The 57,081-nt window shown below is 40.6% G+C and overlaps 3 protein-coding genes across 3 annotated transcripts; 2 read left to right on the forward strand and 1 right to left on the reverse strand.

The window, feature by feature from the left end:
* The first annotated feature begins 16,363 nt into the window (after positions 1 to 16,363).
* Positions 16,364 to 25,525, forward strand: crfb16 (cytokine receptor family member B16). Its single transcript, XM_081375034.1, has 7 exons — positions 16,364 to 16,543; positions 18,810 to 18,933; positions 20,082 to 20,269; positions 20,364 to 20,488; positions 21,388 to 21,535; positions 21,652 to 21,800; positions 24,941 to 25,525. Exons 1-7 carry the CDS (start codon positions 16,486 to 16,488, stop codon positions 25,043 to 25,045), a joined length of 897 nt encoding a protein of 298 aa, XP_081231160.1. The 5' UTR covers positions 16,364 to 16,485; the 3' UTR covers positions 25,046 to 25,525.
* A 303-nt stretch (positions 25,526 to 25,828) lies between these two features.
* Positions 25,829 to 36,475, reverse strand: parla (presenilin associated, rhomboid-like a). The gene is made up of 10 exons (XM_081375033.1): positions 36,094 to 36,475; positions 35,590 to 35,788; positions 35,009 to 35,122; positions 34,801 to 34,930; positions 31,503 to 31,598; positions 30,886 to 31,035; positions 30,716 to 30,786; positions 29,180 to 29,281; positions 28,993 to 29,090; positions 25,829 to 26,622 (listed from the first exon to the last, which is right to left on the reverse strand). Exons 1-10 carry the CDS (start codon positions 36,171 to 36,173, stop codon positions 26,496 to 26,498), a joined length of 1,167 nt encoding a protein of 388 aa, XP_081231159.1. The 5' UTR covers positions 36,174 to 36,475; the 3' UTR covers positions 25,829 to 26,495.
* Positions 36,476 to 37,782: 1,307 nt separating this feature from the next.
* On the forward strand, positions 37,783 to 52,321 carry mb21d2 (Mab-21 domain containing 2). Its single transcript, XM_081375027.1, has 2 exons — positions 37,783 to 38,056; positions 50,569 to 52,321. The coding sequence occupies exons 1-2, from the start codon at positions 37,801 to 37,803 to the stop codon at positions 51,837 to 51,839; spliced, it is 1,527 nt and encodes a 508-aa protein (XP_081231153.1). The 5' UTR covers positions 37,783 to 37,800; the 3' UTR covers positions 51,840 to 52,321.
* Positions 52,322 to 57,081: the final 4,760 nt, after the last annotated feature.

The raw sequence follows: 57,081 nt of genomic DNA on the forward strand, positions 1-57,081 counted from the left end.
TACTGAAACCTGGCTTACACCAAATGATTATTTCGGTCTAAATGAGTCTACTCCATCAGGATTCTCCTATTAACAAGGGCCCCGTCTGATTGGTCGTGGCGGCGGTGTTGCAACAATCTATAGAGATATTCTCAATGTTACTCAGAAAACGGGTTATAAGTTTATTTCGTTTGAAGTACTAGTACTAAATGTTTCGCTCTCAGATGTTAGAAAAACATCCCTATTATCTTTAGCTTTGGCTACCGTATATAGACCGCCTGGGCCTTACGCTGATTTCCTAAAAGAGTTTGCAGATTTTCTCTCAGACCTATTAGTCAATGTCGATAAAGCATTAATTGTTGGAGATTTTAACATACACATAGATAATCCAAATGATGCGTTAGGGGCTGCGTTTACAGATTTATTGAACTCCTTTAGGGTCAAGCAAAACGTTACCGGACCAACTCATCGTTTTAATCATACACTCGATTTAATTATATCACATGGAACCGATCCAACCGATATAGATATCATTCCACAAAGTGATGATGTCACTGACCATTACATGGTAACTTGCATATTACGCACTCCTGTAATATGTCATGCTGCGCCGCGTTATCGACCAGGCAGAACAATCCTTCCATCCACCATAGATAATTTTTCAAATTGCTTATCTGATCTGTCTCAGCTACTCAGTGAACCCAAACAAACAGATGAACTAGAGGAATTAACTAGCACTATGAGTACCATTCTCTCTGGAAAATTGGATATTGTTGCACCTATTAGATTAAAAAAGATCAGAGAGAAAAGTAAAGCACAATGGTACAACAATACTACGCATGTTCTAAAGAGAGAAACCCGTAATTTAGAGCGTAAATGGAAACAAACTAATTTAGAGGTCTTTAGAATCGCATGGAAAGACAGTATGTCACGTTATAAAATGGCCCTAAAAGCAGCCAGGGCTGAGCACCTCCGCAAACTAATAGAAAACAACCAAAACAATCCTAGGTTCTCTTACGAGAGTACTCTCGTGTTGCGTAAGTTTAGCTTACGCTACGGGAAAACTCCTTTTCTCGAGAATACTGAAGCAAAAATTATCCTTTTAATTTTTAGAATGTAAAACGCATTTGCTGCAGCAAGCAGACATAGGCGAGACAGCTCGCGCGCCTATTGGCTGCTCTGCGGCAACTGCTGCAACCTATCAGTGCGTCTTGGCATGACTCCAGCGCCAATGGGAAGCCTTCCCGTGCTGTCGTCATAGCCCGCCAGAACAGGGTGTGGTTTCGCCTATAAAACCCCACTGCACAGGTTGCACAAGTGATTTCGTCTCCTTCAGCGAAGGACTTCGCTGGATCCAGAGAGAGAAGCAACGCCGTCGTTCAGCATATCAGCGGGACGAGCTCGAGTCAAGGACCCGGCTGGATATTCGCCACCTTCGCTCGCCGTACCTGCTGCGCTCCCGGCGCTCATATCCTTTTTCAAATCTCTCCGTGTGTGTTCGCCGCTGCGACACGCACGTTTCTCTTCCTAAAAGAGCAAAGGCATTTTTCAATGCCCATCATGTCCTGCGGCTCGTGCCGAGCCATTCTCAGCGACGGGGACCGCCACGAGCTGTGCGCTTCCTGCCTGGGAAAGGACTATGCGGATCACGCGCTCGCCGAAGGCGGCTGCCGTGAGTGCGAATCTTTGCCTCTCTCGACCCTGCGGGCTCGACAGGCTTTGTTCGCCACCAAAACCGCTACCTCTACGCCTTCTGCTGGGCCGCGCCGTAAAAAGCGCCGCTCACAAAGGCCACCAGAAGTCTCTGTGAAAGAGCACTCGTCGGCGGGGTCCCCGCGAGCCTCTTTCTCTGAGTCCCCCGTCTCTTTTCTCGACGGCCAGCGCCCTGCTGTCGCCCGACGAGATGGAGCGGGACATCGAGGAGGAAGACAGCTGTTCCATTCTGGCGTCCGAGAGTGAGGGCTGGTCCATCCCGGACCCCGCCCCATCGACGCAGGAATCCACCGTGAGGGCTTCTGTCGACGCCGAGTTTCTCCGCCTTGTTACTAAGGCCGTAGAAGACCTCGGCCTCGAGTGGTCAACGCCCAAGGAGCCCGCGCCTAACAGGTTGGACGGCTGCTTTGTGCCTGGATGCCGCTCTGCACCTGTTTCGAGGCCCGCTCCCTTCCTCCCCGAACTGCATGATGAGCTCTCCAAGTCCTGGGGAGCTCCGTTCTCAGCCAGGCTAAAATCCTCTGTCTCTTCGACGCTCTCCGCGGTTGACGGCGCGAAAGACAGGGGATATCTTTGTGTTCCTCCCGTCGAGGAAGCGGTAGCGACTCACTTGTGCCCGCCCTCTGCGGGATGGCGGTCCAAGCCGAGCCTACCCACTAAAGCCTGCCGGACGACTTCATCGCTGATCGGTCACGCCTACGCCGCCGCCGGTCAGGCTGCCTCCGCTCTGCATACTATGGCCGTTTTACAAATCCACCAGGCCAACCTTCTCCGGTCACTGGACGAGGCTGGCCCATCTGCAGAGCGCGTGACAGACTTGAGAAGCGCAACAGACTTAGCTCTCAGAGCTACCAAGACCGCTGCTCAAGCTATCAGCCGCAACATGGCCGCCCTCACCGTCACTGAGCGTCAATTGTGGCTGACGCTGTCCGACATGTCCGAGTCTGACCGCGCCACTTTCCTCGACGCCCCCGTGTCACCAGCGGGTTTGTTTGGTCCCTCGGTGAAGGGCTTCACGGAGCGGTATACAGAGATGCAGCAAACGTCCCAGGCCATGAGACATTTTCTGCCGCGGCGCTCTAGTTCTGCAGCGGGCCGCGCTAGGAAGCAGCCGCCCGCTCGGAAAACAGCGTCCCCACCGCCTCCACCGCCCACCTCACAACGCCAGGGCCGGGATGCACGTCAGCGTCCGCGCTCCACCAGCCGCCGCAGACCGCCTCCCGCCCGGGGACCCAGGCACAAGCTCGCGCCGAGCTTTGAGCCTCCCAAGTCTTCCTAGCCATTCTAGGAAAACGCCGATGGTCAAGCCCCGCTGCGGCCGGGCAGCCATCGAAGTATGCACGAACCGCTCTCTCAGTTCCCTCAGCAGAGGTGATTCAAAGGGTGTATCCAGCAGCCAACGAGTCAGTTCCACAACTCGCTCGCCTGCACACAAACGCCGTTTTCACGGCGACCCACATATCTCTCAAAAAGAGCATTATTTTGGGTCATATTCCGGCTCAGGCCGAAGGTGTCTTAACTGTAGGACAGGTGCCCACTGCCCAGTGCCCACCCCTACACGAAAACACTACCCTCACTGTGTGTCACACTCATTCAAGGTCGAAAACAATAAAGCTGGCTCTAGCCGCCCGACCGCTAAGTGTAAGAATTGTGCCCACTCCCCAGTGTTCACTCTTACACACAAGCACTACCAATGCAGTGTCCCACACCACCACAGGGTCCATATCAGTCAAACCGGCTCACGCCGTTCATGTTTTAAGTGCAGGGAATGTGCCCGCTGTACAGCGCTCACCCCCGCTTGTGAATATGACTGTATCTGCGCCGCGCACACACATAGAGCCTCAATGTGTGAGCGCGCGCGCTGCCAGTGTGGTGAGTGCAGGTCACGTGTCTGCCTCTCAGCGCACACACTTTGTGAACAGCTCGCAGCGCCAAGCGCCGCGAGCCCACAGAGCTGTATCTGTATCAAAGCAGCTGCCCGCGCTCATGGCTGGGCCGCCAGTTTACAGAAATACTGCGCGAAACACTGTATGCCCCACTCGAAATGAACGTGATGAACGAAGTACGTCATCATGGCTGGGTCTCCGGGTCCCCGAATACGAGCGACCACAACCCAGATTTCATTCAACCCCTGGCCATTCATGCGAAAGCGTGGGAAAGCATTCCAGGGGCTTCGAAATGGGTGCTAAATATAGTGAAACGGGGATACTCGCTTCAGTTCGCTCGCAGACCACCGCGCTTCATAGCCCGGGTCGAAACCTCTGTGAATCAGGAAGTAGCACACCTACTTCGCACCGAAATAGCGAATTTACTGAGAAAAGGGGCTGTGGAAGCAGTCCCCTCGGCAGGAAGCGAGTCGGGGTTTTACAGCCGTTACTTCTTAGTACCAAAGAAGGATGGCGGGCTCCGCCCTATACTAGATCTCAGACACCTGAACAAAGCGCTGGTGAAGCGCTCATTCAAAATGATTACAACCAGACAAATTCTCGCTCGAATTCGACCCGGGGACTGGTTTATATCAGTGGATCTGAAAGACGCTTATTTTCAGATCCAAATAGCAGCCCGTCACAGGCCCTTCTTGAGGTTCGCCTTCGAGGGCCGGGCTTATCAGTACACCGTTCTTCCCTTCGGCCTGTCTTTGGCACCTCGTACATTTACGAAGTGCATGGACACGGCCCTCGCGCCCCTCAGACGAAGGGGCGTGAGAGTCCTGAACTATCTGGACGACTGGCTAATTATAGCACAATCAGAAGAAGAATTGGTGTTACACAGAACACTACTGCTGACCCATCTCGAGCAATTGGGTCTCAGAGTCAATTGGGCCAAAAGCAATCTACTCCCCAGCCAGAAAATTTCCTTTCTGGGGATAGAACTAGACTCCAACTGTATGGCGGCGCGCCTGACGCGAGAACGCGCGGCAGTGATACAGCGCCTGGCAGCGACATTCACTGTGGGGAAAAATCTCCCCCTCAGGATGTTCCAGAGGATGATGGGTCTCATGGCCTCAGCCTCGTCAGTTCTACAGTTGGGTTTGATGAATATGCGCCCTTTTCAACTATGGTTGAGACGGCGAGTACCAGCGCGAGCATGGACCTCAGGTCTGCTCCGTCTCACGGTGAATCAGACATGCGTTTCTGCCCTGAAACCGTGGACGAGACCCGGCTGGTACCAGTCAGGCATGAACTTGGGCATCGCTTCACGAATCAAAGTGGTCTCGACAGACGCATCCAAAACGGGTTGGGGCGCCCTATACGAAGGGAGACCTTCTATGGGCCTGTGGTCAGACGCAGAAAAGCGTCTCCACATAAACTGTCTGGAGATGAAAGCGGTTGAGAATGCCCTTCAGTTCTTCCTCCCTGCACTGAGGAACCACCACGTTCTAGTCAGAACAGACAATACGTCAGTGGTGTCCTACATAAATCGCCAGGGCAGCCTCAAATCCCGGAGCCTCTTTTTAATAGCAAAGCGCCTCCTCTTATGGAGCCACCACAATCTGCGCTCGCTGAGAGCGGCGCACGTGCCGGGCGTCCTGAATGTGGGCCCAGATATGTTATCCAGGGCAAAGCTCTCCCAAGGAGAGTGGTCCCTGCACCCCCTCGCGGTGCAAAATATCTGGGACGTTTTCGGCAGAGCAGAGGTAGACCTGTTCGCATCGCAAGCCAACGCTCACTGCCCAATGTTCTTCTTGAAATTCCGCTGAGGAAAGACCTGTTGTCTCAGGCCCAGGGAACGGTGTGGCACCCATACCCTGAGCTGTGGGCTCTGCATGTGTGGGCGATCAACTACCACCACTGCACCTCCCAGAGGGAGTGCTGAACACGATCACAGAGGCAAGAGCTCCGTCTACTAGACGGCTTTACAACTCTAAATGGTCAGTGTTTGCTGTGTGGTGCTCAGCTCATGATTTGAACCCACTAAAAGCAGAGGTAACGGTGGTTCTTTCTTTCCTACAAGAGCTGTTGGACAGCGGGAGAACCCCTTCCACGCTCAAAGTGTATGTGGCAGCTATAGCAGCGTTCACAAACCCTGCAAGCGGCCAGTCGTTAGGAAAGAACGACCTCATAATTCGTTTCCTAAGAGGTGCTAGGAGGATGAATCCTCCTCGGCCACCTTCGGTTCCGGTTTGGGACCTTTCTACGGTCCTCGAGGCCATGAAGGGCGAACCGTTTGAACCTCTGCACACAGTAGGGCTAAAATACCTATCGTTTAAAACCGCTTTTCTGTTATCGCTAGCCTCAGTAAAACGGGTGGGCGACCTGCACGCGCTTTCAGTAAGCGCTACGTGCTTGGAATTTGGGCCTAATGACTCTAAGGTCATCCTCAAACCAAGACACGGTTACGTCCCTAAAGTGCTTACGACTCCTTTCAGAGCGCAAGTTATCTCCCTCTCGGCCCTCCCTATGTCTGATAGTGAGGCAGGGGTTAACCTTCTCTGCCCGGTGAGGGCATTAAGGATTTATGTGGAGCGCTCCGCCGCTTTCAGGCAATCGGAGCAGCTTTTTGTTTCGTTCGGTGGCCGCATTAAAGGGTTAGCCATCTCGAAACAGACCCTGTCCAGATAGATAGTGGACGCTATCGCGTCATCTTATGCATCCAAGGGTTTAAACTGCCCTTTGGGGGTGAGGGCCCACTCAACTAGAGGCATGGCCTCGTCGTGGGCATGGTCAAGTGGGGTTTCTATCCATGACATTTGTATGGCAGCAGGCTGGGCCTCGCTGTCTACATTTGTTAGGTTTTATAACCTAGAAGTACCCGCATTACAGGCCAGACTGCTCTCAGTCTGATAATGCTATATTGACGTTGTCTACTCAACGCGGTTTGACTAGACTGTTGATATACTGCAAGTCCTGTGACCTATGCAGTTTAAGGGTGGTCATACTGCCTTATCTGTATGTATACACGCTAATGCACCTCTCATAACACCGAGTCGTCCCGCCCTGTTATGCCGCTGTGATTGCTTCACTTTACATGAGCCCCGGGCACTGCCCTTGGGACATAAGTGTTTGATTTTCAGCAAGCACGGCGTTTTACATAGGGTTCCCGTAGCGTAAGCTAAACTTACGCAACACAAGAGTACTCTCGTAAGAGAACGACACTCGGTTACTAATGTAACCTCGGTTCTCTCTAGAGAGGGAACGAGTGTTGCGTAGCCTGCCGTGCTTGTGCTGCACTTTGGTTTTCGCTTCTAGTCGACTGAAATCACTTGTGCAACCTGTGCAGTGGGGTTTTATAGGCGAAGCCACACCCTGTTCTGGCGGGCTATGACGACAGCACGGGAAGGCTTCCCATTGGCACTGGAGTCATGCCAAGACACACTGATAGGTTGCAGCAGTTGCCGCAGAGCAGCCAATAGGCGCGCGAGCTGTCTCGCCTATGTCTGCCTGCTGCAGCAAATGCGTTTTACATTCTAAAAATTAAAAGGATAATTTTTGCTTCAGTATTCTCGAGAAAAGGAGTTTTCCCGTAGCGTAAGCTAAACTTACGCAACACTCGTTCCCTCTCTAGAGAGAACCGAGGTTACGTTAGTAACCGAGTGTCGCTTTTATTTAACACCGTGGCTAGGCTAACAAATAAACAGACGTCACCTGAACAAAATATCCCTCTACAGATTAGTAGTAATGATTTCATGAACTTCTTCACTGAGAAAATAGAAAACATCAGAACCACAATTGTAAACGTTCAATCCTCAATCGCGCCTTATAATTCAGCCTCAATTATCACCCCGCAAGAACAATTACAGTGCTTTACAACTATAGAACAAAAAGAGTTAAATAAACTTATCACCTCATCTAAAACAACAACATGTTTATTAGACCCTATACCAACTAAACTACTGAAAGAAGTGTTATCTGTAGTGGAAGAGCCTCTCCTCAATATTATTAACTCATCTTTAACTTTAGGTCATGTTCCAAGAGCATTTAAACTGGCAGTTATAAAACCTCTCATTAAGAAACCACAATTAGACCCACATAATCTAGCAAATTATAGACCCATTTCAAATCTTCCTTTTATGTCTAAAATACTAGAAAAAGTTGTGTTTTTTTCTACTGGGCTCTTTCTTGCAAGAAAATTACATCTATGAAAAGTTTCAGTCTGGTTTTAGGCCGCACCATAGCATTGAAACTGCGCTCGTTAAAATCACAAATGATTTACTATTAGCTTCTGACCAAGGCTGTATCTCAATACTAGTTTTACTTGATCTTAGTGCTGCGTTCGATACTATAGATCACACAATACTCTTAGATCGACTACAAAATTATACTGGCGTTCAAGGACAAGCATTAAGCTGGTTGAGATCATACTTATCTGACCGCTACCATTTTGTCTATTTAAATGGAGAAAAATCGATCATAACTTCAGTAAACTATGGAGTGCTGCAAGGATCTGTGTTAGGCCCTCTGTTATTCTCAATATATATGTTGCCACTTGGAAATATTATAAGGAAACATGGAATTAGTTTCCATTGTTATGCTGATGACACTCAAATCTATATTTCATCACGGCCAGATGAAAACGCTAAATTATCCTAACTGACTGAGTGTGTTAAAGATATAAAAGTTTGGATGATGCGCAATTTTCTTTTATTAAATCCAGAGGTACAGAGGTACTAATCATCGGTTCAAAAAACCGCCCACAAAACCTCTCACAATACAACTTTAACATAGTAGGATGTCCTGTTACTTTATCATCTACAGTAAAAGACCTGGGTGTTATATTAGACTGCAACCTGTCTTTTGATAATCATATTTCATGTTACAAAAACAGCCTTTTTCCACCTTAGAAACATTGCAAAGCTACGTGCTATCAGTTTCTGATGCAGAAAAGTTAGTTCATGCATTCATGACCTCGAGACTAGATTACTGTAATGCTTTATTAGCTGGTTGTCCTGCATCCTGTAAGGCCCGTGAAATTGGTCCAATCTGCCGGTTCGCCAATACACGGGGAAGGTCTCACGTGTTCTGTCCTCACTCATGCAAAGTATTGGTTGGTTAAATTTAATACATTTATCATGTATTCTCTCGTAATTTCATCTGACTCCATAAATGAAAGGTTTTAATAATATCTGTGCCTCACTAAAAGTGAGTGAATGTTTGACTATTCCTTTTAACCATTAAGGGCCCTATTTTAACGATCTGAAACGCAAGTGTCAAAGCGCAAAGCGCAAGTAACTTTGTGGGCGGGTCTTGGCACTGTTGCTATTTTCCCGGCGGGATAAATGACTCTTGCGCCAGGCGCAAATCTAAAATGGGTTGGTCTGAAGTAGCTTCATTATTCATAGGTGTGGTTTGGGCGTAACGTGAAATAAACCAATCAGAGCGTCATCTCACATTCCCTTTAAGAGCAGACGCCTTTTTCTAAAGCGGATTCCTATTATAACGGCGGATTTGCCAGGCGCGCGCCAGGAGCGGTTCACAGCCGAGGAGACCGACGTTCTCGTCAGGGACGTTGGGGATGGAGAAACACACCCAAATTAACTTCGGTTAAAAAGGCGTATGATAATTTGGGTAAATGTGTAAGCTAGATGTATGCTTTTATAATAAATTGTCTATCTATCTATCTATCTATCTATCTATCTATCTATCTATCTATCTATCTATCTATCTATCTATCTATCTATCTATCTATCTATCTATCATCTATCTATCTATCGTAATAATGTATGATTTGCAAAAATGAAAACTGCTGCTTCTGTGTAGATGAGAGAATCAAAGTGCATTCGCGTTGTGCACACGCTACATTGATTATGGCCAAGCATGCGCCCTTAAAATAGCATATGTATAACATGCGCAACGCGCCACTGACTTTAAACAATTTTTTCCTGGTTAGTAGCGCAATTGTTTTCTAAACCTGCAAAATAGCATGAAGGAACGTTTGCGCTGGAACACGCCTCCTTTTTTGCGCTGAACCGCCCAGGGAGCGCAAGTTCATTCCCTAGTTTAGCAACGTGCTTCTGTGGAGGGAAAAGCGCGCTTTGCGCGGGTGCAAAATAGGAATGATACATGCGTCGGTGTACAAAGTCAATTGCGCTGGGTGCAAGATTGGGCCCTCTATCTCTCTCAGCCTCACGGACCGATCTGAAGCACAGAAAAGGCCCCGATCTCCCTGCTGTACTCCATTAAATAGCCAGACCTCTTTCATATGTAAACATGTGCTATCAGTAGTAAATTTGCATTCAGAGGTACACTGTAGCACCTCTTGGGGGGGTGTGACCATTTGCTTGAGAGACCAACCCCTCCTTGAATGGTAGTTATCCATAAACCTTCAAAAACCTTATTACCTTGTGTTTTACTTATTCTGAGATAAGAGAATTGTACCAGTCGCACTGTGACATTTTAAACGATACCAAACATGAAAATACTCTGTGATAATCATTCACATTAAACTATACATTTTCTTGGGTGAAATCAGGTGATCATCTGAGCATGAGAGAGAGGGGGTGAAGGGAGAGGGAAGGAGATGTAGATTAAGATGACTCAGAGGTGAGACTTTCGTCTCGATGGTGCACGAGGGCCAGTTCAAATGGTAATCTCCAGAGAGGTCCTTTTGTCCTTTTGGTCCTTCAGAGAGGGCCTGGTCACCCCCAAAAGAGACTGTCTGGAATTTCCTAATTTATCAATTCTTACAATCCTCAATAAACAAGCTACAGTTAGTCCAAAATGCCGCCGCTAGAGTTCTTACTAGATCAAGAAAATATGATCATATAACACCAATTTTATCATCACTACATTGGTTACCTATAAAGTTCCGTATTAACTACAAGGTATTGCTACTGACTTATAAAGCCCTAAACGGCTTAGCTCCAGTCTATTTAACGGATCTTCTATCGCCCTATAATCCATCGCGCTCTTTAAGATCACTAAATTCGAGGCTTTTGGTCATACCTAGGATATCTAGGTCCACCAAAGGAGGGAGAGCATTTTCACATTTAGCTCCAAAACTCTGGAATAGCCTTCCTGATACTGTTCGTTGCTCAGACTCATTCTCCCAGTTTAAAACTAGATTAAAGACGCATCTCTTCAGCCAGGCATTCATATAATACTTTTAATCTTACAGTTAAATCCGGTCTCTAGTTTATAAACGCCAGAGGAGAACTGGCCCCCGACTGAGCCTGGGTTCTCCCAAGGTTTTTTTTTCTCCATTAGGTCACCTGATGGAGTTTTTCGGTTCCTTGCCACTGTTGCCTTTGGCTTGCTCAGTTGGGGATATTTTATTTAATTTAATTAATCAATCAACAATACTATTGATCAGCATTACCAAACGTGGACGTTTTCCACTAGAAACAAACATTGATGTATTATTTTAATTGAATACTGTGAAGCTGCTTTGATACAACCTGTGTTGTGAAAAGCGCTATATAAATAAACTTGACTTGACTTGACTTGACTTTGTGAACGGATGACCTTTGGTGTGGCCACCGAAGCACACAAAAAGCTGCTCAGACTGCCTAAGCAGGGCCAAGCGCTTAATATATACTCTTAAAGCCCAAACAAGGCAGAGTAAATTAGACTCCTGGCCATCCGCAGCTGGGAAAAAAGCAGAGAGAGAAATAACCAGTGCTCTGAATGGAGTCGAGAGTACTTTGGGCACATAGCCATGCCTTGGTTTGAGGACAATCTTACAGTCATTAGGCCCGAACAAGGCAGGAGGGGCTCACAGAGAGAGCCTGCAAGTCACCCACTCGCTTGACCAATGCTGGGACTAGCAGGAGGGTGGCCTTCAGCGAAAAGGGTCATTAGTCAGCCAGCTGGAATGGCTCGAAAGGAGGGCCCTGAGGACTGTGGACAAGTCCCATGAAGGAACCATGAGGGAGGCGAGGCAGGTTTGGCCTCTTGGACCTCTTCAGAAAATGAACAACCAGGTTGTTCTTGCCCACTGACCGGCTGGCCACTGGAGCGTGGAAAGCTGCAATGGCTGCCACATAGACTTTGAGCATTGAAGGGGTACAGCCCTTATCCAACAGCTCTTGAAGAAAAGACAGAACCTGTGGGATGTCACAGGACGTCGGGTCTTGGGAAAGGAGGTCCTTCCTCAAAGGAATTGACCACGGAGCTGCTGAGAGCAGCTGTGTCAACTCCGGGAACCACGGTTGGTTTCACCAGAGGGGGGCCACCAGAAGGACTGTGCATCTGTTCTCCCTGATCCGTCTGATGACCTGAGGGAGCAGCGCGTCCGGGAGAAATGTGTAAAGGGGACGGTTTTGCCATTCGTGGGCCAGCGAGTCACTGTCCTTTGAAAAATAAAGTTGGCAGTGAGAGTTGTCTTTTGAGACGAAGAGGTCAACCTCTGCCTTCCCGAAGACACTCCATATCATTTGAACCGTCTGGGGATGGAGCGTCCACTCTTCTTCTGAGGAGACTTTGCCCGTGGACAGCATGTCTGCCCCTAGGTTCAGCCTGCCCAGCATGTGTCGCTCTTAGCAAGCGCAGGTTGGATTGTGCCCATAAGAGGAGGCGTCTCACCAGTCTGTACAGAGGCCTTGTTCTGAGTCTACCTTGGCGGTTTATGTAGGACACCACTGCTCTGTTGTTTGAGCGGACTAAGACATGGTGTCCTTTCAGATCCGGCAGGAAGGTTCTGAGGGCCAGACAAACTGCCAGCATTTCCAGGCAGCTGATGTTAAACCACTTCTCCGCGCTTGACCAGGAGCCAGAGATCGGCCTGCCCTCCAAAACCCGTGTTGGAGGCATCTGTCGAACTATCTTCTTCTAGAGACCATACCCAGGTCCACGCCTGTTTTGAACCAGCAAGGGTTCTTCCAAAGGGCCAGGCCATAACACAGCTGTGGTCCACCTTGATGCGAAGGCGCCCGTGACGCCAAGTGTGGGATTGAACTTGGGGTTTCAGCCAGTACTGTAGGAGTCACATATGACGCAGACCCAGCTGAAGTACCGACAACAGAGAGGCCATGAGACCTAGCATTCTCTGAAACCTCCTGAAAGGGGGTGAGAACCCAACTTGAAGGATGTCGCGAGCCTGCGAGTTGGAGCATTCCAAATGGAAGGACCGTATACTGATAAGCCATCCCATCAAACACGTATCTCAAGAACGTTCTGTGAAGGGGGGAGGAGGCTATCTGGATATGAAAGTATGCGTCTTTCAGATCCTCTGAGAAAAAACAATCCCCTGGGCACACTTGCGAGAGGATTTGTTTCCACGTTAACATCTTGAATGGCCATTTCACAAGGGTGCAGTTCAGATGTCTGAGGTTGAGGGTGGGCCTGAGGCCACCATCCTTCTTTGGAATGAGGAAAGGAATGAGGCAGCTATAAAAGCCTGACTCGCTGTGGTTAGGGGGAACTATTTCTACAGCTCCTTTCGCTAGCAAAGTAATCACTTAGGAGGAAGTGAGCCACGTTGCTCCCTACCAAGGTGGTGAAAACACAGGCTACACCTGCGAGCGAATTGAAACGAGTAACCTCATATGATTGTCACTCAAATCCAGCTTACACTCCGGGGGTGGCCTGCCATGTCCTGAGTCGAGTGGCATATGGTTGAAGTATTACAGGCTGCGTCTCGAGCTGAGGTGGAAGAACAGCACCTGTTACAGCATTGAGATAAAATGGGTAGCGTTAAAGAGGCTCTTTAGGGAGAAATATGCTCTATGAGTCTTACCTGATAATTGGGGAGAACGTCATACTCAGTTGCCGAGCTGTCAGCACTGTATTCAGCTGTGTGCTGTCTGCGCTGTACTCGCTCTCGCAGTGCAAGCAGTACTGGGGAATCCTCTTGCTGGGGAATCCCCTCACTGGAGGGAGAGTGAGACACGCAAAATATCGACCGGCATGAGCTCACTTAGTCCTGTTCACTTAGCCCAGCGGCTCTGTTGTTGCTTCGTCTCATACTTGAGAGAAAGAGAATGAGGGGAGGAGTCACTTTCTTTAGAGAAAGCAGTCCATGAATGCCGCGAGACGAGACTCAGGCTCTCGTAGTGACCAGCATGAGCTCACTTAGTCCCGTTCACTCAGCCCTGCAACTCCATCGTTTCTGCGTCTCAGTTTGAGAGAAAGATAACGTTTTTAAACAAACAGTTTCACTGCGTGATTTTATTAAAACTTCAGCAAATTGGAGAAAAAGGAGTTTTCCCACTGCGTCTAGCGACGCAGTATGAGTGTACCATATCGATAGAGAACTTGGAGTCACAAATTAAAACAACCATTACAACATAAACAATACAGATCAAAGAACTAACTCAAACTGAGGACTAAAAGAGTAAACAAAAGGAACTAAATGGCACACAGGTGAATCGAATTAATAACAAGGCCAATCAAATCATTAACTATGACAACCAATGAGGCGCAGGAACATGAGAAATTAGATCAAACTAAACAGGCAAACAGAAACAGGGAAATCAGAACATACACTTGACAGTTACTAGGGTTATTTTTACTTTTCTATTTAATATTTATTATAATTCATAGGGTTCAATAATTCAATAATTCCATGAGTAAGATACATTTCAGACTTATTTATTATTTATCAAAACCTATCATATCATATCAAAATGATGAGTGAAATCATTTAGATTGAATTCACAAATTCAATAGCATGTTGCTATTATGACAAATATTCAATTAAAATATGGATAATAAATTTACCTATTAGATTAAATTTACCTATTACCTACTGATTTACCTGGGATTTTGCTTTGACTGCCATCTGTTATTAATAATTAATAGTTGATGTCATATTTTATAATAATGATGCATTTCTAAGAAGGATATCAAAAGTCATTTCTACATTCTTTATACAAAGTTTAGACAGTTTTTGACACAAATCAGAAATAATTGGCATATATCCAACAAAATAAAACAAATTAATCTACAGGATATTAATGTAGCCTACAATAGGATCTCGGTTCATGTTCATTTGACTTTAAACTTGTTTTACTCCTGCCTTATTTATTTTTAGACCACAATACAGATTTAAAATGTTGGTTATAATTCTTCAATTCATCAGTCCACTGGACAGTCCCTGACAATCCTACTGACATCTATTCAACTAAATGTCACAGTTATCACAACGGGTTGTAGGAAAATGCACGACGATGAAGAATCAGATGCAAACAGTCTTTAATAGTATCCACAGGTAATTAAACACAAGGTAGGCAAGGAAACATAACCATAGGTGAGACCGGACAAAACTCAAATGAAACACAAGGAAATACACAGAATCAAACAAGGTAATTAATAACGAACAGCTGAACAGAATGAGGAAATCAAATGAGTAACTGACGTGAGAAACTCAGGTGGGAAAACAGCAAACAAAGTCCAAATATAACAGAACCGTGACAACAGTGAAATAACATGAAATAGGCTAACAACAACAACAACAACCATCTTTGTGCTGTTTCACACAGAAGGACCACAAGCTCTCAAAATTAGCGGTTTTGAGGGAAGAGAAGAAAGAGCTTAATGTTTTAAGCTAGTAGTCGGCTAGAGGAACTGACTGTGATCTTTAAAATTTAAGACATTTTATTTATTCATTTAAATTAATGTTTAAATAATGTTACAAATAATGTCTGGCAAACCTTATTGGTCCGCATCTGAAAATTGATCATTTTTTAATCATTTAGAATAAAATTTGGGTGTTCTCAGTTCTGGTTGTCCAGTGACTTCCTGCAAGACACTCTTCTGCCATCTTCAGGGCAAAACTTGACATTTCATGTGATAATTAGTTGCTTGCACAAACTTATTATCTTGTATTTTGTTTGGAAGCTTTTTAATTATATTTAAATATTAATTATGTGTATTGTGTTCTTTGTGCACAGACTTCAGTCTGATCATTTCACCCTTTTTGTCATCATGCATATTCTGTGTGATGTCATGACTTTGTATATCTGTAACTGCACATTTGAGTCTACTTACAAATATAGAGCGTTTTGTTACATTTATAAGAATGTTTGACCAGTCTAAAGGCAGGAATGTTCTTAGCACTTTATTATTAGACCATACATTATCCGTGTTCAGAAAAAATATTCATTACGGTTTTATTGTGTAAGTTACTAGATATCCAACATTCATATGACAAAAAAAAAAAAAATATTTAACGTTTTGTTGTCATTGCATAAGTACCAGTCTTTCCCAGTATATACAGGTGTTGTCTTTGTCTCTTTCTTTCTAATCAATATTATTTACTGACACTTATCCTCTTAACACTTTCTTATTTTTCTTATCTTATCTTATCTTATCTTATCTTATCTTATCTTATCTTATCTTATCATCTTATGTTTCACTGGAAGTCCATTCATTGGACTTGTGATCATGATCTTATTGCTACCAATGATGCCACTGGTATTTTATCAAAAATATATATGTCGAATGGAAGTTTGACAAACTTTATAAAGTATTTTTAATCTTAGATGTAAAATTCCTAAAACATGCATATTCAATGCAGTGCAAAATGCAATTTCAAACAATTTAGGCTTAATTAACACACCTCCTCTTACAAAGGGACTCTCGTTTTGTTTAACATAGTTTCATATAGTTTCATAAATCTCATGCAACCGTAATTTTCAAACAGGTCCTACAGGTTTATTCCAGAACGTGAGGTATCTCGCCCAACGAGTCATGCTGTTCGTTGCACCTTTCGTTTTTCAAGTCTCAAGTTTCTCCTTTAGGCTTGTTTACAGGCGCAGATAACATGAAGACTCCTCTAACACCATTATTTTCAGGGAACATTTTACTTGAAAAGGGACAGTGGGAAAACCCCGGACTCTTTTGGGTTGTTACAAAGGAACAGGGATCCAGGGCTTGACCAGGGCTGGCATCCACCGAGACGGGAGAACAGAAGGTTATGGGCAGCGGTTTGATCAAGAGTCTGTTTCCTCTGCTTCTGCACTTTACCATTAACTGTACGTATAACCTCTCAGCAACTACTCATCATGGTAGTGGGATACGTGATACAGTTTTTCTGTCTTGACTGCATAATTTTGTTGTCAAGGGTTAGGTCAATCTCATGACCTATTATTAGGTCAGTCTCAATCAGTCAATCTCATGACCTATTTTGTTTCCCAAATCATCATTAGTATTAACTTTTAGTATTCTGACAATTATAACTACATATATACAGGTCAAAAAAAAAAAAAAAAGAAGAAGGAAAAAAGGTCAGGGGTCTTGTTTCTTTTACTGGAATAGAAACCTGCTGTTCCATTGTATAAAATTGAGTTTGGTATTTTAAACCTGGCCTAATAGCAGTGGTGTAAAGTATTGGAGTAAATGTAATTAGTTTACTGTACTTTACTGTACCTTTTGCCTTAGCTTTTGGCTTGCTTAGTTAGTAGACATTTAATATTCAATGATATTATTGATCTGCTTTACTTAGGGTGGACGATGACGCAATTTTCTTTTAGAAACAAACTTTGTTGTATTATTTTCATGTTATCAATGTGAAGCTGCTTTGATACAATCTGTATTGTAAAAAGCGCTATATAAATAAAGGTGACTTGACTTGACTTGACTAATGTCAAGTCTCATCTTTTGGCTTCTTTGTAGTTTTACTGAGTATCAAAGATATTAGTAGTCTCAAAAGTATATGTACTCTTTTCTCCAATACATTTGTGATAAGTAATGCAATTACTCGTTAAAATTTTTGCATGGCATACCTAACTTTTTCTGCAGCACTATATTTCTGATACAAACGAAGCAATATTGTCATCTACTGGAAGGGTATTAGGTACAATATATTACTCTGATAGTACTATATCTTGTGCGTTTTGCCCTTCCTCACTCAAACTTGTCAACAAGGCGAATGTGAGCGCATTAGCAGGTAGTTGTGAATCGCAGGTGTTTCATACATGAGATGAGGACACGGCTGCAGCTGGTGATCCAGACCATCCGGTGCAATAGGCTTTGACTTAACAGTATTTTATTTTTCCATTATATTGAAAATACCTTTTTGAGGATATTGGTTTACTTATGCCCACTTGAACTTAACTGAGACTTGAATGTCTGTAGATGTTTAAGAGGTTCTTGTGTTGACCTTGATTTATTGCGATTTTGAGGTGTTCATTTTAAAGGTTGTATCAGCGATTTCAGGCCCAAAAAAGGCCCAAAAATAAATGATCACATTCATCTAATCTTTCCTAACGATCCGCTAGCTGCCCACCCCATAAGCAGGCCGTCAAAAAACACGTCTCTGTAGGCATCCTAGGCTCTGAGATCTGCACACAAAAACAATTGGGTTCACCAACCACTCAAAACCAAAATAAACAGTGTTCCAACCAATCACCGACAGGGGGTGGGTGTTGTGAGGTTTTGTGCTCGTGCCCGGCTGCACGCGAAGTCTGAGACTTTTTTGGGCCTGAAATCACTGATACAACCTTTAATTTTCATTTTAGAAAATAAACGTGATTGTTCTCTTCACAAATCAGCTGTTTCTTGGTTTCCACTGGCACGTCAATTGGGTGTTGAGGACTAATGCATCTTTGAGCCTTTCAGTACGAGTAAAAATCAGATACTCTAAGACTTTTACTGGAGTAGTATTGGAATTGGTTTGGAATTTGGAATTTACGCTGTATCTGTACTTTTACTCAAGTATGTGTTTAGGTATTCGTTACACCTCTGCCTAATAGCATAACATGCGTATAGTACCATGTCAGTGTATTTACGTATTTTTCTGATGCTTACAAAGCATTTCACTTAATCATTAAACATATTTTTAAGTTACAATAAATTTGACTTATTTTCTTGTAACATTTATCTGAATATTAGCTTCTTTAGATTTGGTGGAAATTAACTTGATATTGTATGTTTAACATAATAAAAATGTAAATAATAAAAAAATCAAAACAGTGATTGGTAAATCCTCTGCAGTAGTGCTACAACCCACGTTATTAGAGGTATTAGGGTATATAGATATTACATTATTTTATGTAATTTGGCATAACAGTATTTATGGTCCTGAACAGGTTTATGTAATGAATTTAAGGTTTGACGTTCTCAAAATGCTTTTAACCGAGGCAAAGAGTGTGAATGAATGTTGCTTGAGGCTCTGAACACTCTGATCAGTATATGTGAATGTTTTTGCAAGTAGAAAGTCAAGAAAAAAAAAAAGAAAAAAAAAGAGAATACAATTCTTCCAAATGTATGTCAAATGTTAATATTGTTCATGCATTTCAGATTCAAGTACACTACCGACACCTCTTAACACCTCAATGCATTCAGTAAACATGAAGCACATTCTGAAATGGAGCCCCTTGCAGGCGTCCTGTTCCACTGTCAACTATTCTGTGCAATTTCAAGGGTACGCATATTTCTCAATGTTTTTTTTTATTGCCTAGGAATACTTTTTAAAAATGCATTGTGTACAGTATGTCAGCATTTTATGTTATGATACACAATAAATATCAGACGAAAACAATGAAATCATCACATGACCAGTATGGCCACAAACTGCCCAGTAATGTATTTCTTTGCTTACTGAGCTATTGGTGACTGACCTGTCCTTCAAAAAGACTGGAATGCTTATCTGTGCTTCTGTACATTAAAAGATCAAATTCTGAGTTTCTATATACAACAGTAACTGTAAAATGTAAGGTACTGTCACTTTTCTTTTAAGTTAACACTAAAATATGACGTCACATTTATTTATAGCGCTTTAACAATATTGATTGTTTCAAAGAAGCTTCACAGAAATAAACAGGAAAAAATGTATACATTTATTAATTATGAATTATGAATGCTGATTCCTTTCAGTTTGATGACAGTGTCAGTGTTGCAAAGTTCTGTCAGTTTACATTCTAGACCGCAATTCTTTGAACAAGATGACGTTTGTTGATGTTATCAAAAATAGGCTGGCAGAACAAGTATTCTTAATGTTTAATCTCCTCTCCAAGCAAAAACATGTTAGGCATCATATAGTCGTTGCAAAAACACTTTATTTTGTCTGCCAAAAAAAGACTGCCAGGCCAAAAAAAGTCGCTGTTTGGATTTAATAATCAAACGTTTAAGAATGATTGGATCATTATTGCAGTGATTATTATGTTTCTAGTATGTTATAAATGTTGTGATGTTATTTCCATTAAGAGGTGCATACATTTTTGGTCCAGATCTTGTATTGACAACACAAGAGTCCAGCACTCTGTAAAGTCTCCTCCAGCACATCCCAAAGACTTTCAGTGAATTTAAGCTCTGAACTCAGTGATGCCAATTCATGTGTGAAAATGATTCTTCATGCTCCTCCCAAAAACATTCTTTCACAATTCGAGCCTGATGAATCATGACATTGTCATCCTGGAATATGCCCATGATGTGTTTTTCTACATGGTTGTTAAAGAAATGAAAAGCTTCACACTCTATCATTTAGGGTTAGAAGAACTGATGCCAAACATATAACATGCTAGAAACAGTGTACATTGTATCAATATTACTCATCTCTGATTCTCAATTTAGGGAGTATGAGTTCTACAAACTTAATGGAACTTGGATGAATGCGTATGACTGCCAAGAGATCAGTGAAAACAGGTGTGATCTCACACATGACCTGGCCTCCAACTCTGACTACAGCATCCGCATAAACACAAACTGTGATGGACAAAAGTCATGGACACAACTACCAGCGACTTTCAACAGGAGAGACAGTTGAGCATTATTGGCATTATTTTTACAAAAACAAAATTAGAGATGTCTGAATTGGATCAATTGGGTCACATGTCCATTTGTGGTCTTTTATAGCAGTGTTGCTGGCTCCGAAAATGACCGTGAATGTGGAGGGGGATCCCATCCAGGTGGGCTTCAGTACAACACTTTCTGATATGACCGTCAACCTTAAAGTCTGGAAGGAGGGGGACGAACAGAATGTGAGAATATTTTCATACTTTCATTTTGTATCCACTATATTTAACGTGATATTTGCTATTAGCTCTCTGTATACAGTAGATGTCTGGCTTTGCTAATGAATGATGTGGACCTAAGGGTAGACGGCAGGGGTGTCACAATATATTGCAATACAAAAATGCATCAATATGTATCGTGGATAGTGACAATATGTATTGTGTATGGACAACTGTGTGAGAAAAAAATCAAGTTTACAGAGTTTTAGTGTCAGTACTACATTAAACTACTATTTATAATTTTGAATATAATGTATAATAATGCAATGGGGGAATATTTGTTTACCAAATATCTGTTGGTGCAGGCATATTCATCTAAAATAATTCTGTATTTTCAGCTTCAGAATTATGAATATTTTTATTCTGGTGTCACTATTGTCCTGTGCATTGGGTTACCAGCACCAAGTCCAAGCCTATTCATTTACACCCACATTGTAATATCAAATTTAGCATTTTAATCAACAGTGCATTTTTGTCAACCTTTAACCATATGTCCTGGAGTATCGCAAAAATATCGTATTGTGTGTTAAGTATCTTGATATGTGATATGTATCAAATCGTGACATGAGGATATCGTTACACCCCTAGTAGAAGATGGCATATTTAAAATGAGGTTGTGAGTGTCACTATGTTGCTCAGAGATACAACAGTTCCTACATTGGCTTCAAATGGAACTTTTTTTTTTTTGGCCGGAAAATACTTGAAAAATATGGCCTGTGAAAAGTACAACCTACTGAACAGACTGTACATCTAACACTCTTGTCTTCATTTGTGTAAAATAAAATGTAAGTAAGTATAAAGTAAATCAAATCTAAGCTGTCTGTCCTGACTAAGGTCTATTGTGACCTTGATGGTTGTCGTTGCAGGCCTTATTTTATGCAATCAGAGCCCATCCCTATCAATTTTCCATTGCCGCCCATCGAGGGCAAGTGAAGATGTGCTTCAGGGCAGAAGCAGTAGTAGAAGCCATTAACAAGATCTGCAGCATTGACACGCAGTGCGTCATCATTCCTGGTGAGTGATCAGCGATCAAGGAAATGGTAGATAGATGTAATTACATGTCTACAGAATAATGCATTAGGTAAATGTAATATATGCTTGTTCACACTGACCTGTGATTTCCTTTCTAGAGCAGACATCTGACTTTGTGAAGCCGATGATAGTAAGCGTCGCTGTAGTAGTAGCGGTTGTCATGGCCTTTACTCTGGGATGGTCGGCAACACATTTTGGTCCACAGATCAAAGAGATTTGCCACAGGGAGCCCATTCCCAGTGTACTGGTGAGTGTGTGTTTAACCTCATGATCAGTTCCTGTCCAGCAGTGCTGGGTAAGTTACTCTAAAAAAGTAATTAATTACTAGCTAATTACATATTCAACAGTGTAGTTAGATTACTCCACTAATTACTCTCTCTAAAAAGTATTGCATTATTATTACTTATTACTTTCTAAATCCCATATCAACCTAGACCAGTTACACAATACAAGGATAGAAATGAAACTGCTCTTTTAATTATTTACATTTACATTTACATTTAGTCATTTAGCAGACGCTTTTGTCCAAAGCGACTTACGAATTAGGCCTAAATTAAGCGAGTCATCGTGAAGAGGCAAAAAACAACGCAAGAAGTGCTCAAAATACGAAGTTCAGGCATTGTTCAGAGTTGCATAAGCCTGATAAGCGAGGATTTAAAGGAAAAGGAAAGTTTTTTTTTTTTTATGAGGTTAAGTGCTCACGGAAGAGATGGGTTTTCAGTTGTCTTTTGAATGTTGTCAGGGATTCTGCATTCCGGATGAGGGTGGGGAGAGCATTCCACCAGCATGGAACTGTGAATGAGAATGTTCTGGAAAGTGATTTTGTGGCTTTCTGTGATGGAACCACGAGACGTCGCTTGTTGACCGATCGTAGGCTTCTGGTAGGGATGTAGACTCGTAGGAGTGAGTGAAAGTAGGAGGGAGCTGAGCCTGTGGTGGATCTGTAAGAAAGCATCAATGCCTTGAACTTGAGGCGAGCAGCGAGTGGTAGCCAGTGCAGAGAGATGAACAGAGGAGTGACGTGGGCCCTTTTGGGCTCGTTGAAGACAAGACGAGCTGCAGCATTCTGAATCATTTGTAGAGGTTTAGTTGCACATGATGAAAGTCCAGCCAGAAGAGCATTGCAATAGTCAAGCCTAGAAATTACCAGGGCCTGGAAAAGAAGTTGTGTTGCATGCTCAGTTAGGAAAGGCCTGATCTTCCTGATGTTGTGCAGTGCAAACCTGCATGATCGAGCTGTCTTTGAAATGTGATCTGTGAAGGTCAGGTGGTCATCAAATAATACTCCAAGATTTCTGACTGACCTTGCTGGGGTGATTGATGATGAATCTAGCTGGATAGAGAAGTCGTGTTGTAGAGATGGATTGGCAGGGAGGACGAGAAGCTCAGTCTTTGCCAGGTTGAGCTGCAGGTGATGTTCCTTCATCCATGTCAAGATGTCCGCCAGACAGCTTGAGATACGTGCAGCTACAGTGGGATCATCTGGTTGAAATGAGAGGAAGAGCTGTGTGTCATCAGCATAGCAGTGGTAGGAGAAACCATGTGCCTGTATGATGTGTCCCAGTGATGTGGTGTAGATGGAGAAGAGGAGGGGTCCAAGAACTGAACCCTGAGGAACCCCTGTGGTCAGTTGATGTGCTTTGGATACCTCGCCTCTCAATGCGACCCTGAAGGACCTACCTGTGAGATAGGACTCAAACCAGTGGGGGGAAGTTCCTGTGATGCCCATTGATGAGAGGGTGGACAGAAGGATCTGATGATTCACAGTGTCAAAGGCAGCAGACAGATCCAGGAGATCCAGATAATAAACAAATAAACAATATACAATATACAATTACATGAATTATTCTTGAACTGACCAAAGTGTGGAGAGGGAGAAGTTTAGATTAAAACATACAGTACCAGTCAAAAGTTTGGAAACATTACTATTTTTAATGTTTTTGAAAGAAGTCTCTTATGCTCATCAAGCCTGCAGTAAAAAAAAACAAAAACAGTAATATTATGAAATATTATTACAATTTAAAATAATCGTTCTCTTTTTTAATATATTTTAAAATGTAATTTATTTTTGTGATGCAAAGCTGAGTTTTCATCAGCAAGTACTCCAGTCTTTGGTGTCTTATGATCCTTCAGAAATCATTCTAATATGATGATTTGATACTCAGTTATTATCAATGATGGAAACAGTTGTGCTGTTTAATATATTTTTTTGGAATACTTTTTTCAGGATTCATTGATGAGTAAAACGTTAACAGCATTTATTCATAAAAACAGCATTTATTCAAAATAAAAACATTTCTAACAATATAAATCGTTACCATCACCTTTTATCATTTAACGCATCCTTGTTGAATTAAAGTACTAATTTCTTTAAAAAAAAATAGTTATTGTTCCCAAACTTTTGAACGGTAGTGTATATTGTTACAAAAGATTTCTATTCTAAATAAATACAGTTCTTTTTAACTTTTTATTCATCAAATAATCCTGAAAAAAGTATCTCAGGTTATAAAAAAAAATTAAGCAGCACAACTGTTTCCAACATTGATCATAAATCAGCATATTAGAATGATTTCTGAAGGATCATAAGACACCAAAGACTGGAGTACTTGCTGATGAAAATTCAGCTTTGCATCACAAAAAGACATTACATTTTAAAGTATATTAAAAAAGAGAACCATTATTTTAAATTGTAATAATATTTCATAATATTACTTTCTTTTCTTTTTTTTTCTTTTTTTTTACTGCAGGCTTGATGAGCATAAGAGACTTCTTTCAAAAACATTAAAAATAGTAATGTTTCCAAACTTTTGACTGGTACTGTACATTTTAACATTAAATTCTAATGTTAAATCCACTATGGTTTTATATAGAATTGTTCTACAGTCTATGTTTAATGCAATTACATCTGAAGTAATTTTCTGCAGAATTGCTTTATAGATGAAATTAACTAATTTAATAATTGATTATCTTGATTTGGATCCGATAGATCTGGTGCATAATTTTACAGTTTTCACTGTAATGCTGCTTAGAAACAATCTGTATTGTATAAAGCACTATATAAATAAAGGTGACTTGACCTGAAGTGTAAAAAAAAAAAAAAAAAAGACAAAAAAAAAGATTTAAGTTAGAGTAACCCCTATTTTGTTTAGGGGGAAAGTATTTAAATGACAGTTATTAGATTATGAAGTAATTACCCAACAATGCTGCCCAGACATCTGAATGAGCTCATCTTTATTTCCTTTAGAAACAACTGTTTTGTTTTACAGAGCACAGTTGACCCGGTTAAAATAGAACAAAGAAAATACACCAAACCATAACTATTTCTAGAATTGATGACTTAGAGTATTAGAAAGAATGACCATTTGATCTTGTTTTTGTTTCCTCCAGCTTGATGACTGGCCCACCAGCACAACCATCCTTTGTACTGCTGTTCCACTGGAGCCCACAGACCTCCTTCTGCTGCCCGCAGTGCAGCTGGAGGGAACAGTTTGAGCAAGGTGGAGCGCAGCCTTTGCTATGTTTCACCCGTTTCACTTAACAGAAGCCCTCCTCTTCCACTTGAAAAAGAGCCTCAGAGTTCCGCCTCTTCGCAGAACATGAGTTGAAACTTCAGACTGAATTACTGAAAAGTGCCTGAAGCACTGATGTCATGTGTAGATGGACTGCAGTTACTAACAGCACGACCTTCTTACTTTAGACAGAAGAAATGGCGAGTGAGATGTTTTGGGCTGGGCGTTGAAAAATATTCAGATTGCCTCTTGTTGGAAAACGGGACAAATGAAAGTCATTGATTTCATGCTGTATGCACAGCGAGGTAACAGTGTGGTGCTCTTTATTAGCATCTGTTTTTAAATGTTTTGTAAAAAGTGTTAAAAATAGAATATTTCCTTTTTTGATCATACATGTGTGTGACTCGATTTGCCGTTTACAAATAACAATAAACACCTGGTGAATCAGAATTATAAGAATTATAGTCACATGATCTCACATCATATTATTACATTCTCTATGTCTCCAAGATTCTATGGTATTATTCTGTCTAACTTCCTGTTTTCATGTGCTTTGTGTGCGTTTAAGTATTTTAAGTGTAGTATCTCAGTATTGGTATAATATGTTTACGAAAAGGTAAATCTTTTCTTATAGTACTTTTATTATAAGTATTTTTGCTTTTTATAAGAAAAAAATCATGAAACTATGACAGTAAACAGCTATCTTAAGGCAATTTTAAAGGAGATAAATGTCCACAGAAATCTGCAGTCAGAAAGAGATCACACAAACTTTGAATACATTTATTGTCTCATAATATTTTGACAGTATTCTCTCCTGAGGTGAGTAGAAAGCTTTTCATGAAAGTCCACCAATAACTTTTTCTAATAAATAGATTCATATTTTAAAATCCTTTGTAAAAACATAACAGTCATGTTATATTGGACATAGATGCCTTCGGCCTGTATTTCAGTCAGATGCTCTTTTGAAACATTCATTCTCAGATAATCTGATCTCTTGTATAGACTAGTCAACATGCTGATGTCAGAGATGTGCTTATTGGATTAGTGACCAAAAAATAGTGCACCCGTGTATTACATATATTTATTTATTTATTTTCATAAAATCATAAAACCTTGCTTATTTCCAGGTTTTTTCATTTAATTCTGAATCCCAGATTTTCTATAAGGTCTCAGACCTCACTATACACAAACATATTGAGCTCCACATAGAGGAGATCAATGCCTTTGTCCTCAGACAAAAGTGCTGCTGTGAAATGTCATGATGAGGATTCTTTTTATAGGCTTCTGATAGGACAACAGTCTTGAAAAAAGAAGGTGAAGGGAGAGACACATGTACTGAGCATCTGCACTAATTCTTCGAATTTACGTTAGTCAGTCTAACTGACTGTTTCTGAAATAAGAGGGTCCAGTGATCTTGAGGTAGCTGAATAATCCTAAACTTGACCACCACCTCCACCTGGTCGGGGTCTGCCGTTAGGCTTGTTCCTTAGTTCATGCCAGAATCTCACCAGTGGCTCACGGTTCCTCCAGATCATTTCATTACCATATGCAATGTACCACCTGGAAGAAGGGGAGAAAAGAAAATTAAAGGTAAAAGGTGAGAGAGAACCTAACAAAGTCCAAATGCTTAAATCCCTCATGATAAATCACTTTATGAATGCAACTATTTCTCTTGTATTGAAACAGTAAGTTTGGGTGGAGCTCCTCCTTTTTTAGTCCATAGAACATTTGATTGAATAAAAATATTTGTAAAGAAACATGGGTCTTCAACATTTTTGGCCATTTAAAATGAGCAGAGCTGTGGTTTGCAACCCACAGCTCTGCTCATTTTAAATGGCCAAAAATGTTAGCCATTTTAGCCATATAGATGACCTCAAAGCTGACACACATGGGGCACTTTCATACACGCGGTGCAATGCAGCGCGTTTTTTGCTAGTTTCAGCCCGACGCAGTTATCATTTTCACGTCCTGCGCCACGTTGTTTAAATAGCAAATGCATTTGTGCACCCATGGGCGTTCTGGTCTGAAAACAAGGTGTGTTCAGGCACATTGTTGGCGCATTGCTATTTTGAGGCAATTGAAATAGACTGCGCCATTGACCAACAAAAACCTTGTCTAAAGTCAATGGCGCAGTATTTTTTTTTATTATTTAAAGGGCGCATTAGTAAAATGAGCCTATAGGCGGGTCCACAACGTGCGTACACTCTGCTTATTAAACACACAAGGCACACACTGTGTACAGCAGCACACAAACATGCCAAATCTTAAAAATAAAAGGATTACAATGTAAAAGATTATCATAGTGTTCATAAAGATATGGTTGAATACGGCTTGTCCTGTAGATGGTCTGCTTGCACGCTTTAACCTCGCACACAAGCAGATCCGTTTCCTCTCTGGAGAAGCGTTCAGTCTTTCTGCTTGAAACTAGCAAACTGGCAAAAGTGGATTCGGATACGACTTAAGTGCAATTGCGCCGTGCGCTTTAGACCATGCGCTTAAATCCTTAAAGTAGGGCCCATGGACTATACCAGTGTAAGAATTGATAAATTAGCGAATTCCAGACAGTCTGTTTTGGGGGTGGCCAGGCCCTGAGAGGACAAAAGGACCTCTCTGGAGATTATCATTTGAACTGGCCCTCGTGCATCATTGAGACGAAAGTCTCACCTCCGAGTCATCCTAATCTACATCTCTTTCCCTCTCCCCTCACCCCCTCTCTCTCATGTTCAGATGATCACCTGGTTTCTCCTAAGAAAATGTATAGTTTAATGTAAATGATTATCACAGAGTATTTTCATGTTTGGTATCATATAAAATGTCACAGTGCGACTGGTACAAATGTCATATTTCCAGAATAAGTGAAACACAAGGTAATAAGGTTTTTGAAGGTTTATGGATAACTAGCATACAAGGAGGGGTTGGTCTCTCAAGCAAATGGTCGCGCACCCCCAAGAGGTGTTACAGTGTACCTCTGAATGCAAATTTCTATTGTTAGCACATGGTTCCAGGTGAAAAGGTTTGTCTATTTAAGGAAGTGCAGCAGGGAGATCGGGGCCCTTTTCTGTACGGCCCGTGAGGCTGGGAGTGAGATCTCTCAGCCTCACGTATTTCTTAAAGTTGGGTTTGCATCTTCTCTCTATTCCAGAGCATTTGATGTTTTGTATCGATTATCTTTGAATTGATTATGAAATTGGCATGATACATTTACCTGACATAATAAATTGTTACATATGATTATTCTAACTGACTTTGACATTATTTTCATTGAAGAGTTAAACGGAATAGTCAAACATTCGCTCACTTTTAGTGAGGCACAGATATTATTAAAACCTTTCATTTATGGAGTCAGATGAAATAAACGAGTAAATATATGATTAATATATTACAAATTTAACCAACCAATACTTTGCATGAGTGAGGACAGAACACGTGAGACCTTCCCCATGTATTGGCGAACCGGCAGATTGGACCAATTTCACGGGCCTTACACCAGTGACAAAACGGATAGTTCTGGTCCTTGATTATGATTGGTTGAGCTGCGCATACACCTGTGACCCAGCCGTGGCTCGTCTGTATGGGCAGGCGGGGCAGAACCGTTTAATAAAAGCAGTAAGCCCCATGAAGCCGTGATTTACAGTGAATTTAGAACAGGGGCTTTTTTGTTATTCCGCTCCGTGCCGTGCCTAACAACACCCCTTAGCTGATTTAAAAATTTACTGTAAATCATGGTTTCTTGGGACTTGTTGCTTAATTTAGGTCTTTAGGTCTTTTTCTTTTTAGGTCTTTAATTCAATTCAGGAAAAAAAAACAAAAAAACGGTAAAATCTAAAGAAAAATGAGTAGATACCTATTCTTTACACCCCCTCTAGAGGCATTGTTGTGAAATAATGAACTTGTTCAAATCAGTTGTGTGGAGAACAGTGAAGCACTCACACTCCAAACAGAGCTCCACCAAGATGGGCCGCATGATCAAAAAACCTCCAGCCCAAAAGGAGACCAGCTATATCCAAAGCAACAAGAGCTTTCAAAGCCTAGAACATATGAAACAACATTATTGACATCTCACTCCACAAATACAAAAGAACAAGATACACCTGAATTATTTTACACTCCCACTTACATTTCCTGCAGTGAAGCTGACCATAGGAAGCAAGACGATGCCCAGCTTAGCTTCAGGAATCTTGGTGCAGACTGCTGCCAGAACCGTCATGATGGCCCCTGACTTCAGGACACAAATCAATACTCTTAAAGAGGGCTTTATAGCACTGAAACACCGGCAGTGTTTAATATTAACTGTTACGACAACTTTATAATATGGTTATAACAACTGAACTGCCAAAAAGTTTCCCCAGAACAATAATTCGAGCTGAGATTTAAATCAATAGTTGCAGAAGTTGTAGTTTTTTTAATCTGAGTTTGATGTCGCCTTGGCTACGGTTTCGTTCCAATGAACTGCAGTAGCCAAGGCGACATCTAGTGTATATATCTATACCCGCCCGCGCCCTCAGATCACTTGGACGCGGCTGTGTTCAAGAGGTAACAACGATATAAATACTGTTCATTTTTTCACACAAACCGCTCGTTTCGTGTCTTAGGCCATCAATGTGTACTTACGATGAGGAATTGTTTAATTTGGACGACGGGGAATTGTTTTAATTTGGACTCTGTGCATGCTCTTTGAGACAGTAACCATAGACCTGCATTAAATGACTGACAGACAAGAACGGTTTGACCTAAAAGTATCAAAATTGAAACTACTGCGGAAAAAAAGACACCTACATCTTGGATAGCCTTGAGGTAAGCTAAAACATACCAAAATTTCATTTCAAAGTGAACTATCCCTTTAATGCATTCTTTTTTATCAACACTTGAATGTGGGTTGAAACTTTCATAAGAAAAGTTTCATAAAAAAAAAAAAAACCTTTTTGAGCAAATAGCTAAGAAAGTCTCCTTTTTGTCAAAGACTGCGTGTGGATAGGATTCAGAACAATGATCAAAAAATAGATGGAGCAGATCGAGTCCATCAACAGCCCCAAAGCTTCACAGTCCTATAGCTCGTCCTGGGTTGACACTTCATTCGGTAATGTTAGGCAGTTTTGATTTATATGTTGTTTAACATAATTTATGTTGTATATATAATATAATATAAATTTTATTATGTTGATCACGCTATTTTACATATTCATCTGCTTACATATGCTATAGTTTGTTTATGCTATAGTTTGTAAACACCTCCGTGTTTTGATCCAGAGTTTCTGTACTCTTTCTGATGATGTGTCATAGCGCCCCCTAACGTATAACGGTGAAAACACGGAATTCCGTAAATGGCAGGGAAGCGTTGTATCATAAATGACGGAAAATTCCATCAATAATGGGGAAAGAGTTAACTTTTACAGCTTTAAACATGCAGAAAAGAGGTTTTTATGGGAGTTATTATAGCACGTGCATTTGTTAATTTGTTATGTTTGTCTTTGTTTGTTATGGTTATTAGATGGCAGAAGATTTTCTTGAAAGACCCCTGCACCAGATGCAACAAAAATAACTATGGGTGCTGTTACTATATCATGGATTTGAGCATGCATTGACCAATAAGCATTCAATTTGTTCATTTATAATTGGCTTTTCAGTTGGATTTTGCAGGACGCAGGAAACTCACCGCTCCTAGCGAAGGACCCAGACGACCAGTAGCTGTCTTAAACACGTAACTGACAAACGTCGAGATTACACCTTAAGAAAGTACATTTTTCAAATTAGACCAGAACTGTATATGTACTAAAATACAGACAGCTAATATTTTGTTTGTGTTTATTAAACAATTAGTGCTACCTCCAGACAGATAAAGGGCCAAAAACTGCTCTCTCCCAAGCAGAGAGACAATGCTAGTAGAGAAGGTCCATAGCACATACATGTTGGTCAACATGTGAATGATGGAGTAATGGCTGAAAGAAGAGAGAACCATGGGAAGGCAACGTGTCTCTGAAATAAAAACAAAGCAGGCTGAAGGTTGATGGCAAAACCTACCAGGAACATCTCGCCAAAAATGGTAGTTACACACAAACCAATGGTATCTGTCAAACTAAAAATACTTAAAGTAATCGTTCACCCCAAAATTAAAATGCTGTCATTATTTCCTCACACTCATGTCGTTCCAAACTTGTATGACATTTTTTTTTCTTCTGCGGAACACAGAAGATATTTTGAAGAAAGTTTCCATTGTATTTGCCCATACAATGAAAGGCAGTGGGATCCAGAAGAACATTGGAACCCAGTGACTTTCATTGTACAGACAAAATAAATAACACTGAGATATTTTCTGAGTATCTTCTTTTGTGTTCTGCAGAAGAAAGTCAGTCATACAGATGATGAATTTTCATTCTGGGTGAACTATCACTTTAAGAAATTTCTCAGTGAACCACATTGAACGACTCTCAGCACTCACTTACTGGAGGCAGGGTTAGATGTGAAGTACTTGACCAAAGAGCGTTGCATTGAAGGTATTCTCCAACAACACAGAACCAGAGTGTTTAGAGCTATGATCCCTAAAAAACAAGATGATAATGGGGTGTGAACTAAAAGGCAGAAAGCAGACTATAGTTTGGACCTACAGAAGAGGGCTTTTCACACTTGAAATATTTAACCCCGGGTCATTGTAAACCCTGGTAAAACACTGCTTCACTTTCTTTTTTGTTTATTTGTTTATCCAAAGGATAAACTGCAGTCCCAATCCCTAGTTAGGCTTTTAAAAAAACTAAACAATAATAACAAGCTGAGACTGTGTACAACCATCAATGTTTACAAACCTGCCCTTTTTTTAAGGTTTCTTTGAAAAATGCTCCACTTTGTTTGCATTTTCAGTTCAACTGGCAAACTGATCCAAAGCAGTGTACTGTACCTTTAACTGAAAATGTGGATTGCGCAAATGTAGTTTTTCTCTATGTAATTCTGATTAGTTGCACCTCTTACTACTCCGGGGTGCGTTTCCCAAAAGCATCGTTAGCCAACTATGTTCGCAAGTTCCGTCATTATCAGCATAGTTTAATGAGTCGGTGTTTCCGGAAACCATCGTTCTATCAAACATTCGGAAACAGCATCGCAAAGTTGTGTAGTTGAAAAGACAGCTCTCGACCTGTGGTTAGAAGCATAGTTTCTAGTTTGCATGATATGTGGACTTAATAAATCTTGAGCATAATAAGCAAGCGGACATTCAGTACAACCTGTGTCTTTTATTTAGAATACATACAAAAGTAATTTACGTCTTTTAGTTTGTCAAGAGATTTAAAGCACCGTTTTTGAAGAGAGTACTATGTAAGAACGAGCCTATGATGGTCGCTGAACATGCGGATTAATTGAGTTATTTTGATTGGTTGACTCCACACAGCATTTTATTTCAACCACCATTTTTAAAAGTCTTTAAGATTTAAAAATATACGACCTATGAACCTACGACGAGGTTCAGGCTTTATTAAAGGTCCCATGACATGCTACTTTTTGTAGGCTTTAATATAAGCCTTAGTGGTCCCTAGTACTGTACCTGAAATCTCTTTTCAAAAATTCAGCCTCGGTGCAGAATTATAGCCACTACAAGCCAGTCCCAGAATGAGCTTCCTTCAGACAGGCCGTTTCGGTGTCTGTAGCTTTAAATACTAATGAGGAGGAGAAAGGCGGCGTAAGGTGGAGGGTGGGTGTGGCCTTGACCATCTTGCGCAACGGTACCGGTCCGTGCATGTTAACGTTGGATATAGCAATGGCATGAGGACACGCAGTCGTTCAAGCATTTCAGTTTGACCCAGAATCTGATCCGGATGGAGAAGCAACAACTCAGCGGTTCCAGCAGGACGTTTCCGAATGGTTAGTTTAAAATATTATGTCTGGATACGGTACTTTATTCGGATGGTTTACAGTTATTATCATGTAGCTAACGCTAACCTACTGTTGCCTTTTCATGAGAGATCTGTAACATCTGTAATTTATCTTATTACAATTACATCATCAAGTTCTGCAATCTTGAAATGCGGATATCGCGCGCGCCGTATAACCAACAGGAAAACGGTTATCCAAATAAGAAGTGTACAACACTCGCGTTTCAGTGTGTGTATTCACACACATAAACTGCATAGCTGCATAGCTAATGTGACAGCCACATTCTACGTGTAACAGTCTAGGCAACCATAAACAGTAAAGCAACACACTTATATATCATTAGTTGACTTACTTGTCCGAGGTGTGTAGCTGAGCCAAAGAGAGTGATCCAGACTTTAGTTTCAGACGTTCAGCAAGCCCAGCTCTGTATTAACCCTTCGGTGTTCATTTGTAACGTTACATCCAATTATTGAGCAATTGTTATGCTTCGCTCGCTCAAAAGCCATGATATCTCTCGTGGACAAACTAAAATCGCGCGCACGCGTTCCTACTTCCTTCCTAGCTCATTTTCTCATGGGCGAAAATATTCTCTGGGCGGGCAAAGCAGAGACAGGGGAGGTAACATTCCTCCTTATAACGTCACAAGGAGGAGATTCAAGATCAGCGCGGTTGAGCCTCCATTTTCTCAAAGGCAGAGAAAGACAGCAAAAGCTCGATTTACACCGATTGAAATTTCTAGAAACTTGGGGACCATATACAGGCTAGGGGAACTCATATTAATGTTAAAAAACCTCAGAAAGTGAAAATTTCATGTCATGGGACCTTTAAGCTTATATGCGGAGGACGAAATCTAGCTAAAACTGGAAAGCCGTGCGCAGTCTTACGTCACAAGACTAATTTGCCTAATCTTCACGGTACTTTAGACCGCGGTGGAAAAGCAGACAGCAACAGGTCTGGGGGGAAATTAATACTGACCTAGAGTTTACAAAGTTTACAAGTTTTTCACCCTAACCTACATTTTCCGCCTACGTCAGGCGGTACCTTTTCAACGTGATGACGTAATGCGTGAAGTCGTGGACGTGCAAGACAAGCATTTGTGGTTAAAAAGTATATATTATTTTATTTTATTTTTAGAAAATTACCAATCGTTTCGCTAGATAAGACCATTGTTCCTTGGCTGGGATCGTGCAGTAGAAACTGCAATTTGGACCTTCACCTCGTTGGTTCCCGTTGAAGTCCACTATACGGAGAAAAATCCTGGAATGTTTTCCTTAAAAAAAACTTCGACTGAAGAAAGACATGAACATCTTGGATGACGTGTGGGTGAGTCAATTATCAGGAAATTTTCATTCTGAAGTGAACTAATCCTTTAAATTGATTTTTCGGACTATAAAACTAAGAATGAAATGGTATCTTTTTACACTCCAGTTGCGTTTTCAATCACTATTTAAAATTTTCCCCTCAAACGCTAAAACTACTGTTCATATAATGTGCAGTGTTTCTGTGACTGTCCAAAGCATCTAGTCGTAACATTCTAACACCGCATTGTTTCACACTGTGGAGAAAAATCCTGGAATGCTTTCATTAAAAAACCTTAATTTCTTTTCGACTGAAGAAAGAAAGACATGAACATTTTGCATTGGACTCCAGAGCAGGGTTAGCACTGCTTTTGCGCTGTTAAAGCGGTGCTAACCCTGCTCCGGAGCAGGGATTCATAACAATGGGTAAAAAGCAGTGCAAATCCCAATTTTTAAAGAGTGAAACGTTCCTCAACTCAGGGTTAAAAGTGGTGTTAAGAACAACGATAACCCAGGGTTAAGAGCAGTATAAAAAAAAAAAAGCCCTAAGGCCCTAATCATATATTTTCAATGTAGAACTGACCTGTGACCGTCTTTTGTCCTTCACTGAGCCCACTCCACCAATCATCGACCACAGACATGACCAGAATCACCTGCTTCTGGAAGTATGACAGTTGATCCCACCAGTTATGCCAGTATGTTGTGTTATGACCCTGCACAGAATGCAACCGCAGTGTGATGAACACGACTGGCAATTTTTCTGGTCTTATAAAATTGTTCTACACTGATACCTCTCCGAGTTTATCCTGCTTCTTCTCTTTGGCCTCCTCCATGGCCATTTGCACTCGTGACTTAACTGATTCATACTGCAAGATGGCAGCCGTGCCAAAGGAGCAGCCTGTAAACTGAAATGGTGTTAGAACAGCCTCTACAGAAACCAACAAATCAACATTTGACAAGCTGAATAAAGATCAATAATAATGCATAAAGAAAATATGTATGGTATGTTTTCAAAATGGCTAATTTTTTGACCAAAAATTTGCATGACTCCTCATGATACATTAGATCTCTGTAAAATGGCTTCTAAAGAAATCCATAGAATACTGGACATACAGTATTATAATTTGTAAGCTATATATTTTGTAAAATAATGATTTAGTAGCATGCAAATGTCTCCAACGAGACCCTTAACAGACAGACTAACCGAATCACAAGAGCGTTTTAATATACAAGTCGAGAATTAAAAATTATCATCAACATATAAGATTTTACTCATTTCCATGACTTTTGCAAACCTGAAAGTCACAATTTTAAATGTAATAATCACATTTCCAGGTTTCTCATGATCGTGGCGGTAAGAATAAAGACCTACCCCCACTGTGAACACCAGGGGCCTGAAGAGTCTATGTGGTTTTCTGGGTGGCAGTGGCATAGGAGGCACTGGTTCTCCTGGCAGGGGTGCCACAGCATGCTTTTGACCTGCATCAGTCTCCTCTTGCAGACCTCTTTTTGTCTCGGATTGTCTCTGAGCTTTCTTGAAGCCACATCTTTGCTGAGGACGGATGGTTAATCTACCAAGCAGAATGTATATGTTTTCAGCACCTTTCCGATGTTCTACCGAAATATAGTTTTCCTGTTACATTCATTGGAGCAATTTGACCTTTAGGTTGCTATCTAGTGTGAGAACAGTATCAACAACGCTCAGTGGAGCAAAACATATAGGCTATAAATCACAACCACGAGAAACTGTAAGAGCCAACTTAAAGAACGTTTAAAAAACTACTACAAAACAGTCATCTCAACATTGGAGGAGACTGAAAAGTACATGCCATTCTTAGCAAAGCGTGACAACTACATGCAAGACTCTGGTAGTTACCTGGAGCTTTTTGGAGACAGGAATTGTGCATATAGCGAGTTTATTTTGGCCCATTTCATAAAGCAACCCCTCCATGCCATGTCCCTGGTTTGCAGAATGCACTGCTGGGTCGGGACAATGTTTTGTAATACGTGTTGTTTTCGCAACGTCAAGAACCACGTGGTACAACAACGCGTGTGCTTTGACTTAACTTAATGTACAAAGATCCAAACCGAACGTGTTTGATAATATCATAAAAATAGTATAATTATTAGATTGAATTGCAGCCCGTTCACAATTTGACACAACCCGAAATTAATATTAGGTTACAAAACAAATGTTCAAGGACGCTATATCTGCGTCATATCTACGCAGAACATCAGCACTGAAGCCCCATCGCCACGCCCCTTCAACAGCATCACCCTGGATTAGATGTAATATTTTTTTTAGTCTATGTGTACTTTCCTACAACAGCTAAATTAGTAATGTGATGAGTTAATTTTGTATTCCAACTCTACTTATTTAGTTGAACGTTTATTTATTACTTAACTAATTAGCAAATGTTATAATAATAAGTATTATTATTATTATACACAGCCGTTCAAAGGTTCAAAAGGAAACTGTTTGTTTGTTTGTTTTTGACAGAAACTGATTCTGTTCACTAAGGTAGAAAACTGGTTTTGTTTCCTATTGTTTCTTATTTTTTATATGCCTACTTTAAAATTGAATTTGTAACTTTGATGGCAAAATTTAAAGCGTGAGAGAAAGTCTACTAAGAAAAAACTGAATTATATGATCCTTAAGAAGTCACTGTAATGTGCAAATTTCATGACACTTTATTATTATAACCACAGTTGAAAAGAGTTTTATGAAAAATAAATGTAATTGTCAAACACATTTCTCCAGAAACTCAGCCTTGTTCTTTTGAGAGATGAAGACTACTGTCTTAAGAAAGCATGATACACAGACCAGCCAAACACTGGCTTATGCATTAGTGAAGAGAATACTCTGTTGGCCCTTTAGGCAGTTTCTATGAAAAAGCCCCTGAAATAAGAATAAAACAAGAAGAAAAGGGTAGAATGGACCAATGAATATCGTAAAGATTAGACGTTTTGGAAAAGAATTCTATGCAAAGCGCAACAGACTGCCAGGGTTGAAACTTCACCTGAACATCATCGTAAAAAAAGGATTAGGCCTACACTTTTATGTTACTGTGTGATTATACATTTAATGACTGAGTAATAGGGTTAGGATTATGTTTTGGTTTCGGATTAGTTGCATGTAATTAATGCATAATTTAGTTACTAGGCTACAGTAATTGCATGCAACATGTTAAGGACACTGTAAAATACAGTAGCCTATTATCAACAAAAAAAGTCAATTTCTATTTATCAATTTAATGCATTTTGTAAGCTAAATAGGCTAAATGGGCAATTGTTTTTTTAAACTCTTTCTCTCTCCAATATATCCTAGCCTATTTATCAACACTAGGCTTATGTTTCGTTTTACAAATGTGCAAAATTACGATTTACAAATGTCTGAACCAAAATAGACTAGCCTACAGGCTAGGCTACTATGTTTATTTTGAAATGGGCTGTTCTGTAAGACTGCATGTGGATCGCATGACATCACGGCTCCATTCAAAGACCACCTGATCTATTAAAAAAGGAGGGGAACCCACCACGTCCACGAGAAGCGTCGCATCCCGACGGTACTTTTGGCGTGAAGATGGCGGTCCCAGCTCCGAGCAGCCGGACCGGATCCGTTAGCAGCCTGGGGAACAGTCCAACCGCAGCACCGGGAGGCTTAAACAACAACAACCACAAGCTGTGGTGCTGCCACGAGCTGGACTTCAGGTCCGGAGTGAAGATCGAGGAGCTCAACCGACTCATCCATGAATTCAGCAAACAAGACCAACGAGAGTATGATGACCAGAGGGCACTGGAAATACACACCGCCAAGGATTTCATCTTCTCTATGCTCGGTAATAGCATCTTCAAACCTATTAATATTTTGTTCAAATTATCAGATTTGTTATTCATTAGGCCCATAATTCATTTTTATTCTGTTTTAGCAAGTGAAAAATAACAGGTTATCTATTATAATATAAAGAAATGGTCAGATGTAGGCTACTGTACCAATAAAAAAAAAATGTCACCCGTATTAAGAGATTTTAGATGAATAGATTTATACTATATTAATCTAGGTTATGAAATTATTTTAACTTAATTTGCATAGGTTGATCGTTGTATGATGAAGGTGTGTTACAATCTGTATAGTGCTTTATGCTTTATGCCACATCTTACATTATCCAAACACTGAATCCATTTTGGTCTGTTCTTAAGCGGGTTTATGTTTGACCTCTTGCAGAATAATTCCACTGTAGTCGGATGAATGCATGCCCCTAATCTAGGCTACTATTTGAAGGGATCAGAATGATTATGTCCACATGTTGAATCCCTCTAACCGCTTGTGAAAAAGTGAAGTTTATACCTTTGACAAAGAGCAGTACGGACAGAGCAAACATGGTGCATAAATTGATAATGTATATATTGTATATATTGGGATTAGTTTAAAAATAAATGAAAAAGTGAATGACTTGAGTTCAGTAAGAATTTAATATTTATTAAAAGCTTTGGATAAAAGCATCTGCTAAATGAATAAATGTAAAACGTAATAAACAAGCTGAAAAATGTATCACTAATTACAAAAATAATAAATTACACTACAATAGTTTCAGGTTTCTATTGTGCAATTAATAACTTCAACTCAATACTAGTTTCAAGACATTGGGTCCTTATTAAAGGGACTGTTCAACTAAAAATTAAAATTCGGTCATAATTTACTCACCCTCAAGTTGTTCCAAACCTGTATGAATTTCTTCTGCTGAACACAAAATAAAATATTTTGAAGAATGTTTGTAACCAAACAGTTGACGGTAACCATTGACTTTCATAGTATGTTGGAAAAAAATCTATGGAAGTCAATGAAGCCCATTAACTGTTTGGTTACCTATATTCTTCCAAATATGGAATTTTATGGAGTATGGAATATGGAATTTTGTGTTCAGAAGAAACGAGAGTAAATGATGACAGAATTTTCGTTTTTGGTTTAACTATCCCTTTAAACCCCTCTTTTGTTACATTCAGAGTATGTGTGTTTATTTGTTAATCTTTTTTTATTCTTTTTTTAACTAGTCATACATGTCAAAAAAAAAAAAAAATGTATGACTAATCTAAGACAGATTTAGAATTGTGGATATTTTTCACTGAAATTCAATAGGCCTGTCCAGCACGGGGTTTATTTCCAAACTAGGGGGATGTGGGTGTTAGGAGGCATTCAGGCAATTATGGGAACCCATCCATTGAGGCAGAAGTAATGTACAGCTTCCTCTCATTCGGTTCTCACACTTTCACTCACTGCCTTTCACCCAGCTCAATTCAGAAAGCAGGAGGCTGATTGGCCTGCAGTGTCTGTGTATGCAAATGAGACAGATGGAACAAAAGTGACACTGCATGTCTTTGAGAGTTGGAATCTCTGTGGGAGACAGATTTAAAGAATGATGGGTGGAGTGGAGGCATGTGGGAATAGTTTGGGTTTTTGCTAAACATCAGGGGGAATTGTAGGAAGGAAGGTTTAACTGGGAAAGTACTAATTCCTATTGTTTTATATGAGATATATATATTTTTGATGTAATAAGTAAGCTTTTCTATCTGTGTAAAATGATATTGTTTTCTCTCCAATGTTTACTAAATTCCTTTGAATTATACTGCCATGAAAAAAAGTATTTGAATGGCTTCAAAATCATCAAATGTAAATTTACAGATTCTACTGAAACCAGAGAAAAATAAAGCATTCTTTTAAAATAATTTTTTCCTTAATTCTATTTGCATCAATTACCTATAATGTCCCGGTGAAAAAAGTAATTGTCCCCATAATCTGGAAACCATCAAACCAACTACATTTCTGTAAAACAAATGCAGTGTTCCACTATAAGAACGTCATTCTTTTTATGCTGTACACCAGACAATTCTTCAGGAGAATGTCCGTGCATGAGCTGAAGTTTATTTGGATGATGCAGCAAGACAATGATGCAAAACACCAAATCAAGTCAACTTCTGAATGTCTGAAAAAAAAAACAAAAAAAAAAAAACTTAATTAGGTCGCAGTTTATGCTCATAGACCTGCCTGCCGGAGAGGGTCAAGATTCCTCAACAGAGATGAGCAAGGCTCAAATTTAGTGTTTTGCCAGCCAGATATCAGGTTTAAGGGGGAATTTATGCAGTCTCAGTGATATATATGCATACACTCACCGGCCACTTTATATCTTTCTAGTACCAGGTTGGACCCCCCATTTTGCTTTCAGAACTGAAACTTACAGTATCAAGTGAGCATAACACTCAGCAGCTGATATGTGAAAAAAAACAAAAGTCTAATTTGTCATTAGAAGTGTTAGGAGATATTAAAAATATATGGTAAATGACAAAAGACGGTAAAGAAATTTACCACATTGAATGATTCCAAGGACACCGAGTCAAACTGCCCCATTCAGGGAACAGCTATAAATATTTGAGTGCATCCCCATCCTCAATGGGGACAGATGAAAGCTCAGCTTGTGTGAGCCTGGATGCTTAAGAACAATTAGACATGCTTGAGAACATTAAACCGCCAGCTGCATCCTTGCTCAGCAGCAACTCTGTGCCCTAAAAGCCAGCATAGGCACACAATAGAGTGTTTTAAATGTTACGTTCCTCCTCCTTCCTGATGCTTTTACCTTGTGCTGCTGGTGTCAACTTTCAGGTCCTCTTATTGATCCACTGGAAATAGATGCCAAAAGAAAGTGCTCTGCTGTCTTTATCAGTGAAGAGGAAGAGCTTTTGGTCATGTGACAGGAAGCTTAAATTGTTCAATATTATGTAATTAATCCTATATGTGGATAAGAAATGTACATGAAGACCTAATAACAACATCACATTCATTGCACGAGGCCTCTTAAACATGGCAAGAGTAAAAACTGATCATTTTTATAGTATAGTATGGAAACAAATGCATCCTAGACAACAAATGACAGTAACACTACTACAAACTTCAATTCATTACCATAAGTTAATCCATTAAATATCATGAACTAACAATGAACATACTGTCACGGTGGGTTGCATGAAGGCAGACGAAGAATATAATATCCAATACAATGTTAATAATAATCCAGTAGACCGGTAAACAGGCTGAGCAACACACTTACACATAATGGTGATCGGACAGAGAATGGATGTGAGGGACAAACTTATAAAGCAAACACAAATGAGGATGATTAATCAAACACAGCTGAACCAAATGTACTCATAATGGTGACCATGGTAGGGATGGCGGGAAACTGAACAGTGAGTGAGAGTGAGAATTTATATACTTGGCGAAGTGGTCCTGACTGAAATTACATTACTTTAAATGAGACCACCCCCCAAGATTACGGTTATAAACATGAACCTCATCTGAAAGGCAAAGGGGGAGGTGTTTCTGTAATATTTTGAAATATTTTCATAATTACTAAGAAGTCTAGTTTCAAATATAATTCTTTTGAAGTGTTTGTGCTTAATGTAACAATATCTAGTGTAAATGATAAATCACGTTTGAGATTTGTGCTGGCTTCTGTATACAGGCCAACAGGGCACCATGCAGACTTTATCAAAGAACATGCTGACTTTCTATCAGAGTTAGTACTGGCTGCAGATAAAGTCCTAATTGTTTGGTGATTTTAATATACATGTAGATAACGAAAAATATGCATTGGAATTGGCATTTAAAGACATTCTTAACTCTGTCAGGACCTACTCATTGTCGTAATCATACTCTAGATCTAATATTATCACATGGAATCAATGTTGATGCCGTTGAAATTCTGCAGCAGAGCGATGACATCTCAGATCATTATCTAGTCTTGTGTAAACTTCATTTAGCCAAGGCTGCAAAGCCGACTCCGTGTTACAAATATGTTAGACCTATCACTTCTGCCACTAAAGATTGCTTTATTAATAATCTTCCTGATCAGTTTCATCATCTCAGCATCCCAGATAGCTTAGAAGAGCTCGATATTACTCGATATAACTTTTAACTCTCCCTTTTCCAGCACTTTAGACACAGTTGCTCCTTTGCGCTTAAAGAAGATTAAAGAAAATAGTCCAAAACCATGGTACAACGAGCACACTCAGGCCCTTAAGAGAAAAATACCAGAAATCCCAGAAAAATGGAGCGCAAATGGAAGAAAACAAGACTAGAGTTATTTCTCGTTTCATGGAAAGAGCACGATTGCATACAGAGAGGCCTTAAAAGCTGCTAGATCTGCTTATTTTTCAACCCTATTAGAAGAAAATAAACAAAACCCAAGGTATTTATCTGAAACAGTTGCTAAACTAACGAAAAATAAAGCTTCAAGCCCAGACGTTTCCAAGCAGCACAGCAGTAATGACTTTATGAACTTCTTCACTTATAAGATTGATAATATCTGGGAGAAAATTATAACAATGCAACTGTCTACTACAGTATCGCTGGTACTATGGTATCGACCGTACCATAGTACTGAGACTGCTCTCATTAGAGTCACAAATGATTTGCTCTTATCATCCAATTGTGGGTGTATCTCTCTATTAGTGTTACTCGATCTTAGTGCTGCATTCGACCACAACACTCTCTTAAATAGAATCGAAAATTATTTTGGCATTAGTGGAATTGCATTAGCATGGTTTAAATCATACTTATCTGACCGTTATCAGTTTGTAGCAGTAAATGAAGAGATGTCTTATCGATCAAAAGTTCAGTATGGTGTACCACAAGGCTCAGTGCTAGGACTGTTGCTGTTCACTCTGTACATGCTACCCTTTGGAGATATCTTTAGTGCATGGCATTAGTTTTCACTGTTATGCTGATGATACCATTGACTGTAAAAAAAGATGGACGACGCCCCTTTGCTCTCTTCCATTGGTGAGACGTGAAGCCGCCAGTGTCCCGATATGGCGCTGACATCTTGGGACCTGAGTCTGCGCAGTAGCGATCTCGGGACCTGAGTCTGCGCAGTAGTGAGCAGGAAGTAAAGCCGCGAAATCAAGGCCCTGCCTTCACTCTTGCAGAATCAATGAATCAATCGCAAGCACACGCTCCTGCACTTTTTTTAAAATGAATTATAGAAATTTAGATATTAAATTTAAAGCTCCAATCTCCTCAGTCCTCCGAAGATCCTGAAAAAAAGTCTGTTGGTGCTTCAGTGACCACTTCGCTCAGAGAACCTGTCAATCACAGCTGTCAATTATGACGTCACACCACAGCATCAGATAACTAACTAAAAACAAACTTAATTTAAAAACAAACACTTAAACTTACATCAGTGTGATACTACAGTAAATGACAGAAACCATCTTTGGAAAAAATATATTTGAAGTGTAATTTAATTGTTTAGTTGGTCTCACGTGCCGTTAAATAACACGGGGAGGCGGGTTTATGACCTATGCTAGAACCAGTCACCGGGGGGCAATCAAGATGTTTTCACTTTTCAGGGCTTGTGCGGCACATTTGGATGATACGCAGCTCTATATTTCTTCACACCCTGACTAAACTTCCAATTCACAAAATTCACAAAAACAGAGATTGTAATTATTGGACAAAAAACTTCCTCAGGTAATAACCTAGAATACTGTCTAAAACTTGATGGATGCTCTGTCAAGTCCTCATCGTCGGTTAGGAACCTGGGTGTGCTCTTTGATACGAATCTTTCATTTGAAAGTCATGTGTCTAGTATCTGTAAAACCGCATTTTTTCATCTTAAAAATATATCTAAATTACGTCATATGCTCTCAATGAAATGCTAGGTTATTGTAATGCTATACATAGTTCCCACAGGCCAATTAATGTCACGTGACCTCCCCGGAGACGCCATCTTTGAGGGCAAAAGCTGCTGTGTTTACAATGTTTTACCATACTGTCTATGAGTTTTAGAAGCAAATTTCGAATATTTCTTTCCATTTATAATGTTACGAAAATCATGAAGAGACAAAGTGACAGAGATTATAAAGAGACTCGATTAACACAAGACAGAGAGAGGTACAATGCGAAAATTTCAGTCATAAATGGTGTGGATCCGTATGCGCTAACAAAGGAAGCACTGAGCACTGATTATGCAACTTTGCCTCAGATACAGTATTATCATGTGTGCCATTATCTGGTATTGGCTAGGAGTTTTAATACATGTGAGCAATTCCGAGCCTGGAAATATGTGCATGAATATGAATATACACGTATGAAAAAAAAAAAAAAACTCGCGTGCAAATTAATTAATGTAATGCGGAACTACTTTATACGCGGGTTCTTTAGGGACATAATCTGAGATTGCCGTGCTGGAATGTGTGTGTGTGAGAGAGAGTGAGAGTCGCGGGCGCGATCGAACAATGGAAACAATGTTGTTTTTGTATGTTTTTAATATCTCGTCATTTTGTTCATACAGGACATAATTCAAACTGCAAAGTGTTAACTTATATTTGTGTACACTCGCAATAAAAAACAACAAATTCTTGCGTGTTTTGAGGGAGTTTCTTTCCTGTTTATCCTCGCCAGCCATAACCTCCGTCGTTGTTCTGACAAAAGCTTAGTCTTCTCACATTCATGAAGTCTAATGACGGGTGTACTGTAAAATCCAAATTTAACTGAACCTCCGACGCGATTTAAACATCCATTGACCCAGCAGGAGATCACCATTTTCACTTTTTATCACGAAATTAACTCGCTTCAGCTTCTTCTACTATTGTTCTGTCCACAGAAATGGCGCCGGGTCGGCAAATGCTTAAAAACTAAATTTAACTGAACCTCTGGCACGATTGGAACATCCATTGACCCAGCAGGAGATGACCATTTTTACTTTTTAATCACAAAATTTCCGTTTCAGCTTCTTTTTCTCATGTTCTGCATTGTAAGAATGTTGTGTTCTGCCCTCAGAAATGGCGCCGGGTCGGCAAATGCCCGTATGTTGTGACGTCATGTGGGAACTATGTATTATGGGTGGTTGCCCTGCACACTTAATAAACAAACTACAGCTGGTCCAACATGCAGCAGCTAGAGTTCTTACCAGAACCAGGAAGTATGACCATAATAGCCCAGTTCTGTCAACACTGCATTGGCTCCCTATTAAACATCGTATAAACTTTAAAATATTGCTGATTACTTACAAAGCACTAAATGGTTTAGCTCCCCAGTACTTGAGCAAGCTCTTAACGCATTATAGACCTTCACGTCTATTGCAATCTCAAAATAACGGCCAGTTGATAATACCTAGAATATCAAAATCGACTGCTGGCAATAGATCCTTTTCTTATTTAGCACCAAAACTTTGGAACAATCTTCCTAACATTGTCTGGGAAGCAGACTCACTCTGTCAGTTCAAATCTAGACTAAAAAGTCAAGTCAAGTCAAGTGTATTTGTATAGCGCTTTTCACAATACAGATTGTATCAAAGCAGCTTCACAGTATTAAATTAAAATAATACAACAAGGTTTGTTTCTAATGGAATTTATTGATTGATAAAATTAAAATTAAATATCCCCAGAATATCCCCAACTGAGCAAGCCAAAGGCAACAGTGGCAAGGAACCGAAAAACTCCATCAGGTGACCTAATGGAGAAAAAAAAAAACTTGGGAGAACCCAGGCTCAGTCGGGGGCCAGTTCTCCTCTGGCGTTTATGAACTAAAGACCGGATTTAACTGTAAGATTCAAAATATTATATGAATGCCTGGCTGAAGAGATGCGTCTTTAATCTAGTTTTAAACTGGGAGAGCGAGTCTGAGCAACAAACAGTATCAGGAAGGCTATTCCAGAGTTTTAGAGCTAAATGTGAAAATGCTCTCCCTCCTTTGGTGGATCTGGATATCCTAGGTATGACCAAACGCCTCGAATTTAGTGATCTTAAAGATCTTAGTACCTCTGTCTTGTCTGGATTTAATAAAAGAAAATTACGTGTCATCCAATCTTTTATATCTTTAACACACTTAAAGATTTAGATAATTTTCAGTTTAGTCAGTTTAGATAATTTAGCGTTTTCATTCGGCCGTGATGAAATATGTATTTGAGTGTCATCAGCATAACAATGGAAACTAATTCCATGTTTCCTTATAATATTTCCATGTGGCAACATATATATTGAGAATAATAGAGGGCCTAACACAGATCCTTGCGGCACTCCATAGTTTACTGGAGTTATGATCGATTTTTCTCCATTTAAATAGACAAAATGATAGCGGTCAGATAAGTATGATCTCAACCAGCTTAATGCTTGTCCTTGAACGGCAGTATAATTTTGTAGTCGATCTAAGAGTATTGTGTGATCTATAGTATCGAACACAGCACTAAGATCAAGTAAAACTAATATTGAGATACAGCCTTGGTCAGAAGCTAAAAGTAAATCATTAAATCAGCGGATGTGACGTGAACAGTCTCTGGCTTGGCAGACGTGACCTGGACAGTCTCTGGCTCGGCAGACATGACGTGAACAGTGTCTGGATCGGCAGACGTGACGTGAACAGTCTCTGGATCGGCAGATGTGACGTGAACCTCTGGCTGAGGGGATACTGTCGGTTTGCGGGGCTCCTCTGCAAAACCCAAAGTGAGAGGTGAACCGGCCAGCAAAAGAGCATTGACAATATACTATTTAAGACTCCAGCTAGGGTGATGAAGTGGCATAAGTGAGCTGAGCGGCTCGGATAGTCCTCCACGGAAAAATATAATTAGGCAAACTTCATCAAAAGATGTTAAATGTGCCAGCTTAATAAAGTCAATGATATATTCCTCAATGGGCCGGGCTCCCTGACGGAGACGCATAATCTGTGCTGCTGGATTCATCTTGGTGAGTTCTCGGCTGCTGGATCTATGTTCGGCGAAGTTCTTTCACGAACTGCTCCGAGACATGAAGGTTGAGATCCAAATGCAGCTTTAATTAAGGGGCAATCCAGACACGTAATCCAATATACAGGCAATAGGTCAAAACACAGGTAGGCCGTCCAAACAAACAAACAAACAAATAAACAAACAAACAAACAAACAAAACAGGCAGGGGTCAGAGGCGAAGAAGAGTAATCCACGGAACAGGCAAGAAATCCAAAAACCAAGAGACATGAAACCAGGGAAAACGCTCGGAAATGCAGTGCAACAAGATACAAAACTTCGCAGTGAGTGAATGAGTGAACATGGAATAAATAGGCTGAAACTAACAAGGTAATGAGATACAGGTGAATGCAATAAGTGATGATGAGTCCGGGCAGTGAGTTCTGGGAAATGTAGTTTGTGAGAGTGACAATAGTCTGGTGTGGAGTGCCCTCTGGTGGCTCTCAAGGGCACTCCAGCTGGTGACCGTTACAGATGACAACGCAGTCCTGAAGTGTCAACCAGTCCCTACCCTGTGAAGGCCTCCTTCCATTTCATTTCATTTCATTTATTTATTTATAAAGCACATTTAAAAACAACCCTAGGTTGACCAAAGTGCTGTACATAACAATTTACAAAGGGATAAAAGCTCGATAACCACGATGTTTCAATCTGGACCTAGGGATGGACAACATTCCTAAATGTCCCGATCTGAGTGGGCGCGAAGAGTTGTGTGAGTGCACCAACTCAGCAAGATAACTCAGCAGTCTGGTGCAAGATTATGTAAAGATTTAAAAATTAGGGATAATATTTTAGGTTCTACTCTGGATTTAACCGGCAACCATTTCAAGGAGATCAAAATTGGAGTGATGTGCTGAAACTTAAGTGAGCTAGTCAGAAGCCTGGCCGCTGCATTTCCCTTCCCTTCCCTTTACCTCAGTACAGATAAAATGTTGTCGGGATAATTCCGGTTCTATGCAGAAAACTACGCAGACGCAACAAAAAAATCTGTATTATACATTTTTAAGGCCAGACAAGTAAGTTTATTGAGGGTTGATTTGTAAAGGAGGACTACACACCTGCGCACATATATATTCAAACGCGCATACCTTTGGACTGAACACGTGTGTTTGCATGTGCGCAACGTCTGCGTTTTCGCGGGTTTGCGTATGGAACAGAAAACTCTAGGATGGGTGGGACCAGCAGGGAAACAGAAAACTCTAGGCTGGTTGGGACCAGTGGGGAAACGAAAAAACTCTAGGCTGGGTGGGACCAGTGGGAAAACAGAAAGCTCTAGACTGGGCAGTACCAGCAGGGATGGGAGAGACAGGGGAATTACCTCCTCAAAAATTGTAAACAGTTTCCAGAGGCCAGGCAGAACTCATTCCCAGCTTCCATCCATGCCCTTGAATTCCATTAGTATTCCCTTGATGACAGGGTTGTTGTGGACTCACGCACCTTGTCAGATTATCCATGTGGTTCATGCTCCGGGGCGATGTCTGGCGCAGTTTGTCTCTGGCTTGTTCATTGCGGCAGGCCAATCTCCACAGTCTGCGGTGGAATCAGGCTGTAGCTCCATCAGGTTGTGTGAAGGCTGACTGGGATCTAGGTCTGGAGTGGGACTGGTGTTTTCCAACGGGCCAATGGTGAATTCCGTTGTTATTCACCAGTACCCACTCCACACATGCGGCGAAATCCTTGGCATCCTAGGCATGCCCTTGACCTGGTGATGTAGAAAACGCTGAGCGAGCGAGCGGTCTGGATAGTGAATTATGCACATGGCACGATTTTCAAAGTAGTCAGGTCACTGTTCTTTTCCCACTGCATGACTATCTGGGGTATCATTCAGTTGCTGCTGTTTGCACATCAGCAACAGGAGGTTTCACACTGCATGTCTTTAGAAAAGAAAGAATCCCCGACATTTACTTCTGTCTGGTTTGCAAACTACTTTTCACAACCAAACACACGCGAGAAGTGATAAGGAAATAACGCAAGATCACGTTATTCACGATACATGCATAAGACTGGTGTTCTAGCGTGAGACTGAAATTGTTATCAAAAATGATAGCCTGCAAGAAGATTGCGATCCAAATTGTCTGTGCGCTGATTTGTAGCGAAAAGGAGAAAAGGAAAAACATGCAGGAGGAAATGGTTGGGGAGACGCGGGGAGCAAGGATTGTGTGTTCTGCAAAGAGAGTTGGGGGTAAATAAATAATTTTGCAATGTGCTGCTGGTCAAGCAAATGTTTGTGCTTTGTTTCCCGCTGTATTTTGCTCTCTCATTGACTGTACTGTAGATCATCGCGATATAGTTTTCAGTCAGAACACATTCACACAGCAGGATTTTGAATCGCCGACAGGTCCAGATATTTAAAATATGTCAAGTATCTCACGGGCATCAGCGACTCATTCACACTGTGTGATTGTCACTCACGTGAACGAGCACCGATTTGTCTATGATTTCGGGTATTTGTCTGCGATCTCGCAAAACTTGTCGGCGAGCGAAAATCGGGCCTAAAATCGGGCCTAAAATCGTGCAGTGTGAACTCGGCATTAGTTGACACATCAACTCCAAAAAGTCCCTGGTGTGTGACTCCAGGGAGCAGTCATTCTGCTCCAGACATAAGAGGTGTACTGCTTGCAGGTCCACATGTGAGCGGAAGAGGGGAAAAAAAGAAGAAAAAAATGCAAAAATCCACTTAATTGGTCCAATCTTCTGTCACATGGCTGTAATGAGCCCAAGACGATAGAGTATCAAACAAATAGTCTTTATTTTAAATTCACTAAGACAATCAGGAGATAAACGGAGATGGCAACCACTAAACACAGACTACATTGGACAAAAAACTGGAAAGCACAGGGAGTGGTACTTTTTCACGACATGGATGTGTTAAAAATGGAAAAATGTTTTTTTTTTTTTATGTGATGACAACGAAATTTCATCTTCACAAAGCCAGAACCATTCACTATAATCCCTATTTTAGAATGTTCTCCTCTGATATAAAGTCCTTCGAAAACAAATATCGTCCTTGAGTCTGTTGTAGAACTTTTTCATGATGACAAAATTCTATATTTTGTTGATTTGTGTAGGTGTTTTTTTGTTGAAAACAGAGTCGTGTAAACAGCCATTAACGAGACTAAAAAAGGGAACTGAGTTAATTAATTAATAACAGGTGAACAGAATGAAACAGGCACAGACATGGAAATTAGGAAAACGTAGAATGACAGAAATAAACACAATAAACAGAACATAACCCTGACACTTATGAACTGGGATTACATTATAAGTTGCTAGTATAGTTGTTGCTACAAGGGCAAATAGGACTGGACAAAACAAAACATTTTCTTCAATATTTCCTATGTGCTACTTGTTGGTTGGACAATAAAATATTCATTTAGTCAACACTTTTATCCAGAGTGACTTACAAATGAGAAACATCACAAGCAAAGTAATATCCATAGAATAGTTGTATTGAACAGAAGTATAGGTACTTGTGTTTTTGAAAGAAATATTTCATTTTTTGTACACTTATCATCTATAAGAATCTTTGTTACGATGTACATTTATACCATATATACTCTGTTTTTTCTCTGTTTCAGGCATGGTGCAAAAGCTGGACCAAAAGTTGCCTGTTGCCAATGAGTACCTATTGTTGTCCGGTGGTGTGCGAGAAGGTGTGGTGGACATGGATCTGGATGAGCTTGGCATCTATAACCGTGGCTCTGACTATGACATGGCCTTCACCCTGTTGGTTCCTGCACTTAAGCTGCACGACCGGAACCAGCCTGTCACACTGGACATGCGCCACTCAGCACTGGGTCATTCTTGGCTCAGCTTGCGACTTTTTGACGAAGGTACCATTAACCGTTGGCGAGACTGCTGCACGCTGACTGACCATCTGAACGGCACCACCAATTACTTCTTCTCACCCACACTGGTAGCTGACTGGTTCCAAGAAGCTGTCGGACTGGTGCTGACGGAGTTACAGCGCAAGCCACAAAGGGGCACCCCAAGGGTGGAGCGGGTCGAGCGTCACAGCACGCTGCTGTCCATGGTTTTAGGTGTGGGCAGCAGCCGCATGCTTTATGACATTGTTCCTGTGGTGTCTTTTAAAGGCTGGCCGGCGGTTGCTCAGAGCTGGTTGATGGAGAACCACTTCTGGGATGGCAAAATCACAGAGGAGGAGGTCATCAGTGGCTTCTATCTGCTGCCCGCCTGCTCAGCCTCTGGTTGCCAGGAAAACGAGTGGCGTCTCTCCTTTGCCCGCAGCGAGGTGCAGTTGAAAAAGTGCATCTCACCAGGCCTCATGCAAGCTTACCAGGCGTGCAAGGCTATAGTTGTAAAGCTGCTGGCTCAACCCACAGCTATCAGTCCCTACTACTTACGCAGCATTATGTTGTGGGCCTGTGACCGACTACCTGCAAGCTATTTGTCACAGGAAGACTACGCTGCACACTTCCTGCTAGGTCTCATTGATGACCTGCAGCACTGCCTTGTCAACAAGACCTGCCCTAACTATTTCATCCCGCAGTGTAACATGTTGGAGCACCTGTGTAACGAGACCGCCATATTTCATGCTCGTAAGCTAGCGCTTGTACGCTCGGATCCCGGCGAACACCTGCGCTCCGTCATCGAACAAGCCAAGGCGGCCAACAGACTGACGCTGGAGATGCAGCGTCGCGGGAGTTCCTCAGGACTGCCCTCTCCGCTGGCGGATCCTTCCTCAGCAGATCACCAGCAGCCAGATGACTGCTTGGCCAAGAAGCTACAGCAGTTGGTAACCGAGAATCCAGGAAAGTCCATCTCTGTGTTCATCAACCCTGACGACGTCACGCGACCTCACTTCCGTATTGATGACAAGTTCTTCTGAAAATTTAAGTCTATTTTCGGTTTAACCCGAGGGGTGTGCATGGCACTGTCCAGAAACTGGAGCTGTGTCCTTGTGCCTGCTTACATCAGACCGGAGAGGATCTTCTGGAGGAAACGACTGCAACAGCTCTATAAGACTGGCCTTACTGAGTGGAAAATCCCAATTATTTGCACCTTCAGGGGATTTCATATCATGGTGACTCTGAGAAGAAGAGCTGTGTAAGTCTAGCACATTCTGGACAATGATTTACATAGTATATGAAAAAATATAGCATATGTCCTGTAGATGGTATTGTTATTCTGATGAAAAGTCTGTTGTAACAAAAGAATCAGAATAGAATCGATATAGATTCTATTCTGAAGAATAGAATCAGACACGTGTTTTGCATCTGTGCTGACTGAGACGACACATTTCCATTTCCATATATCACCTCTTTATCTTTGTGGACAATTAACATATCTTGTTATTTATTTAGAGGAAGCAAAAAAAAAAAAAAAAAAAAAAAAGTCAATGAAAGCCAAACCTTTTCTATCTATAGGCAATTAAAATCATATTCCTTAAGTGCAATTAAATGAATGTACATTAATGCCCAGTTAGAGTGAGGTTCTTGTATTGACAAAAACTTTAAACTATAACAATGCAGAATTGTCTAAAGTGGGGGTACTTGACTAAAGCCCTGAAAATGTTGCTGCTATTGGAGAATAAAAGGATGTTATTTTGTTTTTGAATTATTGAAAGTGACTAGCAGCTATCCAATATAAGCCCACTTATTACTAATGTTAAAGGGATAGTTCACTTTTATTCGCCCTCAAGTTGTTCCAAACCTTTATAAATACAAAGGAAGATATTTTGAAGAATGTTTGTAGTCATGCAGTTGTGGGGCACCATTGACATATAATTTATTTTCCATACTATGGAAGTCAGTGGCAAACTGTTAGTTACCCATATTCTTCAAAAAATATATTTGTGTTCAGCAGAAGAAAGAAATGAATAAAGGTTTGAACTAAAAGAGTTAATGATGATGACAGAATTTTCATTTATGGCTGAACTATCCCTTTAATTGTGTCTCAAACAAAAAAATACAGAGTAGGACATCAATCGTGTAGTTTGTACTGTACCTCAAAAATCATCTAGCTTGCCTGTGTTGTTCCTCCAGTAAATAAAGAATTGTGCAATGTTTTGAAAGCTGTGTTGGTTTGGAACTTTGATTTGTTTGCTTGTTCAAAATCAGTCCTTTAAAATGTTTTTTGTTGAATATGTAAATAATACATAACGCAATAAATATTTGAAATCATTTATATTTAGACAACAGGACATTCGAGCTATGCTGTAAGCACAGGAAGGAATCATATGCATCATGGAAGTAAAATTTATGTGGCATATTTATGTATCAATTTATGTCACATATGTAAGCAGATATAATGGTGTATTTACGCTTAAGAATATTACAGGAAAATTGAACATACAGTGGAAACAAGCTTTGCTACTCCAATGTCCTTTTACTTTCTCCATAATATTTTTATTAAGGATAGGTTTTCCAAATCTTCAAAACTTTGTCTAGTCTCTTATTATTTAGTAAAAAGTTCATTTTGGCCTCATTACTTGTGTATTTTCCTTTGAACTTGACAATAAATGCAAGAGTGCAGAGGCTTTAGGTTCCGATAAATTGACTGATTTTGATAGTTCTATATATTCGTCACCACTGGACACCGCATGTTCTCTGTACTGTACTGTGCTTGTTTCATACCGACATACACAGTGAACTCCGCAGACATGCTGAGTCAGCACATTCAGTGACATAATATCCCAGTCTGCACCTTTCCACACAACCACAACATCCCAGTTCCTGATGATGAACAATTGCATACATCTACAGTACAAATAGACACATCCACACAATGCTGACATGTGCTATTAAAGCATTATGTATAGAGATTCTGTAAAAAACGAATCTTTGAGAGGTCATTCAAATCGACCTTTGTGTTAGACACTGTGACTCTGATACCAGAACAGAACACTGAACTCTAATAGCAGCATCTAGTTCTTTTTTTAACAGCTGAGGTAACATAAGCCGCTATTCCCCTGTCCCTGTAAACTGCTGATGCTGCCGTTCTTCGCAGTTTGATCAATGAGATCATTACAATTATAGCATTCACATACATAAAGGGAAAATATGAATGTTTAGTGAATAAAGAAGGTACAACATATTTTGCAGGGCTGTGTGACATTCAGAATTGAACCGAGAAAGTCTTTTAAATTCAATTTCTGAGGTGGAAAACAGGATGTAAAATTGTAATTTAAATGTAAAGAATTAAACTGGAACGAATCCATATCTCAATGTAATATATAATCCATAGATTCAAATTCTTTATTTCTGTATAGCAAAATGAAAATGTATTAATGGTGATTATCTGTTGATATCAATTGTGTTAGTTTACCATACTGAACAGTTTAAAGAAATAAGCCTATTGAGCGAAAATATATTCTACATATCGGGGAACAAATACGCATAATTAGTCAAATGAACAATGTTATAATTCAGGTTTTGTGGAAAAATGTGTATGGCTTTGCAGAATTTAATTTCCAATTCAACATCCAATGCATGACTTCCCTATTCTTTAATTCTGAACTCTGAAAATGTCACTTATTCGGTAACACTTTACAATAAGGTTCATTAGTTAACATTAGTTAATATATTAGCTAACATGAACTATGAGCAATACATCTGTTACAGTATTTAATAATTTTGTTAATGTTAGTTAATAAAAATACAGTTGTTCATTGTTTGTTCATGTTAGCTCACAGTGCGTTAACTAATGTTAACAAATACAACCTTTGATTTTAATAACGTATTAGTAAATGTTGAAATTAATATTAACTAAGATTAATAAATGCTGTAGAAGTGCAGTTCATTATTAGTTCATGTTAAATAATGTAGTTAACTAATGAACCTTATTGTAAAGTGTTACCACATATGCTTGCTTGCATTCAGTTAAACAATGTAATTATAAGCAGAAGCAGTGACTGTGCTGTGATTATGATTATTCACTCTTGGCAGCAACACAGACAAATCGTTTCAGCACTACAGAAAGTGAACAGCTCCGTCGACAGCAATTCATTATTATCTCTTTCTCTATATTTCTTGAACACACGTTCATGCACGAGTACAGTGCACTCCCCGCCCTGTGTGTCCCGGACACAACTCTCTCATACTCATTCATCAATAGCGCTGTGTAAAGACTGCTCTGTGCTGCTTGACTACTGCGAGGTTCAGCACACTGCTGTATCTGCCCTTTACGCATCCCGCAACAAAAACTGCAACCACGAGAGATTCCTCCAAAACACCGCGCAAGATGGATAAAGGAGATAAAGGTAAGAAACTTCCAGAGTCATGGACGTGTTTTTTTTTTTTTTTTTTTTTTTTTATTATCACGCGGGATAGAGTGAATGCGCTTTAGGGGTGTTCGGGGAAAGTGGACTGCGGAAGTGTGCTGAGCTCAATGCAGTATTCGGACTTTAAAGCTTAGCGAACTGCAAAAGATCCGGTACATGTGAACATTCTGTTAGGATGGGATGATTTTTAATGCTGTGTAGTTGGTTTTGAGTGGGTAGATCAGATGACTTATGAACATAAGCCTTGAGAGTATGTGCCAAGATACCGGCAGCGGCTGCTTTCCTCTCCTCCTGTGCAGATGCTGAGCAAATCAAAATCCTGTAAACACACCACATCCATGCAAAGCACACAAATCACTGTTTCGTTACTCGAATTAACTATAATTTGACTTTTTTTTTTATTCCATAGTGTGATATTTCATAAATTTGAACAAGAGCTTGTGTGACTTTTTGTGTGAATTTATTTCTGTCAACCAGGGGCTGGGCCAGCTGCTCCTATAAAAAGTGCTGGTTGTCCCCTTTTTGGGAGACATGAATGTGTGATGTGGATTTTGTGGCACTGAGCCCGCCGATCAGCATGCCAGCATACAAGCAAAAAGAAACTCTCTCCATCACCATGTGCACTGCAATGTTGTTGAGTGATTTATTTAAAGGCAGAGAAGATAATCCACGATCAGTTTATGTTAAATCAAAAGGTTCTATTCTGAATGCACAGAAATGGTAGAATGTGTATTGATGTGTATTGTGTATTGATGTTAAACTGGCATATTACTTCAGTGTTGTGAGCTTTTGTTTTTATACTTTGACTGTCTCCTTGTCAAAACAGACACACACAAGGAAGGTGGGGATAGAAATAGATAGATAGATACTGTGTGCATTCACAGTGTAGGCCTAAAGGTTTTCTTAGCTTTATTAATCCTGAAATCTTTCTGCTGACCTAGACATCTTTTCTGTTTGTCCATCGTTTTTTTTTTCATGAAGAAGTGCACTCCATCCTCTCCATCTTGCTGCCTTAATATAGTTCTCTCTATATAGTTCTCTCTATAATATAGTTCTCTCTCATTTCTTCGATCCCTTCTCTTTATCCAACAACAATATTCATCATTCCCAATCCCACATCTATCTATCTATCTATCTATCTATCTATCTATCTATCTATCTATCTATCTATCTATCTATCTATCTATCTATCTATCTATCTATCTATCTATCTATCTATCTATCTATCTATCTATCTCTTCCACTTTGATGATTGAAAAAGTTCAAAAATAGATTGTAAAACTAATCCATATGATTTGAGCGGTTTAGTCCAAATTTTCTGAAGAGACTTGATCGCTTTATTTGATGAACAGATTTGATTCAGGCTTTTTTTTACATATAAACATTGATCAGTGAAAATAAATGAACCTCATTGGCTCTTGCTGAAGCACAAACGTGCTGCATAACACGAGAATGAATCTCATTGGTTCTTGCGGAAGCTCAAACGTGCTGCGAAACACGAGAATGAACCTCATTGGTTCTTGCGGAAGCTCAAACTCGCTGCGTAACATGAAAATTAACTTCACTGGTTCTTGCAGAAGCTCATGAGAATGAACCTCATTGGTTCTTGCTGAAGCTCAAACTCGCTGCGTCACACGAGAATGAACCTCATTGGTTCTTGCAGAAGCACAAACTCGCTGCGTAACACGAGAATGAACCTCATTGGTTCTTGCTGAAGCTCAAACTCGCTGCGTCACACGAGAATGAACCTCATTGGTTCTTGCTGAAGCTCAAACGTGCTGCGTAACACAAGAATGAACCTCATTGGTTCTTGCAGAAGCACAAACTCGCTGCGTAACACGAGAATGAA

The sequence above is a fragment of the Scardinius erythrophthalmus genome (genome assembly GCF_964197995.2).
Source record: "Scardinius erythrophthalmus genome assembly, chromosome: 9".
NCBI classification, from domain to species: Eukaryota; Metazoa; Chordata; class Actinopteri; order Cypriniformes; family Leuciscidae; genus Scardinius; species Scardinius erythrophthalmus.

Excerpts from the sequence above, each read along its gene's own strand:
- mb21d2 (XM_081375027.1), top strand. The coding sequence starts at position 37,801 with ATGGCGGTCCCAGCTCCGAGCAGCCGGACCGGATCCGTTAGCAGCCTG. Across the intron at positions 38,057-50,568 it reads TTTCATCTTCTCTATGCTCG|GCATGGTGCAAAAGCTGGAC; the intron begins GTAATAGCATCT and ends TCTCTGTTTCAG.
- crfb16 (XM_081375034.1), top strand. The coding sequence starts at position 16,486 with ATGGGCAGCGGTTTGATCAAGAGTCTGTTTCCTCTGCTTCTGCACTTT. Across the intron at positions 16,544-18,809 it reads TCTGCACTTTACCATTAACT|ATTCAAGTACACTACCGACA; the intron begins GTACGTATAACC and ends CATGCATTTCAG. Across the intron at positions 20,270-20,363 it reads GACTTTCAACAGGAGAGACA|CAGTGTTGCTGGCTCCGAAA; the intron begins GTTGAGCATTAT and ends GGTCTTTTATAG.
- parla (XM_081375033.1), bottom strand. The coding sequence starts at position 36,173 with ATGGCATGGAGGGGTTGCTTTATGAAATGGGCCAAAATAAACTCGCTA. Across the intron at positions 35,789-36,093 it reads CTGTCTCCAAAAAGCTCCAG|ATTAACCATCCGTCCTCAGC; the intron begins GTAACTACCAGA and ends TCTGCTTGGTAG. Across the intron at positions 26,623-28,992 it reads GGTGGAGCTCTGTTTGGAGT|GTGGTACATTGCATATGGTA; the intron begins GTGAGTGCTTCA and ends CCCTTCTTCCAG.